This window comes from Hordeum vulgare, chromosome 6H (genome assembly GCF_904849725.1).
Source record: "Hordeum vulgare subsp. vulgare chromosome 6H, MorexV3_pseudomolecules_assembly, whole genome shotgun sequence".
In the NCBI taxonomy this organism is placed as follows: Eukaryota; Viridiplantae; Streptophyta; class Magnoliopsida; order Poales; family Poaceae; genus Hordeum; species Hordeum vulgare.
Window position 1 is genome coordinate 175174459 of NC_058523.1, and position 72089 is coordinate 175246547.

The window sequence follows — 72089 nt, forward strand, 5'->3', positions numbered from 1 at the left end:
CCTTACGAAGCAACGCATAAACTAGGGTTTAAGCTTCTGTCACTCTAGCAGCCCATCATCTACTTACTACTTCCCAATGCCTTCCTCTAGGCCCAAATAATGGTGAAGTGTTATGTAGTCGACGTTCACATAACACCACTAGAGGAAAAACAACATACAACATATCAAATTACCGAACGAATACCAAATTCAATGACTACTATTAGCATGACTTATCCCATGTCCTCAGGAACAAAAGTAACTACTCACAAAGCATAATCATATTCATGACCACAGAGGTAATGAGTAGCATCAAGGATATGAACATAAACTCTTCCACCAAGTAATCCAACTATCATCAACTACAAAGAGTAATTAACACTACTAGCAACCTTACAAGTACCAATCGGAGTCGCAAGATGGAGATTGGTTACACGTGATGAACTAGGGTTTGGAGATGAGATGGTGCTGATGAAGATGTTGATGGTGACGAGTCCCCTCCGATGAGAGGAGTGTTGGTGATGACAATGGCGACGATTTCCACCTCCGGGAGGGAAGTTTCCCCGGCAGGATCGTCCCGCCGGAGCTCTAGATTGGTTCTGCTCAAGTTCCGCCTCGTGGCGGCGGCGAATCCACGAAAAAGCTCCTCCTTGAATTTTTTTTCAAAACGAAACTCTTCATATAGCAGAAGAGGGGGCCAGTGGGCCAGCAGGCTGCCCACAAGCCCTCATGGCGCGGCCTGGGGGGTGGCCACCTGCTGGCGCCCCTCTAGCACTTCTTCGGCCTAGTATTTTTTATAAATCCGGAAAAAAATCCTCGTTGATTTGTACGGAGTTTGGAGTTGCGCGGAATAGGTATCTCAACTTTGCTCCACTTTCAGGCCAGAATTCCAATTGCCGGCATTCTCCCTCTTCATGTAAACCTTGCAAAATAAGAGAGAAAAGCCATAAGTATTGTACCGTGAAGTGAAATAACAGCCCAAGAAGCGATAAATATCAACATGAAAACATGATGCAAAATGGACGTATCAACTCCCCCAAGCTTAGACCTCGCTTGTCCTCAAACGAAAGCCTAGCTCACTAAATATGTCCACATGTTTAGGGAGAGAGGTGTCGACAAAACAAGATACGAACATGCATGCATCATGATCATGATCACAACAACAATACCAACATATAATCTCTCATGCTAAAGTGATAATTCCTTCACAAAGTAAAGCATGGATCAAGAACCTTACCGAGAAGTAACAACCGATAGCCTTTAGTCATTGAAGCAATTGCAATTTATCACAACATTAGAAAGAGTCAAATAAGAGTTTGTAAAGCAAGTCCACATACTCAATCATTCTTTCGTTCTCTACAATTGCTACAACTCACGTGGTACTCATGAGATCAAAGTTTCAGCTGGACACAGAGAAAGATAGGGGCTTACAGTTTTGCCTCCCAACTGCTTACCACAAGGGTAATGTCAACAATAATAATTCATGAATACTTACCTCCAAGTTGACATATGAATATAGATCTTTCCCAAGCATATGACGTTAGCCAAGATAAAGGCGAGATAGGGAATTGGTGAAGATCACCATGACTCTTTCAAGGGCAAAAAGTAAAGGTACAAGATAGGCCCTTCGCAGAGGGAAGCAGAGGTTGTCATGCGCTTTTGAGGTTTGGATGCGTGTCCTCTTAGTGTGGAGGAACGTCACTTTATATTGCCTCGTGTGATAAAGAACTTTATTATGCAGTCTATCGCTTTTATGTCTTTCTCATCACAGGTTCGTACAAAGCTTATTTTCCACACACTAATAGATCATACATATTAGAGAGAATTTTTTATTGCTTGCACCAATGACAACTTACTTGAGGGATCTTATTCAATCCATAGGTAGGTATGGTAGACTCACATGGCAAAACTAGGTTGATGGTTTATGGATGCACAAGTAGTATCTCTACTTAGTGTGGGAGGTTTGGCTAATGTGAGGTGGAAGAAATCGTCACATGCTAAGGGATCTCTAATCATATAACATTGTTTGGAGCTAAGCAAACACAATTCATTATGTTGTCTTCCTTGTCCGACATCTACTTCTAGGCATGCAATAGTTTAGTGTGTGTTCACAATCATAGATGGTGTCAGAGATGATATATTTATATGTGAACCTCTCCTTCTTTATCACTTCCTATTAATTGCAACCATGACCAAGGTCTACGTTTGCCTACCCTCAACAAGTTTCAATCCTCATTCTTTTTATATGTGAAGCCATCACTTCCCATAGGATCATTACATGATCTTTCATGCTTTTGTTCTATTCTCACTCTTTTGATCATGGCAAGAGGCAAAGCCCTTCAACTAAGACACTCTTTATTATATGGCTCACGAGCTCGAATACATCGGGGGTGACACAAAGCAAAACTCAAGACTAAAACACTAAGACATTTAATCTACTAGAGAACGAAAAAACTAAAAAGGAAAACTAAAACAAAGGTAAAGGCAAAAGATGTGATGGTGATACGATACCGGGGCAACTCCCCCAAGCTTGGTACAAGCCAAGGGGATTGCCCATAGCAATGCTCAGTTGTCTTCCTTTGGTGATGAAGGTGGAGGAGTTGTTGCAATCTTTGACTCCAAGAGGGCCATTAATCTTTGATTTATACCTTGGAGATCTGCGTTATGTTTTTCCAGCAAAACAACTTCACGAGTGAGACAAGTATTGCGAGCACGAGTTCTTTCACAAAACCTCAGAAGTTCAATCAAAGATGGAGATAGTAGGTGGAGGTAGGGTTGGAGGAAATCCACTTCTTCAACTTCTTCCTTGTTGAGCACAGATTGCATTTTGTCCCATGCCTGATCCTTCTCCTTAGCTTCGCCCTTGGTTTCTTTAGGTAGCCTTTCTTTAGCCTCCATGACCTCCATCCTTTTCAGATCAGCATGAACTTCTCCATAGATTTGATGGAGGTTTTTCTCCCCCACAGATTCCTGGGACGACATCTTGCTCTAAATTTGCGGCACAAAACAGGCTCGAACCAAAAAAAAACAAGAAATCTGCATGATGCAGGGGTCAGACCAAACAGGAGTATATATAATGATTTTTTTTCACACCAGAAGGAGTACCCCGCACGAAAACAGAGTCCGGGATGCGCACGAGGTGGCCACAAGCCCTCATGACGCGGCCAGAGGGTGGGCCCGCGCCGTGCAGGCTTGTCGCCTCCTCGCGCACTTCCCGGACTACTTCCAATTTTTGTATTTTTTTCAAATATTCCAAAACGGAGAAAATTTCCTACTCGAAAAGTTTTGGACTCTGTTTTCTTACCGAGTCACATACCTCTTCGTTTTCGGAGTCTGAAACAGGCTGATAAATATCCCTTAGGTATTCTTCCGGAGTTATGGTATTGATAATATTGCCTTCAACATTTATGGGAGTACCTGAGATATAATGCTTGATTATGTGCCCATTTACCACTCTCGAACAATTACCTTCCGTGTTGTTGATCTTGATAGCACCGGAACGATATACTTCCTCAACAACATAGGGACCTTCCCATTTAGAGAGAAGCTTGCCTGCAAAGAATCTTAAACGAGAGTTATATAGCAAGACATAATCACCTACATTGAACTCACACTTTTGTATCTTCTTATCATGCCACCTCTTAACCTTCTCTTTGAACAGCTTGGCATTCTCATATGCCTGAGTTCTCCACTCATCAGGCGAGCTAATATCAAATAACATCTTCTCACCGGCAAGTTTGAAATCAAAGTTGAGCTCTTTGATTGCCCAATAAGCTTTATGCTCTAGCTCAAGAGGTAAATGACATGCTTTACCATACACCATTTTGTACGGAGACATGCCCATCGGATTCTTATAGGCAGTTCTATAAGCCCACAGTGCATCATCGAGCTTCTTAGACAAATTCTTTCTAGACCTGTTGACAGTCTTTTGCAGAATCAGTTTAATCTCTCTATTACTTAGCTCCACTTGACCACTGGACTGAGGGTGATAGGGAGACGCAATTCTATGGTTGACATCGTACTTAGCAAGCGTTTTACGGAAAGCAACATGAATGAAGTGTGAACCACCGTCGGTCATTAGATATCTAGGGACTCCAAATCTAGGGAAGATAACTTCTTTAAGCATCCTGATAGAAGTGTTGTGATCAGCACTACTAGTGGGGATAGCTTCTACCCACTTAGTGACGTAATCAACAGCAACTAGGATATGAGTATACCCATTGGATTTTGGAAAAGGTCCCATATAATCAAAGCCACATACATCAAATGGTTCAATGACAAGTGAATAGTTCATAGGCATTTCCTGACATTTGCTAATATTACCTATTCTTTGACATTCGTCACAAGAAAAGATAAACTTACGGGCATCCTTAAAGAGAGTGGGCCAATAGAAAGTTGATTGCAATAACTTGTGTGCAGTTCTATCTCCCGCATGGTGTCCTCCGTAGGCCTCGGAGTGACACTTTTGTAGGATCTGTCCCTGTTCATGTTCAGGTACACAACGTCTAATAACACCATCTACTCCTTCCTTATAAAGGTGAGGATCATCCCAAAAGTAATGTCTCAAGTCAAAGAAGAATTTCTTCTTTTGCTGGTACGTGAAACTAGGTGGTATATATTTGGCAACGATATAGTTTGCATAATCAGCATACCACGGTGCACTACGTGAAGCATTAATGACATTCAGTTGCTCACCGGGAAAGCTATCATCAATAGGTTGTGGGTCATCAAGAACGTTCTCCAACCTAGACAAGTTATTTGCTACGGGGTTATCAGCACCCTTTCTGTCAACAACATGCAGATCAAATTCTTGCAACAAGAGAACCCATCTGATAAGTCTAGGTTTAGCGTCCTTCTTCTCCATGAGCTACTAAATAGCAGCATGATCAGTGTGAATAGTGACTTTGGAATCAACTATGTAAGACCTGAACTTTTCACATGCAAACACGACTGCTAAAAATTCCTTCTCCGTAGTAGCATAGTTTCTCTAGGCACTGTCTAGAGTTTTACTAGCGTAGTGAATAACATTCAACTTCTTATCGACTCTTTGCCCTAGAACGGCACCAACAGCATAATCACTAGCGTCACACATGATCTCAAAAGGTAAGTTCCAATAAGGTGGTTGAACAATAGGTGCAGTTATCAAAGCCCTCTTAAGTATTTCGAAAGCTTCCTCCCAATCATCGTCAAAAACAAAAGGAATATCCTTTTGTAAGAGATTGGTAAGAGGCCTAGAAATATTAGAGAAGTCTTTGATGAACCTTCTATAGAAACCAGCATGACCAAGGAAACTTCTTATACCTTTGATATCTGTGGGGTATGGCATTTTCTCGATTGCATCAACCTTAGCTTTATCAACTTCAATACCTCTTTCGGAAATTTTATGTCCTAAGACGATGCCTTCATTAACCATAAATTGGCACTTCTCCCAATTCAAGACAAGATTGGTGTCTTTACATCTCTGTAAGACTCGATCAAGGTTGCTGAGGCAATCATCAAAGGAAGACCCGTAAACGGAGAAGTCATCCATGAAAACCTCAACAATCTTTTCACAAAAGTCAGAGAATATAGCCATCATACATCTTTCAAAGGTGGCAGGTGCATTACATAAGCCAAAAGGCATACGTCTATAAGCAAAGGTACCAAAAGGACAGGTGAAAGTGGTTTTCTCCTGATCAGATTGTGCAACTGGTATTTGGGAGAAACCAGAATAACCGTCTAGAAAGCAGAAGTGTGTGTTTTTGGACAGCCTTTCTAGCATTTAGTCAATAAAAGGCAAAGGGTAATGATCTTTCCTAGTGGCTTTATTTAGTTTCCAAAAATCGATCACCATCCTATAGCCAGTAATAATCCTCTGTGGGATCAATTCATCCTTATCATTAGGGACAACGGTAATGCCTCCCTTCTTAGGGACGCAATGTACCGGACTCACCCAATCGCTGTGAGCAATATGATAGATAATACCCGCTTCCAGGAACTTTAGTATTTCTTTTCTTACTACCTCTTTCATATTAGGATTTAATCTCCTTTGATGATCAGCAACTGGTTTCAAATCAGGACCAGTTTTAATCTTGTGCTGGCATAGAGTAGGACTAATGCCCTTAAGATCATCAAGAGTATATCCAATAGCAGCACGGTGCTTTCTCAGAATTTTTAGTAACTTCTTTTCTTCATGCTCTGGGAGGCTAGCACTAATAATAACATGATATATCTCATTTTCATCAATATAGGCATACTTAAGAGTATTAGGCAACTGTTTAAGCTCGAACACAGGATCACCCTTTGGTGGGGGTGGATCCCGAAGCAGTTCAACAGGCAAATTATTCTTAAGGATAGGATATTGTTCTAAGACAACTCTATCTATCTCATCCCTTTCATCCATATGCATATCATTTTCATGCTCAAGCAAGTATTGCTCTAAGGGATCAGTAGGAGGCACGACAATAGAGGCTAAGGCAATAGTTTCATCCTTACTAGGCAACTCCTTTTCATGAGGTTGTCTACCAAACTTGGAGAAATTGAACTCATGTGACACACCTTCAAAGCCAACAGTGACAGTTTGCTTCTCACAATCAATATGAGCATTGACAGTATTGAGGAAGGGTCTGCCAAATATGATGGGACAAAAGCTATCTTGTGCGGTAGCAAGAAAGAGGAAATCAGCAGGATGCTTCGTTTTACCACACAAGACTTCAACATCCCTAACAATTCCCACGGGGCAGATAGTATCTCTATTGGCAAGCTGAATAGTGACATCAATAGGCTCTATCTCAATAGGTGCAATCTCATCTTTGATTTCATCATATAAGGATTGAGGTATTGCACTAACACTAGCAGCCACGTCACATAAACCATGATAATAATGATCTCCTATCTTAACAGAAACAACAGGATGCCAACAACTAGCCTATGTTTGTCTCTAGAATGAGGTTTAGCAATTCTAGCAGCATCTTCACAGAAGTGAATATTATGTCGCTCAACATTGTCGGACAGAAGATCTTTGATAATAGCAATGCTAGGTTCAACTCTAATTTTCTCAAGGGGTGTAGGTGTTCTAATATAGCCTCTATGTATCACAGTTGAAGCTTTAGAATGATCCTTTATCCTAACAGGGAAAGTTGGTTTCTCAATGTAAGCACTGGGAACAACATGATCATTATAGGCAATGACTTTCTCTTCAACTGGGTTGGGTTTAACTACATTGACTTCTAAAGGAGGATGATATTTAAACCACTTCTCTTTGGGGAGATCAATATGAGCAGCAAAGGATTCACACAATGAAGCTACTATCTCAGAGTCAAGTTCATACTTAACGCTAAAGTCACTAAAGGTATTTGTCTCAACAAAGTATTTAACGCAATCAAACGTGAAATTCATACCTGACTCCTTACCTTCTTCAAGCTCCCAATCTTTAGAGTTGCGTTTAATTCTCTCCAATAGATTCCATTTGAAGTCAATATCTCTCTTCATAAAAGAACCGGTACAAGAAGTGTCAAGCATGGTGCGATCATCATAAGAAAGCCGAGCATAGAAGTTCTGAATGATAATTTCCCTCGAGAGCTCATGATTGGGGCATGAATATAACATTGATTTAAGGCTCCCCCAAGCTTGAGCGATGCTTTATCTGTCACGAGGCCAAAAATTATAAATATAATTCCGATCACGATGTACTAAATGCATAGGATAAAACTTTTGATGAAATTCCAATTTAAACCGATTGTAGTCCCATGATCTAGTATCATCACATAGCCTATACCATGTCAACGCCTTATCCTTCAAAGATAAAGGAAAGACCTTATTCTTGACCTCATCCTCGTGTTGGAATTATGCCCTAGAGGCAATGATAAATATAGTTATTATTATAATTCCTGTATCAAGATAATCGTTTATTATCCATGCTATAATTGTATTGAATGAAGACTCATTTACATGTGTGGATACATAGATAAAACACTGTCCCTAGCAAGCCTCTAGTTGGCTAGCCAGTTGATCAAAGATAGTCAGTGTTTTATGATTATGAACAAGGTGTTGTTGCTTGATAACTGGATCACGTCATTAGGAGAATCACGTGATGGACTAGACCCAAACTAATAGACGTAGCATGTTGTGTCATTTTATTGCTACTGTTTTCTGCGTGTCAAGTATTTATTCCTATGACCATGAGATCATATAACTCACTGACACCGGAGGAATACTTTGTGTGTATCAAACGTCGCAACGTAACTGGGTGACTATAAATATGCTCTACAGGTGTCTCCGAAGGTGTTAGTTGAGTTAGTATGGATCAAGACTGGGATTTGTCACTCCGTGTGACGGAGAGGTATCTCGGGGCCCACTCGGTAATACAACATCACACACAAGCCTTGCAAGCAATGTGACTTAGTGTAAGTTGCGGGATCTTGTATTACGGAACGAGTAAAGAGACTTGCCGGTAAACGAGATTGAAATAGGTATACGGATACTGACGATCGAATCTCGGGCAAGTAACATACCGAAGGACAAAGGGAATGATATACGGGATTATATGAATCCTTGGCACTGAGGTTCAAACGATAAGATCTTCGTAGAATATGTAGGATCCAATATGAGCATCCAGGTCCCGCTATTGGATATTGACCGAGGAGTCTCTCGGGTCATGTCTACATGGTTCTCGAACCCGCAGGGTCTGCACACTTCAGGTTCGACGTTGTTTTATGCGTATTTGAGTTATATGGTTGGTTACCGAATGTTGTTCGGAGTCCCGGATGAGATCACGGACGTCGCGAGGGTTTCCGGAATGGTCCGGAAACGAAGATTGATATATAGGATGACCTCATTTGATTACCGGAAGGTTTTCGGAGTTACCGGGAATGTACCGGGAATGACGACTGGGTTCCGGGAGTTCACCGGGGGGGGCAACCCACCCCGGGGAATCCCATAGGACGTAAGGGTGGCGCACCAGCCCTTAGTGGGCTGGTCGGATAGCCCAAAAGGGCCCTATGCGCCATACAAAGGAAAACAAAGAGAAAGAAAAAAAAAGGGGGGGGAGCCTTCCCCCCTTGGACTCGGCCGACCCCCTTGGGGCTCCTTGAGCCCCAAGGCAAGGTCCCTTCACTCCCACCTATATATATACGGAGGTATTGGGGCTGATTTGAGACGACTTTTCCACGGCAGCCCGACCACATACCTCCACGGTTTTCCCTCTAGATCGCGTTTCTGCGGAGCTCGGGCGAAGCCCTGCTGAGACAAGGTCATCAACAACCTCCAGAGCGCCGTCACACTGCCGGAGAACTCTTCTACCTCTCCGTCTCTCTTGCTGGATCAAGAAGGCCGAGATCATCGTCGAGCTGTACGTGTGCTGAACGCAGAGGTGCCGTCCGTTCGGTACTAGATCGTGGGACTGATCGCGGGATTGTTCGCGGAGCTGATCGAGGGACGTGAGGACGTTCCACTACATCAACCGCGTTCACTAACGCTTCTGCTGTACGATCTACAAGGGTACGTAGATCACTCATCCCCTCTCGTAGATGGACATCACCATGATAGGTCTTCGTGCGCGTAGGAAATTTTTGTTTCCCATGCGACGTTCCCCGACAGTGGCATCATGAGCTAGGTTCATGCGTAGATGTCTTCTCGAGTAGAACACAAAAGTTTTTGTGGGCAGTGATGTGCGTTTTGCTGCCCTCCTTAGTCTTTTCTTGATTCCGCGGTATTGTTGGATTGAAGCGGCTTGGACCGACATTACTCGTACGCTTACGAGAGACTGGTTTCATCGCTACGAGTAACCCCGTTGCTCAAAGATGACTGGCAAGTGTCGGTTTTTCCAACTTTAGTTGAATCGGATTTGACCGAGGAGGTCCTTGGATGAGGTTAAATAGCAACTCATATATCTCCGTTGTGGTGTTTGCGTAAGTAAGATGCGAACCTACTAGATACCCTTGGTCACCACGTAAAACATGCAACAACAATATTAGAGGACATCTAACTTGTTTTTGCACGGTATGCTTGTGATGTGATATGGCCAATGATGTGATGTGATATATTGGATGTATGAGATGATCATGTTGTAATAGAAAATATCGACTTGCACGTCGATGGTACGGCAACCGGCAGGAGCCATAGGGTTGTCTTTATACTAAGTTTGTGCTTGCAGATGCGTTTACTATTTTGCTAGGATGTAGCTTTAGTAGTAATAGCATGAGTAGCACGACAACCCCGATGGCAACACGTTGATGGAGATCATGGTGTGGCGCCGGTGACAAGAAGATCGTGCCAGTGCTTTGGTGATGGAGATCAAGAAGCACGTGATGATGGCCATATCATGTCACTTATGAATTGCATGTGATGTTAATCCTTTTATGCACCTTATTTTGCTTAGAACGACGGTAGCATTATGAGGTGATCTCTCACTAAAATTTCAAGACGAAATTGTGTTCTCCCCGACTGTGCACCGTTGCTACAGTTCGTCGTTTCGAGACACCACGTGATGATCGGGTGTGATAGACTCAACGTTCACATACAACGGGTGCAAAACAGTTGCGCACGCGGAACACTCGGGTTAAGCTTGACGAGCCTAGCATGTGCAGACATGGCCTCGGAACACATGAGACCGAAAGGTCGATCATGAATCATATAGATGATATGATTAGCATAGGGATGCTTACCACTGAAACTAGACTCAACTCACGTGATGATCGGACTTGAGCTAGTGTAAGTGGATCATGAACCACTCAAATGACTAGAGAGATGTACTTTTTGAGTGGGAGTTTAGCAAATAATTTGATTAAGTTAAACTCTAATTATCTTGAACATAGTCTAAGTCCACTTTGAATATATTTGTGTTGTAGATCATGGCTCACGCGACAGTCATCCTGAATTTTAATACGTTCCTAGAGAAAGCTAAGTTGAAAGATGATGGAAGCAACTTTGTAGACTGGGCTCGTAATCTTAAGCTAATCTTACAAGTTGGCAAGAAGGATTATGTCCTTAATGCTGCGCTAGGAGATGAACCACCCGCTACGGCTGATCAGGATGTTAAGAACGCTTGGTTAGCACGTAAGGAGGACTACTCAATAGTTCAATGTGCAGTCTTGTATGGCTTGGAACCGGGACTTCAACGTCGCTTTGAGCATCATGGAGCATTTGAGATGTTCCAGGAGTTGAAGTTTATCTTTCAGAAGAACGCCCGGATCGAGAGGTATGAGACCTCCGATAAATTCTATGCTTGCAAGATGGAGGAAAACTCGTCTATCAGTGAACATGTGCTCAAAATGTCTGGGTACTCAAACCGTCTAGCTGAGCTGGGGATTGAACTCCCGCAAGAGGCTATCACTGACAGAATCCTTCAATCACTGCCGCCAAGCTATAAAAGCTTTGTGTTGAACTACAACATGCAAGGGATGAACAAGTCTCCCGACGAGTTGTTTGCGATGCTGAAAGTCGCAGAGTCGGAACTCCGTAAAGAGCATCAAGTGTTGATGGTAAATAAGACCACTAGTTTCAAGAGAAACGGCAAAGGCAAAAAGGGTACTTCGAATAAGAGCGGCAAGCCTGTTGCCAATCCGCCGAAGAAATCCAAAGCTGGACCTAAGCCTGAAACGGAGTGTTACTATTGCAAGGGTATGGGTCACTGGAAGCGCAATTGCCCCAAGTATCTGGCAGATAAGAAGGCAGCCAAAGAAAAATCAGGTATATTTGATATACATGTTATTTATGTGTACTTAACCAGCTCTCGTAGTAGTGCCTGGGTATTCGATACCGGTTCTGTTGCTCATATTTGCAACTCGAAACACGAACTACGGAATAGACGATGGCTGGCGAAAGATGAAGTGACGATGCGCGTAGGAAATGGTTCCAAGGTTGATGCAATTGTCGTCGGCATAGTTTCACTTCAGTTACCATCAGGATTAGTGATGAACTTAAATCATTGTTATTTAGTTCCTGCGTTGAGCATGAACATTATATCTGGATCTTGTTTATTGCGAGACGGTTACTCTTTTAAGTCAGAGAATAATGGTTGTTCTACTTCTATGAGTAACATCTTTTATGGTCATGCACCTAGTGTGAGAGGATTGTTCATATTGAATCTTGATAGCGATACGCATATACATAACATTGAGACCAAAAGAGTTAGAGTTAACAATGATAGCGCCATATTTTTGTGGCACCGCCGCTTAGGTCATATTGGTGTAAAGCGCATGAAGAAACTCCATGCTGATGGACTTTTGGAGTCACTTGACTTTGATTCACTTGACACGTGCGAACCATGCCTCATGGGCAAGATGACTAAGACTCCATTCTCCGGAACAATGGAGCATGCACGTGACTTGTTGGAAATCATACATACCGATGTGTGTGGTCCGATGAGCGTGGAGGCACGCGGCGGATATCGTTATTTTCTCACCTTCACTGACGATTTGAGTAGATATGGTTATGTCTATTTGATGAAGCACAAGTCTGAAACATTTGAAAAGTTCAAGCAATTTCAGAGTGAAGTGGAAAATCATCGTAACAAGAAGATCAAGTTCCTACGGTCTGATCGTGGGGGTGAATATCTGAGTTTCGAGTTTGGTACTCACTTAAGACAATGTGGAATTGTTTCACAGTTAACTCCGCCTGGAACACCACAGCGTAATGGTGTGTCCGAACGTCGTAATCGTACTCTACTAGAGATGGTGCGATCTATGATGTCTCTTACCGATTTGCCGTTATCGTTTTGGGGTTATGCATTAGAAACAACTGCATTCACTTTAAATAGGGCACCATCAAAATCCGTTGAGACGACACCATACGATCTGTGGTATGGCAAAAAGCCAAAGTTGTCGTTCCTTAAAGTTTGGGAATGTGATGCTTATGTCAAAAAGCTTCAGCCTGAAAAGCTGGAACCCAAAGAGGAAAGGTGCGTCTTCATAGGTTACCCAAAAGAGACAGTTGGGTACACCTTCTATCTCAAATCCGAGGGCAAAGTGTTTGTTGCTAAAAACGGAGCTTTTCTCGAGAAGGAGTTTCTCTCGAGAGAATTGAGTGGGAGGAAGATAGAACTTGACGAGGTTGTCGAACCTCTCATCCCTCTGGATGGTGGCGCAGGGCAAGGGGAAACCTCTGTTGTTGCGACGCCGGTTGAGGAGGAAGTTAATGATGATGATCATGAAACTCCGGTTCAACTTTCTGTCGAACCACGCAGGTCGACGAGACCACGTGCTGCTCCAGAGTGGTACGGTAATCCCGTCTTATCAATCATGTTGTTAGACAACAATGAACCTGCAAATTATGAAGAAGCAATGGTGGGCCCAGATTCCAACAAATGGCTAGAAGCCATGAAGTCCGAGATAGGATCCATGTATGAGAACAAAGTGTGGACTTTGGAGGTACTACCTGAGGGCCGCAAGGCTATTCAGAACAAATGGATCTTTAAGAGGAAGACGGACGCTGACGGCAATGTGACCGTTTATAAAGCTCGACTTGTGGCAAAGGGTTTTTCACAAGTTCAAGGAGTTGACTACGATGAGACATTCTCACCCGTAGCGATGCTTAAGTCCGTCAGAATCATGTTAGCAATAGCTGCATTTTTCGATTATGAAATCTGGCAGATGGATGTCAAAACGGCGTTCCTTAACGGTTTCCTTAAGGAAGAGTTGTATATGATGCAACCCGAAGGTTTTGTCGATCCTAAGAATGCTAACAAGGTGTGCAAGCTCCAGCGATCCATTTATGGACTGGTGCAAGCATCTCGGAGTTGGAACAAACGTTTTGATGAGGTGATCAAAGCATTTGGGTTTATACAAGTGGTTGGAGAATCTTGTATTTACAAGAAAGTGAGTGGGAGCTCTGTGGATTTTCTAATATTATATGTGGATGACATATTGCTGATTGGAAACAACGTGGAGTTATTGGAGAGCATAAAGGATTACTTGAATAAGAGTTTCTCTATGAAGGACCTAGGAGAAGCTGCTTACATTCTAGGCATTAAGATCTATAGGGATAGATCAAAACGCCTCATAGGACTTTCACAAAGCACATACCTTGATAAAGTTTTGAAGAGGTTCAAAATGGAACAGTCCAAGAAAGGGTTCTTGCCAGTTTTACAAGGTACGAGATTGAGTAAGACTCAGTGCCCAGCAACTGATGAAGATAGAGAGCATATGCGCTCCGTCCCCTATGCTTCAGCCATAGGTTCTATCATGTATGCAATGCTGTGCACTAGACCGGATGTTAGCCTGGCCATAAGTATGGCAGGTAGGTTCCGGAGTAATCCAGGAGTGGATCACTGGACAGCGGTCAAGAATATCCTGAGGTACCTGAAAAGGACTAAGGAGATGTTTCTCGTGTATGGAGGTGACGAAGAGCTCGCCGTAAAAGGTTACGTCGATGCAAGCTTTGACATAGATCCGGACGACTCTAAGTCGCAAACCGGATACGTATTTATTCTTAATGGGGGTGCGGTAAGCTGGTGCAGTTCCAAGCAAAGCGTCGTAGCAGATTCTACATGTGAAGCGGAGTACATGGCTGCCTCGGAGGCAGCTAAGGAGTGTGTCTGGATGAAGCAATTCATGACGGATCTTGGAGTGGTGCCAAGCGCACTGAATCCAATAACCTTGTTCTGTGACAACACGGGTGCCATTGCCTTAGCAAAGGAACCGCAGTTTCACAAGAAGACCAGACACATCAAACGACGCTTCAACCTCATCCGCGACTACGTCGAGGGAGAGGACGTAAATATATGCAAAGTGCACACAGATCTGAATGTAGCAGACCCGCTGACTAAACCTCTTCCACGGCCAAAACATGATCAACACCAGAACTGTATGGATGTTAGATTTATTACAATGTAATTCACATGATGATGTGAGGGCTGGATTATTGACTCTAGTGCAAGTGGGAGACTGTTGGAATTATGCCCTAGAGGCAATGATAAATATAGTTATTATTATAATTCCTGTATCAAGATAATCGTTTATTATCCATGCTATAATTGTATTGAATGAAGACTCATTTACATGTGTGGATACATAGACAAAACACTGTTCCTAGCAAGCCTCTAGTTGGCTAGCCAGTTGATCAAAGATAGTCAGTGTCTTATGATTATGAACAAGGTGTTGTTGCTTGATAACTGGATCACGTCATTAGGAGAATCACGTGATGGACTAGACCCAAACTAATAGACGTAGCATGTTGTGTCATTTTATTGCTACTGTTTTCTGCGTGTCAAGTATTTATTCCGATGACCATGAGATCATATAACTCACTGACACCGGAGGAATACTTTGTGTGTATCAAACGTCGCAACGTAACTGGGTGACTATAAATATGCTCTACAGGTGTCTCCGAAGGTGTTAGTTGAGTTAGTATGGATCAAGACTGGGATTTGTCACTCCGTGTGACGGAGAGGTATCTCGGGGCCCACTCGGTAATACAACATCACACACAAGCCTTGCAAGCAATGTGACTTAGTGTAAGTTGCGGGATCTTGTATTACGGAACGAGTAAAGAGACTTGCCGGTAAACGAGATTGAAATAGGTATACGGATACTGACGATCGAATCTCGGGCAAGTAACATACCGAAGGACAAAGGGAATGATATACTGGATTATATGAATCCTTGGCACTGAGGTTCAAACGATAAGATCTTCGTAGAATATGTAGGATCCAATATGGGCATCCAGGTCCCGCTATTGGATATTGACCGAGGAGTCTCTCGGGTCATGTCTACATGGTTCTCGAACCCGCAGGGTCTGCACACTTAAGGTTCGACGTTGTTTTATGCGTATTTGAGTTATATGGTTGGTTACCGAATGTTGTTCAGAGTCCCGAATGAGATCACGGACGTCACGAGGGTTTCCGGAATGGTCCGGAAATGAAGATTGATATATAGGATGACCTCATTTGATTACCGGAAGGTTTTCGGAGTTACCGGGAATGTACCAGGAATGACGAATGGGTTCCGGGAGTTCACCGGGGGGGCAACCCACCCCGGGGAAGCCCATAGGACATAAGGGTGGCGCACCAGCCCTTAGTGGGCTGGTGGGACAGCCCAAAAGGGCCCTATGCGCCATACAAAGGAAAATCAAAGAGAAAGAAAAAAAAAGGGGGGGAGCCTTCCCCCCTTGGACTCGGCCGACCCCCTTGGGGCTCCTTGAGCCCCAAGGCAAGGTCCCCTCCCTCCCACCTATATATATACGGAGGTATTGCGGCTGATTTGAGACGACTTTTCCACGGCAGCCCGACCACATACCTCCACGGTTTTTCCTCTAGATCGCGTTTCTGCAGAGCTCGGGCGGAGCCCTGCTGAGACAAGGTCATCACCAACCTCCGGAGCGCCGTCACGCTGCCGGAGAACTCTTCTACCTCTCCGTCTCTCTTGCTGGATCAAGAAGGCCGAGATCATCGTCGAGCTGTACGTGTGCTGAACGCGGAGGTGCCGTCCGTTCGGTACTAGATCGTGGGACTGATCGCGGGATTGTTCGCGGGGTGGATCGAGGGACGTGAGGACGTTCCACTACATCAACCGCGTTCACTAACGCTTCTGCTGTACGATCTACAAGGGTACGTAGATCACTCATCCCCTCTCATAGATGGACATAACCATGATAGGTCTTCATGCGCGTAGGAAATTTTTTGTTTCCCATGCGACGTTCTCCAACACCTCGGGCAAACCTGCAAGCTTAAATAAACCACAAACTTCATCTACATAGATTAGATGCAAGTCTGGATGTGATGTTCCATCTCCTGTAAAAGGATTAGCCAGCAGTTTCTCAAGCATACCCGAAGGAAATTCAAAGCAAATATTTTCAGTAGATGCAGCAGGTTGAGGAGCAACTTTTTGTGCTTTTGTTCGAGGTGAAGATACCCCGAACAACCCCCTCAAAGGATTAGTATCCATAGTGACAAGTGACAATAAATTTCAGCACACTGTATGAATGTTTCCTTACCAAGTTCCACTTACCAAAGGCGCTTCACTCCCTGGCAATGGCGCCAAAAAAGAGTCTTGATGACCCACAAGTATAGGGGATCAATCGTAGTCCTTTCGATAAGTAAGAGTGTCGAACCCAACAAGGAGCAGAAGGATCTCACAAGTGGTTTTCAGCAAGGTAAAATCTGCAGGCATTGAAATTGTCGGTAACAAGTGATTGTGTGGTGAGATGATTCGTAGCAGGCAACAAGTAACAAAAGTAGCAACGGTGCAGCAAAGTGGCCCAATCTCTTTTGTAGCAAGGGACAAGCGTGGACAAAGTCTTATAGGAGGAAAAACGCTCCCGAGGACACATGGGAATTTCTGTCATGCTAGTTTTCATCATGTTCATATGATTCGCGTTCGTTACTTTGATAGTTTGATATGTGGGTGGACCGGCGCTTGGGTACTGCCCTTACTTGGACAAGCATCCCACTTATGATTAACCCCTCTCGCAAGCATCCGCAACTACGAAAGAAGAATTAATACAAAGTCTAACCATAGCATTAAACTAGTGGATCCAAATCAGCCCCTTACGAAGCAACGCATAAACTAGGGTTTAAGCTTCTGTCACTCTAGCAACCCATCATCTACTTACTAATTCCCAATGCCTTCCTCTAGGCCCAAATAATGGTGAAGTGTTATGTAGTCGACGTTCACATAACACCACTAGAGGAAAAACAACATACAACATTTCAAATTACCGAACGAATACCAAATTCACATGACTACTATTAGCATGACTTATCCCATGTCCTCAGGAACAAAAGTAACTACTCACAAAGCATAATCATATTCATGACCAGAGAGGTAATGAGTAGCATCAAGGATCTGAACATAAACTCTTCCACCAAGTAATCCAACTAGCATCAACTACAAAGAGTAATTAACACTACTAGCAACCTTACAAGTACCAATCGGAGTCGCGAGATGGAGATTGGTTACAAGTGATGAACTAGGGTTTGGAGATGAGATGGTCCTGATGAAGATGTTGATGGTGACAAGTCTCCTACGATGAGAGGAGTGTTGGTGATGACGATGGCGACGATTTCCCCCTCCAGGAGGGAAGTTTCCCCGGCAGGATCGTCTTGTCGGAGCTCTAGATTGGTTCTGCTCAAGTTCCGCCTCGTGGCGGCGGCGAATCCATGAAAAAGCTCATCCTTAATTTTTTTCCAGACGAAACCTTTCATATAGCAGAAGAGGGGGCCAGTGGGCCAGCAGGCTGCCCACAAGCCCTCATGGTGCGGCCTGGGGGGTGGCTGTGCCGTGCAGGCTTGTGGCCACCTGCTGGCGCCCCTCTGGCTCTTCTTCGGCCCAGTATTTTTTTATAAATCCGGAAAAAAATCCTCGTTGATTTTTACGGTGTTTGGAGTTGCGCAGAAAAGGTATCTCAACTTTGCTCCACTTTCAGGCCAGAATTCCAGTTGCCGGCATTCTCCCTCTTCATGTAAACCTTGCAAAATAAGAGAGAAATGGCATAAGTATTGTACCGTGAAGTGAAATAACAGCCCAAGAAGCGATAAATATCAACATGAAAACATGATGCAAAATGGACGTATCACTGCCACAAATTGCTAGTGAATATCTTGTCCCTATCAGTAACAATAACCACTAGCATGCCATGTAGTTTGAACACTGTTTTAGAAAAGGCTCTTGCCACAGATTCTACAGAAATAGGATGCTTCATTGCGATGAAATGAGCATACTTTGTAAACCTGTCGACCACCACAAAAATGAGATCCTTGTTTTCAGACAGGGGTAGTCCCTCCACAAAATTCATGCTCACATGTGCCGAGGAAAAATCAGGTACAGGTAGGAGCTCTAACAAGCCTGGATAAGGGCGATGTTCTGCTTTATTCATCTGGCAAACAGGGCATGCTTTCACAAACGCAGTAACATCCTGCTTTAATCTTGGCCAGTGGAACACTAGCTTCACTCTCCGATAAGTAGCTTTTTCCCCAGAGTGACCCCCTAATTCTGAGCCGTGGAATGTTTTCAAGAGTTCGTGTCTCAAAGCAATTGTACTCCCCACTATTACTCTATTTTGAATCTGAGGATACCATTCTTATAGGAGTATGCATTAGTAGGGCTCTTATCCACGGAGCTCTGAGTAATCCACTCTTTCACCCTCTCATCTTGACTGTAACTCTCAACCACTTCTAGTACCCAAGTAAGAGTAGTACTACTAGCAACCAACATGGAAGCTAGGTGTTTAACTCTGGATAAAGCATCAGCTGCCTTGTTCTCTTTGCCCTTCTTATACTCAATGGTAAAGTTGTATCCCGGTAACTTGAGCAACAACTTATGTTGAATCCCTTCAGTCAGTTTCTGTTCCTGAATATATTTTAGGCTCTCCTGATCTGTTCTGATCACCAGGGCAGTAGCGAGGAAATAGTGCTTCCACTTCTTGACAGCCTCAATGATAACCATAGCTTCCTTATCATAGGTGGACATAGCAGCAGCTCTAGGTCCTATAGTCTTGCTTAGGTAAGAAATGGGCCTGCCCTCCTACATTAGAACAACTCCTAGACCATATCCACAAGCATCTGCTTCTAGGACAAATGGCTTTGAAAAATCAGGTAGTATTAATACTAGAGAATGAGTCAACTTCTCTTTAATCTCAACAAATGTCGTGTCTTGATCAGCACCCCATTGGAAGGCATCTTTCTTCAGGCAATCAAACAGTGGTCTGCATATTATTCCATAACCCTGAATGAACCTTCTGTAGTAACCACTTAGAGCCAGAAAACTCCTTAACTTAGTAATGTTGGTAGGAGCAGGTCGTTCTTGGATTGCTTTAATCTTGGAAGGATCAGTAGCAACTCCCTCCTGATTAATTATGTGGCCCAAATACTCCACCTCAGTCTGACCAAAGGAGCACTTTTCCAATCTTGCATATAATTTATTCTTTTGCAAGATATCAAACACCCGAGTAAGATGACTCTTCTGCTCAACCAAAGAAGTGTTGAAAACCAGTATGTCATCAAAGAAGGTTACCACAAACTTCAGCATTCCAAATAGGAAGTTCATTAGAGCTTGGAAGCTTGGAGGGCCATTAGTCAGTCCAAAATACATAACTAAGTATTCAAACAAACCCATATGAGTCACAAAAGTTGTTTTATGTATGTCTTCTTCTGCCATTCTGATCTGGTGATATCCATTCCTGAGATCAATTTTGGAAAAATATTTAGCCCCCTTCAATTGGTCCAACAAATCCTCAATGATTGGAATTGGGTATTTATTTTTGATTGTTATGTCATTCAATTTCCTGTAGTCAGTGCACAACCTCCAGGACCCATCCTTCTTTTTCACCAAAAGCACAGGAGAAGAAAATGGACTTGTGCTAGGCCTGATCACCCCGGACTTCAATAGCTCTTTGATTATCTTCTCCAGTATCTACTTCTGATGATGTGGCATTCTGTAAGGCCTTTGGTTCACCACTTTGGCCCCTTCCACCAAAGGAATTATGTGGTCACAAGGCCTACTTGGAGGCAACTCAGTAGGTTCCTGGAACAACTGTTCATAATCTGGCAACAGGGTCTGCAATTCATCAGGCAATTCTTTAGTTGTGCTCACTACTTCCACAACACATGCAGTAAACATCACAAACCCACATACTGCCTGCTCCATCAACTTATCAATGCAGTCTTTAGCTTCATCAGGCTGTATCTTGGGCACTGTCTCATCAGCAAAAGTAATTATCTGACCATCTACAACAGACACCTTCATTTCCATTTTGATGAAATCCAGGTGCACTGGACTATATTTTTTCAACCAATCCACTCCAAGTATCATATCATAACCCTTCAACTTGAGAACTCTGAAACAGTCAGTAAACTATTTACCCTGAATCTCAGACCTACAGTCCCGCACCATGAACTCACTCCACAATACTTCATCACTAGCAACAACCACTTTCACTATTGGGGTAGGCTTGGCTTTCACCTGCAACTTAGGTGCCATTTCTGGAGATACAAATGTAGATGTGCTGCCACTGTCTACCAAAGCTATAGAAGAAGTATCTCCCACCTTGATTGTTAGGACAAATGCATTCTTGATAGCTCCAATTCCCATAACTGCATGCATCGATAATTGCAAAATTGTCTCAACTTGGCACTGGTCCATGTTATCAAGCTCTGGATCAGCAAAATCAGTGACATAGATGGTTTCATGCAGTTCCTCCTCCTGTACCTGCAGAGCTTGAATCTGTGCTTTCTGACTCATTTTGCACACCTCCCTGTGCCCTGGAACCCAAGGCTCCCTACACTTGTAGCAAACTTGATTCTTCTTGGCAAGTTGAATCACTGCATTCCTGTTCTGCACTGCAGCATTGCCTTCAATCTTTGGTTGCTCAAAGGTGACGTGTCTCCTAGGCTGTGGCACATAATTCTTAATTTGTATCACTTGCACTAGTGGCTGAGTCTTTTTCATTCTTCTAGCATACCACATAGCAGTCTACATATCCTTAGGTTTAAAGCACTCCACATGGCTCTTGATATAAATGTTCACGCCAGCCACAAAACTAGTTACATAGTAACTATCTGGTATCCCAGGGTTCTCTCTTCTCATCACATTCATCAGATGCTCAAACTTTTCAATGTAAGCTGACAAGGTGGAAGTTTGATGCACTGCATGAAATGAACTTACAATATCACAAGCAGAGTCCACAGCAAATCTGTCAGGGTAAGAGCAAAACTTGTGCCAGGGTACATTGATAGGAGCATACCCTGTTCCTCTCCACCACTTCACAGTTGGTCCTTTTAAGTAAGACACTACCAACTCTGTCCTATGCTCAATTGGAGTCCTAGCAGCAGCAAAGTATTGGTCCAAATTCTGAATCCAAGCTTCAGGGTCCACTCCTTCAAATTCAGAAATATTTAGCTTTGCAGGCTTCACCGTGAGAACAGGTCTTCTATTGTCAGATGGTGAATATTGCATGTGTCTCTGCCCATCAGGCCATTCCTCCATAACTCATGTATCCACTGGTTGCAACTGCAAGTGTTGCTGATGCACACCTACTTCTGTCCTTCATTTTTGTTGCTCGTAAAATTAGGATGCCTATATGGGCCTTTGGTTGTACCATCCAAATTAAGCTCTTTTCGAGTGTGATCCCTCAACATAGATGCGCCAACTACTACCACTGGTGCCTCTTTCTCTTGGCCATGAACTGAAGGTGGTGTGAAGTGAACCAATTGTTTCGGTCTGCCTGCAGGAACTACAGGTGCATGTACTGTCGGGGAACGTCGCATGGGAAACAAAAAATTTCCTACGCGCACGAAGACCTATCATGGTGATGTCCATCTACGAGAGGGGATGAGTGATCTACGTACCCTTCTAGATCGTACAGCAGAAGCGTTAGTGAACGCGGTTAATGTAGCGGAACGTCCTCACGTCCCTCGATCCGCCCCGCGAACAATCCCGCGATCAGTCCCACGATCTAGTACCGAACGGACGGCACCTCCGCGTTCAACACACGTACAGCTCGACGATGATCTCGGCCTTCTTGATCCAGCAAGAGAGACGGAGAGGTAGAAGAGTTCTCCGGCAGCATGACGGCGCTCCGGAGGTTGGTGATGACCTTGTCTCAGCAGGGCTCCGCCCGAGCTCCGCAGAAACGCGATCTAGAGGAAAAACCGTGGAGGTATGTGGTTGGGCTGCCGTGGAAAAGTCATCTCAAGTCAGCCCTAAAACCTCCGTATATATAGGTGGGAGGGAGGGGACCTTGCCTTGGGGCTCAAGGAGCCCCAAGGGGGTCGGCCGAGTCCAAGGCGGAAGGCTCCCCCCCCCCCAAACCGAGTTGGACTTGGTTTGGTGGGTGGGAGTCCTTCCTTCCCTTCCCACCTCCCCTTTTTTTCTTTTCTCTTTGATTTTCTTTCCTAGGAGCATAGGGCCCTTTTGGGCTGTCCCACCATCCCACTAAGGGCTGGTGTGCCACCCTCAAGGCCTATGGGCTTCCCCAGGGTGGGTTGCCCCCCCCCCCGGTGAACTCCCGGAACCCATTCGTCATTCCCGGTACATTCCCGGTAACTCCGAAAACCTTCCGGTAATCAAATGAGGTCATCCTATATATCAATCTTCGTTTCCGGACCATTCCGGAAACCCTCGTGACGTCGTGATCTCATCCGGGACTCCGAACAACATTCGGTAACCAACCATATAACTCAAATACGCATAAAACAACGTCGAACCTTAAGTGTGCAGACCCTGCGGGTTCGAGAACTATGTAGACATGACACGAGAGACTCCTTGGTCAATATCCAATAGCGGGACCTGGATGCCCATATTGGATCCTACATATTCTACGAAGATCTTATCGTTTGAACCTCAGTGCCAAGGATTCATATAATCCCGTATGTCATTCCCTTTGTCCTTCGGTATGTTACTTGCCCGAGATTCGATCGTCGGTATCCGCATACCTATTTCAATCTCGTTTACCGGCAAGTCTCTTTACTCGTTCCGTAATACAAGATCCCGCAACTTACACTAAGTCACATTGCTTGCAAGGCTTGTGTGTGATGTTGTATTACCGAGTGGGCCCCGAGATACCTCTCCATCACATGGAGTGACAAATCCCAGTCTTGATCCATACTAACTCAACTAACACCTTCGGAGATACCTGTAGAGCATCTTTATAGTCACCCAGTTACGTTGCGACGTTTGATACACACAAAGCATTCCTTCGGTGTCAGTGAGTTATATGATCTCATGGTCATAGGAATAAATACTTGACACGCAGAAAACAGTAGCAACAAAATGACACGATCAACATGCTACGTCTATTAGTTTGGGTCTAGTCCATCACGTGATTCTCCTAATGACGTGATCCAGTTATCAAGCAACAACACCTTGTTCATAATCAGAAGACACTGACTATCTTTGATCAACTGGCTAGCCAACTAGAGGCTTGCTAGGGACGGTGTTTTGTCTATGTATCCACACATGTAAATGAGTCTTCATTCAATACAATTATAGCATGGATAATAAATGATTATCTTGATACAGGAATTATAATAATAACTATATTTATTATTGCCTCTAGGGCATAATTCCAACAGTCTCCCACTTGCACTAGAGTCAATAATCTAGCCCTCACATCATCATGCGAATTACATTGTAATAAATCTAACACCCATACAGTTCTGGTGTTGATCATGCTTTGGCCGTGGAAGAGGTTTAGTCAGCGGGTCTGCTACATTCAGATCCGTGTGCACTTTGCATATATTTACGTCTTCTCCCTCGACATAGTCGCGGATGAGGTTGAAGCGTCGTTTGATGTGTCTGGTCTTCTTGTGAAACCGTGGTTCCTTTGCTAAGGCAATGGCACCCGTGTTGTCACAGAACAAGGTTATTGGATTCAGTGCGCTTGGCACCACTCCAAGATCCGTCATGAACTGCTTCATCCAGACACCCTCCTTAGCCGTCTCCGAGGCAGCCATGTACTCCGCTTCACATGTAGAATCTGCTACGACGCTTTGCTTGGAACTGCACCAGCTTACCGCACCCCCATTAAGAATAAATACGTATCCGGTTTGCGACTTAGAGTCGTCCGGATCTGTGTCAAAGCTTGCATCGACGTAACCTTTTACGACGAGCTCTTCGTCACCTCCATACACGAGAAACATCTCCTTAGTCCTTTTCAGGTACTTCAGGATATTCTTGACCGCTGTCCAGTGATCCACTCTTGGATTACTCTGGAACCTACCTGCCATACTTATGGCCAGGCTAACATCCGGTCTAGTGCACAGCATTGCATACATGATAGAACTTATGGCTGAAGCATAGGGGACGGAGCGCATATGCTCTCTATCTTCATCAGTTGCTGGGCACTGAGTCTTACTCAATCTCATACCTTGTAAAACTGGCAAGAACCCTTTCTTGGACTGTTCCATTTTGAACCTCTTCAAAACTTTATCAAGGTATGTGCTTTGTGAAAGTCCTATCAGGCGTCTTGATCTATCCCTATAGATCTTAATGCCTAGAATGTAAGCAGCTTCTCCTAGGTCCTTCATAGAGAAACTCTTATTCAAGTAATCCTTTATGCTCTCTAAAAACTCCACGTTGTTTCCAATCAGCAATATGTCATCCACATATAATATTAGAAACGCCACAGAGCTCCCACTCACTTTCTTGTAAATACAAGATTCTCCAACCACTTGTATAAACCCAAATGCTTTGATCACCTCATCAAAGCGTTTGTTCCAACTCCGAGATGCTTGCACCAGTCCATAAATGGATCGCTGGAGCTTGAACACCTTGTTAGCATTCTTAGGATCGACAAAACCTTCGGGTTGCATCATATACAATTCTTCCTTAAGGAAACCGTTAAGGAACGCCGTTTTGACATCCATCTGCCAGATTTCATAATCGAAAAATGCAGCCATTGCTAACATGATTCTGACGGACTTAAGCATCGCTACGGGTGAGAATGTCTCATCGTAGTCAACTCCTTGAACTTGCGAAAAACCCTTTGCCACAAGTCGAGCTTTATAAACGGTCACATTGCCGTCAGCGTCCGTCTTCCTCTTAAAGATCCATTTGTTCTGAATAGCCTTGCGGCCCTCAGGCAGTACCTCCAAAGTCCACACTTTGTTCTCATACATGGATCCTATCTCGGACTTCATGGCTTCTAGCCATTTGTTGGAATCCGGGCCCACCATTTTTTCTTCATAATTTGCAGGTTCATTGTTGTCCAACAACATGATCGACAAGACGGGATTACCGTACCACTCTGGAGTAGCACGTGGTCTCGTCGACCTGCGTGGTTCGACAGAAACTTGAACCGGAGTTTCATGATCATCATCATTAACTTCCTCCTCAACCGGCGTCGCAACGACAGAGGTTTCCCCTTGTCCTGCGCCACCATCCAGAGGGATGAGAGGTTCGACAACCTCGTCAAGTTCTATCTTCCTCCCACTCAATTCTCTCGAGAGAAACTCCTTCTCGAGAAAAGCTCCGTTTTTAGCAACAAACACTTTGCCCTCGGATTTGAGATAGAAGGTGTACCCAACTGTCTCTTTTGGGTAACCTATGAAGACGCACTTTTCCGCTTTGGGTTCCAGCTTTTCAGGCTGAAGCTTTTTGACATAAGCGTCACATCCCCAAACTTTAAGAAACGACAACTTTGGCCTTTTGCCATACCACAGTTCGTATGCTGCCGTCTCAATGGATTTTGATGGTGCCCTATTTAAAGTGAATGCAGTTGTTTCTAATGCATAACCCCAAAACGATAACGGCAAATCGGTAAGAGACATCATAGATCGCACCATCTCTAATAAAGTACGATTACGACGTTCGGACACACCATTACGCCGTGGTGTTCCAGGCGGTGTCAACTGTGAAACAATTCCACATTGTCTTAAGTGAGCACCAAACTCGAAACTCAGATATTCACCCCCACGATCAGACCGTAGGAACTTGATCTTCTTGTTACGATGATTTTCCACTTCACTCTGAAATTGCTTGAACTTTTCAAATGTTTCAGACTTGTGCTTCATCAAGTAGACATAACCATATCTACTCAAATCCTCAGTGAAGGTGAGAAAATAACGATATCCGCCGCGCGCCTCTACGCTCATCGGACCACACACATCGGTATGTATGATTTCCAACAAGTCACTTGCACGCTCCATAGTTCCGGAGAATGGAGTCTTAGTCATCTTGCCCATGAGGCATGGTTCGCACGTGTCAAGTGAATCAAAGTCAAGTGACTCCAAAAGTCCATCAGCATGGAGTTTCTTCATGCGCTTTACACCAATATGACCTAAGCGGCAGTGCCACAAAAATATGGCGCTATCATTGTTAACTCTAACTCTTTTGGTCTCAATGTTATGTATATGTGTATCGCTATCAAGATTCAATATGAACAATCCTCTCACATTAGGTGCATGACCATAAAAGATGTTACTCATAGAAATAGAACAACCATTATTCTCTGACTTAAAAGAGTAACCGTCTCGCAATAAACAAGATCCAGATATAATGTTCATGCTCAACACAGGCACTAAATAACAATGATTTAAGTTCATCACTAATTCTGATGGTAACTGAAGTGAAACTGTGCCGACGGCGATTGCATCAACCTTGGAACCATTTCCTACGCGCATTGTCACTTCATCTTTCGCCAGCCTTTGTCTATTCCGCAGTTCCTGTTTCGAGTTGCAAATATGAGCAACAGAACCGGTATCGAATACCCAGGCACTACTACGAGAGCCGGTTAAGTACACATCAATAACATGTATATCAAATATACCTGATTTTTCTTTGGCCGCCTTCTTATCAGCCAGATACTTGGGGCAGTTGCACTTCCAGTGACCCATACCCTTGCAATAGTAGCACTCTGTTTCAGGCTTAGGTCCAGCTTTGGGTTTCTTCGTCGGATAGGCAACAGGCTTGCCGCTCTTCTTTGAATTACCCTTCTTGCCTTTGCCGTTTCTCTTGAAACTAGTGGTCTTATTCACCATCAACACTTGATGTTCTTTACGGAGTTCAGACTCTGCGACTTTCAGCATCGCAAACAACTCGCCGGGTGACTTGTTCATCCCTTGCATGTTGTAGTTCAACACAAAGCCTTTATAGCTTGGCGGCAGTGATTGAAGGATTCTGTCAGTGATAGCCTCTTGCGGGAGTTCAATCCCCAGCTCAGCTAGACGGTTTGAGTACCCAGACATTTTGAGCACATGTTCACTGACAGACGAGTTCTCCTCCATCTTGCAAGCATAGAATTTATCGGAGGTCTCATACCTCTCGATCCGGGCGTTCTTCTGAAAGATAAACTTCAACTCCTCGAACATCTAAAATGCTCCATGACGCTCAAAGCGACGTTGAAGTCCCGGTTCTAAGCCATACAAAACTGCACATTGAACTACTGAGTAGTCCTCCTTACGTGCTAACCAAGCGTTCTTAACATCCTGATCAGCCGTAGCGGGTGGTTCATCTCCTAGCGCAGCATTAAGGACATAATCCTTCTTCCCAGCTTGTAATATTAGCTTAAGATTACGAGCCCAGTCTACAAAGTTGCTTCCATCATCTTTCAACTTAGCTTTCTCTAGGAACGTATTAAAATTCAGGGTGACTATCGCGTGAGCCATGATCTACAACACAAATATATTCAAAGTGGACTTAGACTATGATCAAGATAATTAGATTTTAACTTAATCAAATTATTTGCTAAACTCCCACTCAAAAAGTACATCTCTCTAGTCATTTGAGTGGTTCATGATCCACTTACACTAGCTCAAGTCCGATCATCACGTGAGTTGAGTATAGTTTCAGTGGTAAGCATCCCTATGCTAATCATATCATCTATATGATTCATGATCGACCTTTCGGTCTCATGTGTTCCGAGGCCATGTCTGCACATGCTAGGCTCGTCAAGCTTAACCCGAGTGTTCTGCGTGCGCAACTGTTTTCCACCCGTTGTATGTGAACGTTGAGTCTATCACACCCGATCATCACGTGGTGTCTCGAAACGACGAACTGTAGCAACGGTGCACAGTCGGGGAGAACACAATTTCGTCTTGAAATTTTAGTGAGAGATCACCTCATAATGCTACCGTCGTTCTAAGCAAAATAAGGTGCATAAAAGGATTAACATCACATGCAATTCATAAGTGACATGATATGGCCATCATCACGTGCTTCTTGGTCTCCATCACCAAAGCACCGGCACGATCTTCTTGTCACCGGCGCCACACCATGATCTCCATCTACGTGTTGCCATCGGGGTTGTCGTGCTACTCATGCTATTACTACTAAAGCTACATCCTAGCAAAATAGTAAACGCATCTGCAAGCACAAACGTTAGTATAAAGACAACCCTATGGCTCCTGCCGGTTGCCGTACCATCGACGTGCAAGTCGATATTTTCTATTACAACATGATCATCTCATACATCCAATATATCATATCACATCGTTGTCCATATCACATCACAAGCATACCCTGCAAAAACAAGTTAGACGTCCTCTAATTTTGTTGTTGCATGTTTTACGTGGTGACCATGGGTATCTAGTAGGATCGCATCTTACTTACGCAAACACCACAACGGAGATATATGAGTTGCTATTTAACCTCATCCAAGGACCTCCTCGGTCAAATCCGATTCAACTAAAGTTGGAGAAACCGACACTTGCCAGTCATCTTTGAGCAACGGGGTTACTCGTAGCGATGAAACCAGTCTCTCGTAAGCGTACGAGTAATGTCGGTCCAAGCCGCTTCAATCCAACAATATCGCGGAATCAAGAAAAGACTAAGGAGGGCAGCAAAACGCACATCACCACCCACAAAAACTTTTGTGTTCTACTCGAGAAGACATCTACGCATGAACCTAGCTCATGATGCCACTGTCGGGGAACGTCGCATGGGAAACAAAAAATTTCCTACGCGCACGAAGAGCTATCATGGTGATGTCCATCTACGAGAGGGGATGAGTGATCTACGTACCCTTGTAGATCGTACAGCAGAAGCGTTAGTGAACGCGGTTGATGTAGTGGAATGTCCTCACGTCCCTCGATCCGCCCCGCGAACAATCCCGCGATGAGTCCCACGATCTAGTACCGAACGGATGGCACCTCCGCGTTCAACACACATACAGCTCGACGATGATCTCGGCCTTCTTGATCCAACAAGAGAGACGGAGAGGTAGAAGAGTTCTCCGGCAGCGTGACGGCGCTCCGGAGGTTGGTGATGACCTTGTCTCAGCAGGGCTCCGCCCGAGCTCCGCAGAAACGCGATCTAGAGGAAAACCCGTGGAGGTATGTGGTCGGGCTGCCGTGGAAAAGTCGTCTCAAATCAGCCCTAAAACCTCCGTATATATAGGTGGGAGGGAGGGGACCTTGCCTTGGGGCTCAAGGGGGTCGGCCGAGTCCAAGGGGGAAGGCTCCCCCCCCCCAAACCGAGTTGGACTTGGTTTGGTGGGTGGGAGTCCTTCCTTCCCTTCCCACCTCCCCTTTTTTTCTCTTTGATTTTCTTTCCTAGGCGCATAGGGCCCTTTTGGGCTGTCCCACCAGCCCACTAAGGGCTGGTGTGCCACCCTCAAGGCCTATGGGCTTCCCCAGGGTGGGTTGCCCCCCCGGTGAAATCCCGGAACCCATTCGTCATTCCCGGTACATTCCCGGTAACTCTGAAAACCTTCCGGTAATCAAATGAGGTCATCCTATATATCAATCTTCATTTCCGGACCATTCCGGAAACCCTCGTGACATCCCTGATCTCATCCGGGACTCCGAACAACATTCGGTAACCAACCATATAACTCAAATACGCATAAAACAACGTCGAACCTTAAGTGTGCAGACCCTGCGGGTTCGAGAACTATGTAGACATGACACGAGAGACTCCTCGGTCAATATCCAATAGCGGGACCTGGATGCCCATATTGGATCCTACATATTCTACAAAGATCTTATCGTTTGAACCTCAGTGCCAAGGACTCATATAATCCCGTATGTCATTCCCTTTGTCCTTCGGTATGTTACTTGCCCGAGATTCGATCGTCAGTATCCGCATACCTATTTCAATCTCGTTTACCGACAAGTCTCTTTACTCGTTCCGTAATACAAGATCCTGCAACTTACACTAAGTCACATTGCTTGCAAGGCTTGTGTGTGATGTTGTATTACCGAGTGGGCCCCGAGATACCTCTCCGTCACATGGAGTGACAAATCCCAGTCTTGATCCATACTAACTCAACTAACACCTTCGGAGATACCTGTAGAGCATCTTTATAGTCACCCAGTTACGTTGCGACGTTTGATACACACAAAGCATTCCTCCGGTGTCAGTGAGTTATATGATCTCATGGTCATAGGAATAAATACTTGACACGCAGAAAACAGTAGCAACAAAATGACACGATCAACATGCTACGTCTATTAGTTTGGGTCTAGTCCATCACGTGATTCTCCTAATGACATGATCCAGTTATCAAGCAACAACACCTTGTTCATAATCAGAAGATACTGACTATCTTTGATCAACTGGCTAGCCAACTAGAGGCTTGCTAGGGACGGTGTTTTGTCTATGTATCCACACATGTAAATGAGTCTTCATTCAATACAATTATAGCATGGATAATAAACGATTATCTTGATACAGGAATTATAATTATAACTATATTTATTATTGCCTCTAGGGCATAATTCCAACATGTACCTCCTCAACCTTCTTTTGTGCACTACCCTGCTCAGAACGCTCAAGCTGTTCTTCCTCAGCACCATGATCCATCAACAACTTTCTGAAATTCTCCTGGATCTTGTCAAAATTGCCTTGCATGGTGACAAAATTCTTGTTTACCATCGTTCTAAACTCATGAAACTCCTTTCTATCATCTTCCCTACTATTCTGCAGGGTCTTTATGTCCAACTCTAACGATGCTAACTGCAAATCTGCCATAACCATCGAGTCTCCTTGGGCAGTCATGACGCTGCTCCAAAAATAGGGTGGGTGGTGGGAATTGAGATGCTTACCTTCTGCTGGATCTGGATCTGAATCCTGTGAGAAGCTTGCCTCCTTTCTTCCCCGCTGCCCCTCCGTCCGAAAAATCGAGTGGCTCTAGATATCAATTGTCAGAATCAAGCTACTCACTTAAGCTAAAAACACACCGGCAACCAATTTCAGAGGCTGAGATTAGGTCAATTAGTGTTTCTATTGCTTGGATCTTGGGGGAAATGGATAAAGCACGCCACAAGCGGCTAGATTTTGTACCCAAACAATTCTTACATGCCTCTACGGGCTGGTGTGAGGGGCATTTATAAGCCAACTCACAAAAAGCAGCAAAAGGAAAGGAAAGGAGATAGTGCGGTTGTCTGAAAGTGAACATCGATGCGGGAGTAGCGCAGAGCCGTCGGATGCACGATCAGCGGTGTAGCTTGTTCACTTATCGAACCGGTATCTTCTCCTCCTAGCCGTTGGATGGTAGATCAACCTCCCCTGATACAACCGGCACGTAGGAATAGGGGATGGATCCTGACAAGGAGCACCAGGTTGAGCACACCCACATCGAGGCCAAGGAGGGACAACAGTGCCCGACTGGAGATTGATGGGACATGGAGCAGGGAAACATCCTCCTCGTTTTCCATCATGCCACCTCACACACACGCCCACTATCAGCTCGCCTTCGCTAGCTAAGGTCATGGCCACCATTGCCCGCAACAGCTTAGACGAGGAAGGCACATCATGGAAGTCAATCAATTCTTCGCCCTTCGACCCAGAGAGGCAGCAGGCTCCCGAGTTCCTTGCCCTTCCAGGTACAAATTGCTCTGCTTCACTGATTTTGGTTGCTGCATGCATGCTAGATACTCGAAACAAATGTTAGGATATGTATACTCTCATATATCTAGCAGCCATTTAGTTCGTAGATGCATTTTTATGTGATTTTGTTATAAAATTACCACATAAGATTATGGATTAGTAACTAATTTCAAAGATGTAAACATGGGAGAATGTCACAACTGACAAGTACTATTTCTCTTATTCTATGTTCTGCAAGAGACATGTCATGGTTTATTTTGTACATATTCCTGCCTTTGTTTCCAAACCTTGCCTCGGATCACCATTCCAAGGCATATGTGCGCTACATTTGAGAAACTGCGTCAACCTTTTATAGCTAATATCAAAAGAAGGATATTAACTCTGGAAAGTACTGGGCAATTACAGTATTGAGGTTTGCAATAGTATGTTCAGAACTGATTATTGGGTGTTTGAACTTTGAAGTTTGCATGTCCAGTTGATGAGGCACCTATTTTCAGTACAAATAAATCTTTTGGTGTGTCCCTTTTCATTGAATTATACCTGCTTGTACACACTATTTTCTTTGCTTGTATTGTGTAAACTAAAGTGTGTGTCGTTATTCTAGCTGCCAGTAATTTGCAGTTGGACTTGTGCCTTTCCTGGTGGTGGAGGCAAGGCAAAATGATGTGATGAGGATGTTGATGTACCGGCGCCGACGAGGCACAAAGGACAAACAATGGTGGGATTCACATGTCGGATGTCTGATTGCCGTCTCTCCAAATGTGGTGCCAAGGATGAGGGGTAAAGGTGCTAGACTGCTGGCAAGGGAAGGAGTATGATTCTATCAGGTAACAACATTGCCATTGATAGAATTAGTGAACCAATTCCATTACTTAAAGCTCCAGTTTGTAGCTATTTGATTCGTCCATTGATTTATTATCTTAATATCTTCACTATGGGAAGGCATCTATCACTGTCTATGAGTTGAGATCTTGAGATATCAAGAGTTAGCAATGATAAGAGTCTCATGTTGAATGGGTCTTTTATGCAGTACAGTTGTAAGATCTGTAGTTTTAGCCTTGACCTTTTACTGGAATAACTAATATAATCGGACATATAATTGTTGCATTATGCACGAACAAGATCTTATGTTGACTTCGGTGCTTCGATCTGGTTCATGTAGCCCTTTGTTCTTTATATGAAAATACTTTGTAATTGTTCCAACCATCACCTCTGAAACTCAGAAATCCGAAAAAGGTCGTTCGCATATCCCTGGCATCGACGATTCAGAGCTCCTGAAGGAAGCACAACACAAGGTGGCATCTTCTAAAGCTAAATGTTGATCATTCTTCTCTGAAGTGTGAGGTGAGTATCCCATTTGCCTTATATTCATCTGTTGCCTTTGCATGGAACTTTGCTACAACTTTTTATCCTAAGCTCCTAAATTTCCAAGGACTGACCATATTATGTTTTGAGATAACAGTTCAGCCATGATTATTTTGTTCTGTTGCAACATCTCCCATCTTTTGTGTTGTTATCTGAAAAAGGGTGATCCTGTGGCCTTCAACAAAGCAATAAGTAGAAGACCTTCCATATGGCGACGACTGCCAAGTCTATTTTTGGTTATTATCGATTGTGTGCTGAAATGTCCAAACCCTATGACTCTTTTCTATTTTTTTACTACACCAGATCTGGATATGTTCCCATCTTTTCTTTTCCTTGTATAAATGAAATTGCGTTCATGTTTATTTTTCCTTTCTTCATGGCAAATATCCAAAATTGCTGGATTCTTCTTTATGTTCATATATATAATGTCAAGAATTGGTGTTCAACATATACTTTTTTTTCTTTTCTCGGTAGCAACATACAGGCATATAACTAGTGGCTCCAATACTTGGTTTGCTTTGATTATTTGTGCCAAAGGTGCAACGAGTTTCTCTTACTTCAGAGATTTATTGTCTGTATTTAGATCACTACTTGCATGGTTTCGGTACTTGGTTTTCTCTCGCTTTTTACACGAGGGGCGCAACTTGGTTTTCTCTCATATAACAGGAAAAAGCTCTCTTGTTGAAGATAAAATTATTTGCAATCAAGTCTGATATGCATACTAATGAATGCCAATATTTATGCTAGATCTTTGAATAGTTAAATGTCCACTATATAAAGCGGTGAAGTGAGAGCGTGTAGTAAAGGTAGGGTAGGTATAATTTTAACTCAAGTTGTGTGTGAAACATCCTAGCAATTACTCATTTGGTTAGATAATGATATATTTAGGATGGGCATTTAGCTGCTGGGACCTGAATATTAGAAAGCTGACAGTTTATTTTTATTAATTGCTCTATTACCATTTCATGGTATTTCTTATGCCTTTTAAATAGATGGTATGCTTTACAGACCCATGGTACTTGTGATGTTAGCCCCTTCTGATTTACCGGCCTTGCGGTTGTCGTTCCCATGGTTGTGTCATTCGTGTTTATGCAGGGTGAGCTTTCTTCTATTGTCTATTCACTCGGTCGTTCCTCTAGAATATTTTCCTATGAATTTTCTATGCTATATAAGAAAGTTGGCCTAAAATATTTGAGGTCATATTCTATTTTACAGGTTACTCGTATACTTGCATAGCTGATGCAGTTGCATTAGTTTAGAACAAGTGTTTGTATCTACAACAAAGATAGCATATTCACCTATATTCAAATAACTATAAATAAGTGTCATTAAAGATTATAAGCAAGATAGGTGCGTACCAGACCGCCTAAGATACGCGTCAAGGGAGTGTCCCTACCATTAGTCGGCTACAAAACCCCAATATTGAGATCCTCTCCGTGCTCCGTTCTTCGCCTCGAGTTGCTCCGAGTCGTGGTTGTCTACCTAGTCAAGGTTATGTCATGCTAGGGTTGTTCACTTCCTATGGCCAAGAATTGTTGTTGTCCCGTGGTTTAATTCCTTGCTGGACATGTAGTTACGGTTTATTATGTGGTACTTGCTTGTAGAGTAAATGATCTGGAGGTAGCTATATATAGACATGTTTGTTGATGTTAGACGATCTCGTGGTTAATTAGAATTCTACTCCTCAATTAATGATATGTTATTGATATGATTCCTACTTGAGTTAGTGCTTTAAGTGGTTAACTGAACTTCTTAGTTTCAGCTACTAAAATCATGTTGAACTGAATAATCTTGCTGCATTACTTGCCGCAACACTTCTGTTTATTTTTGATATTAAGACATTATTGGTTGGTCTATTTGATAATATTTCTGGGCCAAAAAAACAGCTCAAACGTACTTGAAGCTACACTTCTGTTTATAATATCCTGGTACCATGTTTTGTTTCCTTTGTGGACATGGTATGGTCTAAGCGATGCTTGTATGGTAAATGGTGTGGTTCCTATAGACCTGCTGCTCTTTGATGCTCTTGTAGTTAGGATTCCACTCCTCGAAGTGATGCTCTTGTATTAGTCCCTAATTTAGTTAGTGGTTTAAGTGGTTAACATAACTGCTAACCTTCAGCTACTAAAATCCACTCCCAAATTAAATTTATTCTCCTGGTTAGTGCTCCCATTCTTGGTAGACTAAACTGGATGCAGAAAATATCTTAGCTTTATATGACGAAAGGTTGTGCATTAATCATTTCGTGCACATGAAAGATTTTGTAGTATCGATTGTTAAATGTGCTTCATAAAAAATCAGAATGCGAATGTTAGTATTTTTTTACTAAAAGTTCTAAATCGAATAGTGATAATAATTAGTCTTTTTTTTTCTTCTCCTTCTAACTTTCTTAATTACTCCTATTTTTGCAGATTTGATTCATTTCATGGAAGCTGGCATTGATGGACTGCTAGTGTTTAGTTTTTTTCATTTATATTGATGAATAATGTAAAACTTATGTATGTATATATAGATGAACTATGTGAAAATATGTATTGTGCTGGCCTATGTATTCTCTAGCTTGTTAAATATTTTATGATGATGTAGGGTGAGTCTATTCTACAGAGATCCCCTAAGAGTCTTATTCTACACACAAACCGTTTATTCTGCTAACACCTCCGACCGAACCATAGCTACAAACTAGATCGGACCGATCTGCATGAAATAAAAAAACACCCACCTTATCCTATTGTGGAACACAACCTTCACATCTCACCCCGTGCCGCTCCATCCCCTCCCACGACTTCCAACTCCACCCCCGCCGGCGTCGTGCAACCTCCATCCCCTACATCATCGGACCCTCTCCCTCCCCCATGCCACTGGAGTCCATCCCTTCCACGCTACTGCATCACCTTCCTCTCGCACCATCGCAGCGTCAGACTCCCCTCTCGCTGCGGCCTCCCCTCCACCTCTGATCGTCCACGGCGCTGCCCCGCCCAGGCACCACCCATCACCGCAGACGGTCACCTCGGCCCACCACCATGCAGCGCGCCGGTAGCCGATCTGCCAGGGTCGCCACCCCTCCCTGGGTCACGTCTGTGCCCCTGCCCGCGAGCACCTTGGGCGTCAACCACTGCTACCCCCGCCGCCCTAGTGACCCTCTATTGTGCGCGGTGGCGAGCCACAGCCCCCCGCCCCCGCGACCTCATGCTAGGCTGCCGCAGACGGATCCACACGACACCCTGCAACCATGGTCGTGCTGGCTACCCCCGGCGCCTCCTCCACCGCCACGACCTCTCCCAGCGCCACTAGATCGTGGCCATGCCACCGCTCTCCGGCGCGTGACTTCCGGGCGGACAGAGCGTCCAGTACCCAACCGGCCAACCCCATCACGCCGTTGTGCACATTCCCCAGTGGTGCCACAGGGGCCTAATGGCGGTGCTAGCTCCCTCCTGACACGGCCATCACCCGCACCTCTCATGGATTCGCTGGATCCAGACCCCCTTGCTCCCCCTTCCGACGAGTCCATGCCGACAAGCTCCATACCCCGTCCCCTGATCCAGGTTAGTAGCAAAAAGGGCATCACTCTAATCCCATAGAGCTTCTCATGACTGATTCATTTGCTATATTTTCAGTTCAGATGGGGTAGTAGGTGCACCACCGGTCTTCCGCCGGCGAGATCCCTCTAGTGAGCCGCCCAGAGTTAGTGGGGTTGCAGCTCGCTTTGCAGGGGCACCCCATTTGTCGCCGACGTGCAGTTCGGCTCACGGACCCATGTAGTCGACTTGGAGGGTGAGCTGTTGTTGCAACGACGACGAGAAAAATAGAAGTATTATAGTTCATTAGAATTGGGAGTGAAAATTAGAGGATGTTATTTCTAGTTCACTCATATTTCTCTTTGTTTTTGTTTCCTGTGCAGAGCGGTTCATTGTCCCTGTTCTTGTGGTTCACCATCCGTGTCTCTTTGTTTTTGTTTCAGTGGATTGCACAGGTGTTTCCACCAAATCTGCACCAGAACACTGCCAGAAATTGAGGAGAACAACTCATGACAGGGTGCAGTTTGCCTAAGTCCCTCGATGTGGTGCGGTGCCTCGCCGGAGTTCTATTGCCGTTCCGGGCTTTTTTTTTCCTCCGGATTTTTGGTGTGCACAACGCTGCAGTACACCCAAGTCCTCGGTGGGGTGGGCGATGTGCATATTTGTGGATCAATTAGATTTACAATGCAGTGCACTGTGTTGTTTGCGGGGACAAAAGAATTGGTTGCATATTCTGGTGCTTTTTTTCCTTTCAAAAACTTAAAAGAAATCATGCAGCTCTTTTAGCCGTTTCTTGCAGTGCGATTTTTTATCTGAAGCAGTGCGTTTGAGTTTGACCGTTTAATGTTGTTCATCTCGCACAATAAATTATTATAGAAAGGACAAAAAAATTGCAGCTCATTTCCTTGCTAGTGTTGAGGTTCACTTACGCCCGAACGTGAAGTGCGTACCACTCCCTCGTATGAAAAATTCATGTCCAACAAAATAAAAAACATGCAGTGCACTTGCTTGTCACATAGTGCGGTTTTCCGTCAAAAAGGAGTACACTCTTCTATTCGATGTGGTTCACGCGTTGATTTGGGTGTCGCGAAAAAATACAATGTCCGTATTTTGCTAAAATCAATACTGCTCTTAAACCGTAAGGAACTAGAGCGAGTGTTCTATATGGAAAAGTTGTGCATCATCATTATATTTCCGACGCTATATCATTTGCATCGTTCCGACAAACGGTTTGAAAAAATTCATGAAAATACGCTTGCTACAACTCGTAGGCAGCGACACCGTTTTTAAAATTCGTTTAAAACCACAAGGAATCTCAACAAATGGCCAACATATGAAAGTTGCGTATATTCTACAGCTTTTCAACACCATATCATACGCCTTGTTCCGAGGAACGGTTTAAAAACTACAGTGAAGACAATACCAAAAAATAAAAAATTCATAAAACATAATTCCGTTTTATAGTAAATTTGAAATTACTTTCAAACCGTAAGGAATTAAAGAGATAAGTTTACATGAAAAACATGCGGCTCGATGATATCTTCCCAACGCCATATCTTTTGTTTCATTCCGACGAGCGGTTTAGAAAACATCGCGAAAATACGCTCGCTGCAGCCCGTCACGCGCCCATCATTTTCGAAACTGCTTTTAAACCGCGAGGAATCGTGAAAAATGTTCAACTTGACGGAGTTGGGAATTTCCGTAGAAATCCATTGGAATGTTATATGCCTCATTCCGAAAAACGGTTTCAAAAGTGGAGCCAAAACGGTGTCGAAAAGCGCGTGTAGTTTTTTCTCGTGACATTGGAGTGTTTCGTTTGAAAGGGATGCACTGTACTAATGTTGAGCGTACAGTTGGGAAGTGTGTTGGGAAGTGTGTGCAGAATAACTATTCTGCTAATATTAGTAAAATATATGGTATATATATGTGTGTGTATATATGTATGTACTACGAAAATGCAGGGAAATAAAATAAAACAAACAAAAAAGGAGCAATACAGGCTCTTTGCCATCTGCCAGCTGATGGCAAAGCCCATTGCCATGAGCCAGTAGACGGCAAAGGGCCGCCCCCGGCAGATGGCAAAGGGACCCCCCCCCCCCTCCGCAGATGGCAAAGAGCCACCACCCGGCAGACGGCAAAGGGACGCCCCCCGACAGACGGCAAAGACCCCCCCCCCCCCCGGGCGGCAGATGACAAAGGTTCGTTAGCTATCTAAGAAAGTAGCCCTATCCACTGCTGTCTAGCTTCCTTTGCCGTCTACTTGCTAAGGCAGACAAATGGCAAAGATCTTTGACGTCCGCTGTCACGCGGCAAATGGCAAAGGACATCTTTACCGACCCTAGCTACCATGGATATTTTGCCGTCCGCCGGGTCTTTGTCGTCCATGGAACGGCCCTTTGCCGTCCGCCATGGCAGATGACAAAGAAGTTGATTTCTGTAGTGCTCCTCCGCCCACTGGATCCCTGCATGAACACCCCGGCTGGATTTCGCAGCGGCCTCCCACCTGTCAGCGACGTGGGGATGTGTCATGTGGCTCGGGGATCCCTGGGACCACGAGGATCCGAGTGGTGGTTCGGGGAGCCCTTGCGGGGTGTGGATTCGCTAGCCCCACTTGCCGACGGTTAAAGGAAGTGGGAGGAGGCAGCGTTGGGTGCCTCTCGATGGGGAAGAAGGTGGATTGGGTCGGGGGTGATAGTTGACCGGTGACGGAAGGAAGTGGGAGGAGACAGCGTTGGGCGCCTCTCGATGGGGAAGAAGGTGGATTGGGTCGGAAGTGACAGTTGACTGGAGGGAGAAGGTGTATGTTGTTTGGGTATATATGTATGGTAAAATGTTTGGGGCACCTAGGTGCCCGGACACCTTGATTGTTTTAAGTATGTATCGGTGCACAATGAATGTTTGATTTGTTTCCTAACCATTCTTCATGCAAGACTTTTCATGCTTATATTTTATTTCTGTTTTTAACGGTTAGGCATGCAAGACTTGCCATACAATTAATTGTATTATTGTTTGATTTTTTTCTGAATTGTTGCGGGTATCTAATACGTGTGTTTTTGTTTCCTAACTATATAATACATGTATCTAATACTTACTAATGAAATTACGTATATACGCATGATTTTTCCTACATATATATGCCCATACATGATTATTTTTGTATGTACATATACCCACTCATGATTTTTTTTAGATTTGTTAGGAATGTAAATTGCATACCAATACCCACACACGTTTCTTTTCGTACATACAAGGACCTAAGATAGCACGTCCGCATACAACTTTTTAATGCATGCATGCTTTGGAAATCTATACAAAACTAATATACTTTGGATGGTTCATACCCAAAAAGTGTTACACTCTTTTTAATACACGTATATTCTTTCAAGACATACCCACAAATGATATTGAAGATATACCTAGAAATACATGTATACACACGATATTATGTATTTATTGTCTTGGGTTATATACTCATAAGTTTTATGCTGAGGTATGTAAATACGATTAGTATGCACATACAAAAATAATATGTGTACTCTAGATATATATAGACACAAAAACAAGAATCTATACGTACTAAATAAGTGAATCCATACATATTTAATCTAATAGGCATGTACTAAATATTCTGGGTATATAGATAAACAAAAATGTAATGCATACTGAAGAAACATTTTAGGTATATACGTAGTCAAAAATGTAAAATGACTGTGTATTAAATAAATGAATCTGCACATATGTAATCTAATCTATCGGTACGTTCTAAATATTTTGGGTATATACGTAGACAAAAATATACTGTGTACATAGTCAATATTCTAGGTATATACATATAAAAATCTAACGTGTACATACTAAAAATAATAATTCCTACATACCTAATTCATACATGCATGAAATAAATGTTCATATACATAATCTGTAGTATTTTTTCCTTTTAAAATATGTTTCCATGCATGACGTGCTAGACCATGCTTAATAACATCCGTTTATGATATGTCTCATAATTATTTCAGAGTTGGGAATTAGTAATGGATTGATTCATTACCTTTTATACCTATCACAACAACACATCTAATTGCAATCGAATAGTAAAAAGGCAAGGAGCCTGGGCACTTAGGGTCGCGCTATTCGTCACCCTCGGTAAGGAATAATTATTATTCACCCACTCATATTTTAATATTAATGTACCGTATTTTTACGTCCCATAAATTTTATCTTACTTCACAGAAAAAAGGAAACGTAAGAAAACACATAATCACTGTAAAATTATTTTATGTTACGTATATTTATCAACATAAAATTATACTGTAAAATGTACATAAAAACAAATTTTCAGATCTTGTGACCCATAATTTTGTTTTTATGTCAAATTTTACGTTGTGAATCAATATAAATGTTACTATTTGTATATAATATATAATTTATGTATTAAACAATCATAAAATTACCTCGGGTGAAGAATAACTTATTCTACACCTTGGATGATGATAGTGTTAAAAATAGCGATTAGGCATGCAAGACTTGCCATGCAATTAATTAAATGGATGATGAATAGGGGCCAATATAACCCAAATAAATGGTCAAAATTAACCAATTTTTTTCACGTACGTTAGTACGATGTACATATACTTCCGGGAACCACTAGGGATCAGACTACTGATCCCTAGCGTTTCATCAGACTAGTCTGTGGCTGTTGAATTAGTAGCACACGAGTCGTTAGATCCTGTGTAGAAAGGTACATTAGGTAGTTTACTAGATTTGGTAACTCCTTCTCTAAATACGATGATTCCTCTAACTGTTCCGTTGTCCTAGCGAGTTAATTCGTACCAGCCTTGCTTCTTAGAACCAAGCTGCATCTGCATCTCCTTCCATCGTTCAATCAAGCGAGGATGTGATAGTAATATTTCATACTTTCTTATTTAATTTCATTTTTTATACTAATAATTTTTAAATTACTCTGATGAAAACACAAAAACTTGTATCGAGTGTGCCTTTATTTTGTTCCCAACACACCAAAATTTGCTTCCACTAACGTCCCATTTTGTTTCTACTGCAATCTTACAAAAAAATGTCCAAGAACCTTGCTTCCACATATAATTTTTTTGCTTCTCAGACTTTTTTTTCACATGGAATGAAATTGACTCCCATAAATTTTTATTATGTTTCCAACACGAGAAAACTTTGCTTACATCCATTACAAAAGTCTTTCCATCACAAAAGTGATTTGCTTATAACCAAACATAAGTTAGTTTTTGCCGTTTATACAATATGTTTGAGACGCGCCACACCTTCTTATTTATTTTAAGTGGCCAATAATACAATGCTTCCTAAGTTCATATCGTATATTTCCACTTCCCCTCATATAACAAACGGTCGACTTCATTGTGATGTAGATCCAATTGTTGCCATGATCCTTAGTGCATAGACGAGGCGACCTCCATATAGACTTGTATTGTCGGTGCATCTTGGCTCTGAAGGAGTAGCACACAATAGATTGAAGCATGCATTTATTAAACATGATGCATACATATCAAAGGTAGGACCCAACAATTGGTATTACATGTGCATTACAATACTCATGAAGCATAGAATGTTTACAATACATTGGTGAACAAATAAGAAAAATAAATCCAAAAAAATTGGATGCTAGAACTATGGTAGAAAAAAAAACTAAATGGAAATATATTTAGTATATTATATAAGTATGGCATGACAAGGAAAAAAATGCTAAGTAAGCATGGAAGCAGTCCACATAAACGAAGGAAGCATGAGTGTGACTGTGTGCAGCTAAACATCTTAATAGAAAAAGCACAAGTGGCAAACAAACAAAGAATTATTATCATTATGTGAAACAAAATGTATATAAAATGGAAGCATGTATGATAAATAAAGGGAGCATAACTAGATAGGAAGCCTGGTTATCACAATGGATGTTGGACAGAATTGATACATACACTGGTAAATGGTAATACAGAAATTTGTATATGCAGAATTACTAGCTTGTCGTCAAGAAATAATTTTTTTCTGGTAACAACTATTTTGATAATAAGAGCAAAACATAGAAAAACATCATTTTGAGTCCCGCATGACAGCATCACATCATGCACTTAATGGACTAATAATGGAAGAGTTCCACATGCACCGCAAGCTCGTCACCGACAAGGAATCTACCCAATGAAGAGCATCGCCTCATCCCAGTCGTAGTGCTCTAGACATCATACAAACAATTTTGAATGTGTCAAAACGAAGATCAATGGTTAAAAACTTTCTGCAGCAATATATATATATATATATATATATATATATATATATATATATATATATATATATATATATATATATATATATATATATATATTCAATGGAAAGGTCGATGAGAAATAGCGAAGCATAGTCCGAAATCGATTAAACGCAATAATTCACTAAAAAGAAGCAACACTTATGGTTATAGAAGCACCCACTAGTTGTACACATTTTGAATGTGTTAAAACCAAAATGTTGTACAATAAAAGAAGCATACATTTGTAGTGATCGAAGCAAAATTTCACTACTATGTAAGCGTATCTGAGAAACAAAAGTGCAGCAGTTAAGCAAATTTTCACAAGATGAAAGCAAACTATGTTGACAAAAGTAGCATGTGTGGTACTACTGTTATGGAAGATATATCGGTGGGAAGCAAGAAAACAATACTCCACCGATGGGAAACATGAATACAATGGTATCTCAAAACACATCATCATAAATGCAAGATTAATACTACAATCTGGAGGCTCCATCGGTGAGAAGCATGAGTACCATACTAACTAAACACAACTCATATCTGAAAACGAAAATAATGTGATACTGTTGCTTATGCTGCCTGGGGGTATCCTTGGACAACCGAGACGCCGCTGTAGTTCAATAGAGCAGAGGCATCGGTGCCAGGAACTGGTGGAGTGGACCAGCACGAGTAGGAAGGGCGTGAGCAATCTGTTGCGCCTTCGTGGACTGTGGTGGCGCAGCCGTTAAATCGGACGGGGCAACCGCGAATTGAATATCACAGCTGTAGTGGGGATAACTGGTTCCTGCGGATAGAGCCGGGACGGCGAGGGACATGGCAATCTCGGTGCAGAGAGTTGCGTCGGGGGCAGGCGAGATGGGGGCGAGGGGTCGGGTGGGTGGAGGAAGGTGAGATAATGAGATTAGTGCGGGATTGGTCAACGACCAAGGGGTTAATGGCGAGAAAATCGGGCTTGATTGTAAACGACATGATGGCTTTTTCTCATCCGTGAGATTGAAAACGTATCAACGTGTGCCGACTGGTTTGATGAATTCCTAGCATCAGACGTATGATGCAAAGTATTTCCCTATACTTCTTCTGCCCGAATTACTTCTCACAGATAGAAACAAATATAACTAAATATACGTCTAGTTACATTTATTTTCATGACAAGTAATTCCGGACTGAGAAAGTATGCCTTAATGAATTTCTTTGCATTTTTTTGAAAATGTGAAACTTTGAATAATTTTATTGAATGGACCAATTGATCTGCCAATTCCTTCCAAACATATGATCTATTTAAGCTAAAAATATATATTAGATGGATACATATATGATTTACTGGAGTTTATTTTTTGGTTTTTATAAAACATTGAATTTTGAAACAAAAAATGGAAAATTGGCCAGGTGATGTTGCCGCTTTATTTGTCATATGTGCACTTACAAGCGGGATTCACCCATCAAGGATCATGTCAATGGAGTGCAACAAAAGATTACGCCAATAGATGGTGTTTTGTGCAACTAGTCCGAAAAGTAAGTGTTCTTTGCAAAATTCACCTCAGTGGTTGGTGGCTTGTGTAATTTCCTCCCAGCTAGCTTCATATTTTATTAGCAAATCCTTCTTTAGCCCTGTTTGTTCGATTTATGAATTTTACTCAGAACCAAAGTTTTTTCTTTTTTCTTTTTTTCATGAATATGCAACGACTTGCGATATCATACATTGAAAGATGGAAGATTGTTATATAAGAGTACAAGAGATAACTGAAAGATAGAATATTGTTGTATAAAAACATCTTCAGCCGGACCCCTCAAACACTTCTCAAATGTTCGGGCAGGCCACCCGGTCACTGTTCAGTCAATTTTTTTAATCCAGACGGACCCTCAAACCGGTCTTAAACACCCGGGCTGATCGGCACCCTTCATTTTTAGCTTAAATATGAGGTGGATATGGGGAAGCACGGGCACGCCCGTCTGGCCCACGTCTACCATCATATATTCGTCCCCATCTGCTCGTAGACCAAACCCTAACCACTTCACTACACTCTCCTCCACTTCCATCCGCCAGCCAAGCTCACCTTCGGCATGTCGGGCAGCAGATCTGAGTCCTTCACCTACAGATCTGTCGACCACGAGCTCGTCCCACGCGGCCCCAAGAAGAAGATGTTCGTCTGGCTTGCGTTGCGCCGCTCCCGGGAGGCGGCTGCACAACGACAACGCTCGGACTCACAACACCGGGAATCCATTGCGTCCGCACAACTGGTGGTTGGGTCCAACGTTGCTGCCTCACAGGAGGTGGTGCGGTCCATCTAGCGTTCGAACGTTGTGACAGAAGCGCAACCCCTCCGTTAACGCGCCGATCACGAAGCATGGCCGACCTCGGACGATGTCATGGCGCGGCGTGCCCGTCGGGCGAGGCAGTGGGCACGGGATGTGGCGGAGGCCCTCACAGCGGCGGATGTTGAAAAGGCGGAGTCACACTCTTCGACGCCCCGTAGGGTGCACTAGTGCGGTCGACGCAACAACGTCGTGGTGAACGTTGGTTCCTCCTAGGAAAGATCCATCATCGACCTCACGTCGACTGGCACCGTCTGAATTACGGGCTCCGACGAGGAAGACTAGGGCCTGGGAGACGACGGGAGCTCGACTCCTGTGAGCCGACTAGTGTCCCATGTCTTACTCTACCTCGTCGACGACCGGATCGACACTATGAGGGCGCAATCAACCGCCAGACATGGACATGCGGAGCCCGATGAGCTCCTTTTAATATTAGGTTTATGTTTCATGTAATAATATAGATTGGATGTTTCTAATTTGTGGTATCCGGATGCAGAATGCATTATTTAAGACGTGATTGGTCAGTGTCCGCAAACACGTCCGCGGATGTATGAATGATCGGATTTGAACGGTCCGACTGTAGATGGCTATGGCACTAAATCTGGTTGAAAACTCAAACGAATGTCTCGGCTATTTCTCATCGAATAAGTTTCCTCTGACTTGATCAACTTATGGCTATCAACTGCACGGCCTGGTTCTCATCGCGGCAACATGGAAATCGAAAATGAATGGTGATATATTGCCACCTGCCAGCGTGAAGACCCGGCGAAGCTGGGTTTCTCTGTTGAGTAAATAGGCAATTTTCCGAGCATATTAATCCACGAGATAATGACTAGCATGGCATTGACTAGACTAATGGTATACTGATCATGAACTAACCTAGCACATACTACCCATATAGTCGATACATCTATGCATGCAAGTAATACTGCTAGGATAAATACGAACATGAGGATAAACGAGTCATACCCTCCAATGGGCCAGTTGGCCGTAGCGCCAGCAGCATCCTCTGCCCTCTTCTTCTCAGCTTGAAGGGCGAGACGATCGGCCTTGGATGTATACGAAGCAGACGGACGAAGGCGAGCAGTCGCGTGATCACTCTCCAAAAACCTAATCGCCCCTCCCCCGTACAGGAACCGGAGTGGCGGGGTTTCGGAGGCCTGCTCAGGCAGATGTGATCTGATTCTCGTGATGCTTATAAAGGCCGTTGAGCGGAGAGACGTGGGCCGAACCCACGTCCGAGTCAGCCCACGATCCGACGTCGTGACGAGGCGGGCGGCGGAGGAGGAGTGCGTGAGGGCACCTTCTCTTCTTATTCTCTAACTAGCAAAAAAGCCCGTGCGTTGCAACGGAAGAGAAAATAACACACGCTTTGAACGCAATATATTTTCACATGGCATCATATTTGTGTTGTCGACGATGGCCTCAGTGCTCACACAACGAAAACGCGTTTGAATGTACAATCAGTCGAAATAAGATGAGAAATATGTTGTTTCTCTCCACGAGATTTTCCAAAGGTGTGCATGTGTGGTTAACGATGTTTTCTTTTCTCTTAATTTGGTTTTAATTTAATGGATATTTATTGCGATTCGTATGGTCGTCGGAAAGAGAGAAAAAAAAGACCGTGCACTACAGATTAAGTTTGCACCAAAAATAATATTTAAGAAGTATTCAATAGCTAAAAATAACATCCTATTTAGATTCTACACATTTTTTCAATCAAATTTCATATATAACATGTTAAAATCGGAGTTACGGTTTAAAAGATATGGATAATTTTGTTTTAGATAAAATATGGATTGATTAACTGAAAAGTGAGGGTTTTTTTTGTTAAAATAAAAAAACGTTTCGGCTGACTTAAATAGGGACGGCGGGTTGATTACCCGAAACATCAGAGAGTTTTCTGTAAAATGCAAAAAAACAGTTCGGCTCTGACTAAAAGATGGACCGCGGGTTGATTATCTAAAACTGTGAGGACTTTCTTGTAAAACGACAGAAAACGGTTCGTTCTGACTTAAAGTTGGACTGCGGGTTAATTAATTAAAACTGCGAGGGCTTTTCTGCAAAATGACCCAACGGACGACAGAAACGCTGCGCGCTTTATTATTAGGAGAGATAGCATGGGGAAAAGAGACCCTTATAAAGGGTCCAACTTCTCCTCCACTAACGGAGTGGGACAAAACCTCCCACCACCTTGTCATGCCACCACCTACATGGGTCCTTGGAAATTCTCTAATGGACCTAAAGGCTACTACTAATTTCAACATTCTCTTCGATAAAAACCAAGTTTGACCCATGATTGACAAAACATAGCTTGCTTTTCCTGCGGACAAAACCTGCTACGCCAGCCATATATATTCCGGATGCTTGACCAGGTCAGGTTGTAGCTCCGCTCAAACAAATAGAAATGGGTAGGTTATTCCCTGCGTCTGGGTCCAGCGAACGGCTGCCGTCCCAGCCGGCCAGATCAAGAGCCGGCACCGCCGAAGCGACAGGCAAAGAGGCGTCCCCCGATCAAACGTGGCGGCTGCCGTCTGAAGTCTACCTGGCGTCGCCACGCGCTCCCAGCTCTCGCGACGTTTCCTAGCTAGCAGCTCCCTCCGCGCGTATATATTTCTGCGCGCGCGCGCATGCCATGGCATCAGACCCTCCCTAGCTGGCGAACTCGTCACCTACGTAGTAGAATACAGTCGCTGGTGTAAGCTCTCTCCCAAGCTAGCTCTAGGATCGGGTTTCTGTCGTCCTGCTCGGTGCATCGATTTATCGGGATGGCGGGGGGCTCGGCGGCGGCAGGCGCGGACGAGACGGCTCCGGCGCAGGGGAGGCGGAGGTTCGTTGACCGGGAGGCCGTGGACCGGGGTGTCGCCTACGCGCTCATGGTCGTCGCTCTCGTCGCCACGTATGCGCTTCATTAGCCTACTACATCGCCATTACCAGCGGCCGAAAGGAAGGATTTTGCTCCGGTCGAGTTTGGTCGCTTTCCACGGCGCGAGTTTCTGCGTTCCACGTGGCCAGACTTCTATGTGTGATGATTTTTTAATTAAACTTTGACGTCTTGTGTGTGTGGTGTAATTATGAGAGCTTTTCTTTGGGAAAATAATTATGATAGCTGAGAGAGAGAGGAACAAAATGATAGATGGACATGTGTACCTTTTTGGCAATAAAAACCCTCACCTAATAGGGGAAATGCTACATCCATGTAAAAAGTTACATATTTTTACGGGCTAGTCTCGTTTGGTAACATTTGATTGGATTAAGGGAAGGTTGAAGCCCACTCCCTGAAAATCAAGGAGAGATTAGTAGTAGATAAAGGGAATCACGTAAGATTTTGTATACTACCTTATTCGTAAGTCTAGTATTATTGACCTAATAGTGCGAGATGGGACAAGAAGCCACCTTAATTTATACGTTGTGAATTACATCAGGGGCCTTCAAAAGAAGAGAAAAATTACAACCACATCTTTAAGGAAAACACAAGAAATGACCTTGACATGTGTATGAAGGTATTGCTCGAGCTGCCACGATATGCCAACGGTATACCACCCACCCACCGGGGCATCTCGCCACCTGCGAAGACCGAGACCAGCCATGGTTGCCCCTGTCCCCCGACAAGGCGAGTGCCGCAACACAATCTGCCGCCATGATTGGAGGAATAACAAACCACCGGGAATCAATGTTGAAGAAAATCATCATGCTTGAGAGTCACAAATCTCTTCAAATTTATGAAGTTAACCGTAATTTAGCGCCTTCGTGGCTCCTCGTGGTCGCAACGTTTCTCTGAACAAGTGGATGTACCATGGGTGGACCATCCATATATCTCACTTGCATATCACTTCTAGGATGACATGTTTTATCCACTCCGAGTTGCGGGTGCATGTTTACTCACGCACACGCTTTTGTCTTCTATCATCATCTCATTCCATCTCATATTCCCCACACTACCATCTCACACAAACGGTGGGTGAAGCGCGGGAAGTGGCTCAACTCCCTCGTTTCTCTCCTCATAACGACATTGTCACCTCATGGTTGACGGTATCATGTGAGACATGATTTTGTAGGTTTAAACACTAGCAGGTTTATATATGAGTGCAACCGTGACCCCTACGTTGTTCCTAAATTGTGCAGTTAAATGCATGTGATTGATGGGAATGAAGAGATAGGAAAAATAAAGAATAAAGAAGGAGAAAATGCGTTCCGGGGTGGGCTAAATATTACTTGAAGGAATGCCCGCACACGACCGAACATCCTTATATCCTCCTCACATATGCCTTGGATGAGATTTGCGAACATCCCAAGCATATGGGTACAAAGTTGGGGAGGGGGATCCGGTTGGGTGGCCTTTTTTCTACTCTCCTATCGAGAGAGTGACCAGGTTGTTCGACTGGACGTTTGAAGGATCCGGTTGTAGATGCTCTAACCATCAAGTGTGAGATCGAGGCAAAGTCCATTACCTTCTTGGTGCACGCGTTGTGAAGAGTGAAGACGAGGTGGGGTAGTGGCAACAACAGGGTCCAAGAGCCTTGCTGGCATGACCCTGACGGCAACCACAGATGGAGATGCAACACATGCAATATATGAGTGGTACCGGTCCATTCCAATCCACGTTTTTGCGAAGGCTAAAATAGTGTGTGTTTGCCACTGCCTCTTGCCCACTACATTTTGCAACCTAAACACATGTTTAGGGTGCAGACCGACATATGTGGCAAAATAATAGACCTACATGTGCTTACTACTTCAAAAATATCGCTAGGTAATAGTTGTTGGGCCACCTGGTACAAAGATTTGCAACAAGTGATAACTTTCCCCTCTATTTTAGAAACCAAGGTATCAACACGTAACGACAACACCCATAGTCTTAGTCAAAAAATAGTATAAATTAGATTAAGAATTTACTTGTACCCCTAATGGTTCTATGATTGCTAGCTGCAAGGCATTGTGAACAACTAATGTGTCTAGAAGTGTGTGTTTTGTATTTTCAGTAAAATAAAAGTGCATAGAAAATTGTTGTATATGGTTTTTCATGTAGGGAAATTGGATCAATCTTCATAGATCACTAGTATCATAAGAGTGAGTGTAAGTGCATCTACTGTCCCTTAGTGATTTTGGTGTATTGAAGACGTATAGGTTAAGGGGCTAATATGTTTGTGAGTGTACACATGCTCTATAAGTCGTTAGAAGTTTGATATATTCAAAGAATGTCGACCCCTATAAATGAATGTCTTCAACTAAAGACCTTGATAATTTTCTGAAGATTTTGAAAGTGAGGAAATTGGTGTGTCCTTGAAGATATTGATGCAAGGACTATGAAGCATGAAAACTTATGTTTTCGTAGTTTCATTTCCTTTATTTTGAGTCATAGGAACACTATACTATTAAAGGGGCTCGAGGTAATACTAAGGAAATTTTTTCCATGTGATGCTCATCTCAAATCCGACACATAACCAATCCTTTGAGTGAAGCCTTTGGAGATCTCTTCCAGTTCAGTCAATTTCTTCTATAACAGGGACGAATTTCTTCTCGTCTGTGAGGAAATTTTTCTCGCCGAGGAGTTAGGATTTTGCTAGTGCAATTTTCCTACAAGCGAGGAACATGATAGATCTCAGGATTTTCATAGTTCAAAAATTCCGACCGTTGTTGTGCTTTGCGCTAGCTGTCTCCAAAACCTTGTCCACATAACGGTCATATCATTAGGGGACATTTATGTCATATCATGTCGGGATTGCTCCCTAGCTATAAATAGCCGCCCCTACAACCACTAATTGGTTGGCTGCTCCGAGAGAGAACTTGGCACTTATCATTTGAGAGCATCCCATCCTGTGAGGAATTTGCGAGAAAATCATTAGCGAGGAAAAACCCAAAACCCAAAACCAAACCAAAAACCCCAAAGTAATTGAGCATCACTTAATGAGATTGTTCATGTGTGGAACCGACACTTGTTACCTTAGAAGACTATGTATCTTCCAAACGGTTTGGCGTCAATGGTCTAGAGCATCTAGCAGTAAATTGTGGATCGTCGGGTGACCGAGTTTGTGAGGGTTTGGAAGTATGCCCCGAAGACTTAGCACGAGTGTTGGGCGAGGTCTGTGTGACCTTAGCTCAAGGAGAATATGGTAAGGACTGTGTGTCGTGCGACTGTGTGTCCTTTGGTTTGAATACCAAGCCGCTCCAAACGAGACGTATTACTGAAAGTGCGTTATATCGACTAGAGGGGGGTGAATAGGAGATTTTTAGAATTTCATCACTGAGGAAATTCCTTTTGAGGAAATTCCTCACTGATGACTAACTTGCAGCGGAAACATCAAAGGATCAGGAGTGCAAAGTATCACTATAGCAGTTTTTCAGGGTGAAGAATATGAAAAACAGTTTGCATAGTATGTCGGCACGGAGAAAACAGATGAGGATTAACTCGTGTGAAGAATTTCGGGTTGAGGAATTTCAGAGAAAGTCTTTAGCAAATTCTTCAAACAGTGACAGTGAAAATCATCAACATACAATCTAAGGAATGTAAAGAGTTGAAGAAATAGAACCCGTTTCACAGTGAAGACACTGGTTGAAGACCTAGTTCCAACTGCTGTGACAGTTGTACATATGGTTTGGAGCGGCTTTGTATTGAAACCAAAAGACACACAGTCCCAGGACACACAGTCCCTATCGTATTCTCCTTGGGCTAAGAACACACAGTCCTCGCCCAACACTCGTGGTAAGTCTTCAGGGCAGACTTCCAAACCCTCACAAACTTGGTCACCTGACGATCCACAATTTGCTTCTGGATTGCTCTAGACCATGACGCCTAACCGTCTGGAGGATGCACAGTCCTCAAAGGTAAAAGGCTTCAGTCCCACACAGGAACAACTTCTTCAGTGATGCTCAATCACTTGGTTTTTGGTTTGTGGTTTGTTGTTTGGGTTATTTCCTCACTGATGAATTACTCTCGAAGACTCTGGGGAATTTGGGTTGCTCTTATGACAAGTGTCAGTTTCTAACGGAGCAGCCAACCAACTAATGGTTGTGGGGGGTGGCTATTTATAGCCTGGGAGCATCCCGACATTATTTGACATTAATGCCCTTAAATAATATGACCGTTGGTGTGGATAAGACCAATGCTGTGGCGCGACTTGCGGTAACGGTCGGGACCCTCAACTGTAAGAGTCCTCGTGTCTCTCATATTCCTCACTTGAGGCTTTTGGTAGGATTAGGCTTGGGTTGAGCATCATGAGGAAATTCATTCCGACGTGTTACTTTGACTCCCTTTAATAGTATGGTGTTCCTATGACTCAAAAGTGAAGAAAATAAAACATACATAATAAACCTTCATGCTTCAAAATCTTCATCTTGTTTTTCTTCAGGACACACCGAATTCCTCATCTTCAATTTCTTCATGAGGAATATCAATTTCATCGCAATTTCTTTGCGATTCAATTCTTCAGCTTCAGACCAATTTCTTCAGACGAAGATATACATTTTTAGGGGTCGATGTTAATCGAATATTTCAAACTCCTCAGCGACTTATAGATCCTGTAATTAGGTTAAGTCTTCAACGGGGATAACAATATGAAGTGTAAATACTCATTTGAGGAATTTGAAATCAAGATTCAGAGAGACTCCCCCTGAAGATGTGCATATCTTGAGGATTTTGCTTTTCACAGCATATGCACATTGATGATTTATATCATGGAGATCTCCCCCGAGTCTTGTAAATCATGCATACATATGCCATATAGTATGAAGAAATTTGAGGATGCATGATGACAAATGGTATCTGACAAATTCCAACATGCGTGCATTAATATTTTGAGGAATAAGCATGCGAAGAAAAATGTTCAAAAGCGTCAGAGTACCATCGGGCTTAAGTTACAACTCATTACATAAAATACTTCAGAAGAGCCAAGAGTTTGTAACTTAAATAAAGTTTATAAGCACCAAAATTTATCCCGTGTGAAGACTAACTCTCATATTTCTCCCCCTTTGTCATCAAGTGACAAAAAGGGACAAAATGAGGACTAACGCCCCGTGAAGACTTTCACTTCTTGGCAGTTGAGGAAGACGCGTGAGGATTCTTGGGAGCAGACTTCCTCCTTGGACCAGTGGGAGTATCTTGTTGGTCTTCATATGATTCAGCAGTGCGGAATGAAGAAAACGAACCGTCCTCAAGGTCTGGAACTGGAATTGGCCTGAATTTCTTCTTTCGTGGCCACAACCAGTCGAAGTCCTGTGCAAACTCCAATTCTTCAAGTTCTGCCAAAGTCTTCAAATGAGCTAGTGTGGCCCTGGTGCGATCAAAAACCTCATGAAGATAATGATGATTAAGCATCACGACATCCTGAGTTTCATTGAGGGTTTTCACAATGGCGCCGAACTGGCATTTGACCCACTTGTGATTTCGATCAACCTTTTGGTGAAGACTGAGAAGAGGCTCTGTGGTATTCATCACCCTTGGAGCAACCGGACTTGGTGGATGGGTTTTAGTGTCATCCCATGAGTAATATGCATCTGGCTCTCGGAATTGGCCATCAAGGGGCCGACTGCCTTCATCAATAACAAACTTGCCTTTTCCTTCAACAGGCTCGAAAGTCTTCTTGTTGACCCGTAGGAGAGGCATATATCCTTGATGAATATTGAAATCAGCGTGATAGTAGATGGCTGACCTTCGTCTGATGAATCTCATGATCCATGGAGCGTAAATCTTCAGGTCAAAAGGGGACATAGCATTTTCCGCTAGAGTCCTCAAGAAGAAATCATGAATGTTGATGGGAATGCCATGGATGATGTTGAAGAGGATATTCTTCATGATGCCTACGACGTATTCTTCATCATCATGACCCTTGATAGGCGCAAGTACACTGTAGAGGATTCTGTAAACAGTCTTAGGTTCATACTTCAGCTCATGGACCAGGAAGGTTGTTCTTGGTGGTGGCCCCTTGGCCAAAGGCTTCATGAGAACTTCCATCAACTTATTTGGCAGCTCCCGTTCATCATATAACTTCACTGCCTGCTCTGAGGGAATTGACACAGGAAGTTCTCGCAGCAGCTCATTGGCAGGAGCCTTGAAGTGTGTGTGATGCGTCATCCAATCCAGCATCCAAGTGTTGATATCTGTTGGATATCTAGATATGTGCAGAGTTGCATAGAATTGAAGAACAATGTCGTTGTTCCAATCGCAGGTATCAGAGCACATGGGGAGCAGTCCTGCTTCATGAAGAACGTTGAGGACTGGAGCAAACCACGGAATTTCTTCAAGCTCAACATGAGGAATATGCCTGTGCTGGAAAATCTTGTTTCTTCCACACAGCACAGATGCATAGTAGTTGAGCTGAGTCCTGGTCCAAAACTTCAGGTGCCTGATGCGAGGCTTGTCATAGGGATTTTCTCCGATGAAGTACATGCGTTTTTCAAAGAAGGATTCCTTTTGAAATTTTGGCCGTTTGGAGAACGGCTGACGCTGCATCGGCTGAAGGTTTTTCTTCTTCCCTTGAGGGGAGACAATCGTCGCAGTTTCTGGATTGATGATGACTAGAGCATTCTCTGGATTTGGTCCATGGGCATTTTCCTCAGCATGTTCCTCAGGATGAGGAATTTCATCTGCTTGTGCTTCAGGCTGAGGAGCTTGCTCTGGTTGAGGAATGTCATCAACTGGAGCCTCTGGTTTAGGATTTTGCTCAGGAGGAGGAATTTCTTCATCCTGAGCCTTAGGTTGAGGATTTTTCTCAGGATTTGGATTTTCTTTAGGCTGATTTTCTCCTTGATTTTCTTCAGCTTGAGGGGTTTGCTTGGTGGAGGAGCCAAATTCATCAGCTGGTACAGCTGATCCTTGAGCAGGTTCTTCAGGAGGAATGAAGGTCTGAGGACTGTCATCAATCCGAATTTCCTCATCAGTGTGTTCCTCAGACCCCAGCATTCTTCATTTCCTCATTAGTCAAGTGCTCCTTGTCTTCGCTTTCGAAGGGAGTCATCTCATAAGATGGAGCAATGTTGAGAGGCACAGGATCGAGAGGTGCATTTTCATCAAGAGATTTGAGGCGCTTGGCCTCAGTTGATTCTTCTGTTGAGGAAGCTTTTCTCTTCTTGGCTTCCTTTTCAGCAGCTCTGGTCTTCTTCACGTCTGATGTAGACGGAGTCATTTGCTTCACCTTTGAAGATTTTGGTGAAGACGTTTTCTCTTCAGGAGGCAGAGACACATGCGTCCTGGCAGTTTCCTCAGCTGAAGCAGTTTCTTTAGCTGGAACAGAGTCATCAGCTGGCTTAGATGCATCAGCTAGAGCAGTTACATCAGCTGGAGCAGAGTCATCAGTTGGAGTTTCCTTGGTTATTTCCTTAATACCCGGTTCATCAGCACGACTTTCTTGAGGGATTTCCTTAGCAGGAGCAGTTTCCTCAGCTGGTTCCTCAATCTTAGGCTGCGGTGTTGTTGCTGGAGGGGCAGCCTTCTTGTTGTAATCATCAACTGCATCAATAGCAAATTTGATGAAATTGTTCTTGAGACTTTGACGATCAGAGAGCTTAGTGTACTTGCCAGTCAAACTCTTCAATTCTGCCTGAGTGGACACAAGTGCATCAGGCGTCGGGTTGAGGAGATTATGTCTGAGGACTTTCTCCTTTTTGAGCTTAGCAACCTTAGCTTGTTTGGCTTGCGTCTCCTTCCACTTGGCCTCGTTGATGAAAGTGGCCACTATGTGGCTGATGCCTGGGGGAAGTTTCAAATCATCAATGGAGTGTTAGGGTCCTCATACCATATGTTGATGTAATCCAAGAGGACTTTTGGGTCCATGGACAGAGGAATGGCACTGCCTAAAGCTTGTGCTACCCTCTCATGCTTGTTTCTAATGATGGCTTGCAGAGTCTCATCATCATATTCATCACTGCCTTCTGATGCAGAAGGGACTTTGGTGATTTTGCCAGGGTTGGTCTGGTTCCTCTCCCAACAGTCACCTTAGTCATCATTGGAGTTGGTGAAGACTTTGTCTCGGAGCTTGTTGCAGAAGGAACAGAGGAGTTGGAGACAGTGGGCAGTTGCTTCACAATCTGCTTGTGTTCAGGCTTTGAAGCCTTTGGTGGTGCTGAGGGTTTTGGTGTGGATGCTGGTGCAGCTTTCTGAGGCATTTTCTCCTGAGGCTTTGAAGCCTTTGGTTTCGGTGGCACAGTCTTCATTTGAGGAATGGCCGTGCCAGAAGTTTCAGCTGCAGAGGAGGTGGCGGCAGTCGCAGCAACATGAGATTCTTCATTGAATTTCCCCATGGTGGCTTCTGCTTGCTTCTGAAGCTTTGACAAATGTTTTGACTTTTCTTCAGGAAAGTCATCAATTGTCTTGAGGCGGTGTGCATCCTGTTAATCCTCAAGAGGAGGCCGTTTTCCAGGAGGCTTAAGAGCAAATTTCTTCGCGTACTTGGGAGTGACGAATCTGTATTCTTTCCACTCCTTGGCCCATCGGTGTTCTATTTTCTGAAGCCTTATCTTCCTCTTGGGCATTGTCTCTTGCTCATCAGGCGTGCAATATTCCAATTATATATCCTCAGGGATATCAATGGCAGTGTCCTGCTTGAGCTTCTTGCCACCCTTTTGCTTCCTTTCATCTTCCATTTTCTTCAGCTGAGGCTTTTGCTAAGGAAATTGAACTCTTGAGGATTCTAATGAAACTTGCAGATTTTCATCAAGAAACGCTGCAAATGAGTTAAGTTGATGAGAAACTAGAGATTCATCAGTTGAAATTTTTGTACGTGTGAACAGAGTATAGTTGCGAGGAATTTGGAGAGGTCATATGCGTTCTCAGATTTGATGAAATGAAAAAAAATTAAATTTGAGGAATTTGACCAGTGGGTTGAGGAATTTGTCTAAGCACTTTGTTCTTGGGTTCCAGAGTTGTACAGATTCGAAAATTTGCACAATTAAGGAATCTCGTGAAGACTTTTAGATGCTTAGTGAAATTCATCAATAGTTTGAGGAATACACAGTGTTTGAGGAATAGAGACTCATAGACACTTGAGGAAAAACAGATTTCACACATCTACGCTAAAATAGTAGATCGAAAGAGCTGTAAAAATAGGGTTTTTATTTACCCAATAAAGCGCGCACGAAGAATAGAGAAGGAAGTAGCAGTAGATGCTCTTCAATGCGAGTCCATTGCGCCCTAACTCGGCAACAAAGGACAGCTACGACAGCGGCGGACGGAGATTATCCGGTTCGGGTGTGATTTCAGCGACAGAGAGGTCGAGGCAGTCAAGCTTTTCCTCGCCGACGACGAGACTTCTAGCGGTGGCGCTAGGGCTTTGAGCTTTGCTGTAGCAGGAGGGCGATGGCACAAAGAAGATTTTACCGAAGGGGGATGGGGACATATTTATAGCCACGTGGTAACTGTTGGCGCGAAAGTATCGGACCAAATAGCCCGTGTCTCTACGTCTCCGCAAGACACGTGTAGCCCACGACCTAAGCGTTGGAGATCGTGGAGATCATGGTTATCTAAACGTGGGAAGTGGGGTTCGGTTACTGTGTAACAATATAAAAATCATTTTTGAAGATTTGAGGATTTTGTTTTAAAATCATCAGCTGACAAGGACGCAGTGAAGATTTTGAACAAAGTTTCAAGTAGAACGCACATGAAGAATTGAATAGACTAGGTGAGAGTAGCATAGAGGGAAAGTAGGGTCCGATCACATTCACTTAAACGAAATATCAAATTGAAGAAATAGCTATAAGTGAATGTTGTTGAGGACTTTGAAATCACAGTCTATCTAGGCAAACGAAAATCATCAAGTGTTTTTGAATATTTTTTACTAACATGAGGATTTTGTGAAAAAAGCGACATGATGATGAATTTCAGTTTTGAAGAAAGACAAGTTTGAAGAACAACTGTTTTGAAGAAAATCAACTTTTGAAGAAATTCAGCTTTGAAAAAATTCAGCTTTGAAAAAATTCAACTTGAGGAATTTCAAGTTGGGTGGTGGCTTGACCCACCATGTAAGAATGTTGATTTCAGACGCCGCGTACAATTGTCGTAGGGCCGTGAGAATCAATTTCTTCGTTGATATCCGCACACTAAGAGTTATATTGTTTATTGGTTGAAGAAAATCGATTCTTCGTGTGTTTCACATCTAAGTCATCAATTTTGCATAAGTGTTAGGACGTGTGCATGTTTTTACAAAACATTTGAAGATTCTAAGATATTTAGCTCACACCACAACTTGCAAAACCTTTTCTCATCCAAGGGCTTAGTGAAGATATATGCCAGTTGATCGTCGGTCTTCACATGGTCGATGAGGATATTGCCCTTGAGGACATGGTCCCGAAGAAAATGATGACGAATCTGGATGTGCTTGGTCTTCGAGTGCTGTACTGGGTTGTATGCAATCTTGATCGCACTCTCATTGTCGCAGTAGAGAGGCACACTCTTCATGTTTATGCCGTAGTCCTTGAGGGTTTGCTTCATCCATAGCAATTGAGCATAGCATGAACCACCAGCAATGTACTCAGCTTCGGCAGTGGAGAGTGAAACGTAGTTCTGCTTCTTTGAGGACCAGCAGACTAGTGATCTTCCGATGAAATGACATGTGCCACAGGTTGACTTGCGATCCACACGGTCACCAGCATAGTCAGAATCAAAATATCCCACAAGATGAAGATTTGATCCCTTGGGGTACCATAATCCTAGTGTTGCTGTGTGAGCTAAGTATCGAAGAATATACTTCACAGCCTTATGGTGTGATTCCTTCGGTTTTGCTTGAAAACGTGCACACATAAAAACACTAAGCATTACATCTGGCCTAGATGCACACAAATACAGTAAAGAGCCAATCATGGAGCGATATACCTGCTGATCGAATTCTTTACCATTTTCGTTAGTGCACAGGTGGCCGTTGGTAGGCATTGGAGTGTTGGCACCTTTGCATTCATGCATGTCGAATTTCCTCAGAACACCCTTAAGCTATTTCTCCTGTGATATGAAGATTCCATTGTTTTGTTGACGAATTTGAAGACCTAAGAAGAATTTCAGCTCCCCCATCATGGACATCTAATATTCTTCACTCGTCATGTAAGCAAATTCATCACTGTAACGTTTGTCAGTACAACCAAATATGATATCATCTACATATATCTGGCACACAAATAGTTCATTATCATAGGATTTAGTGAAAATAGTTGGATCAAGTGAACCAGGTTTGAAGCCTTTCTTCATGAGGAATTCCTTCAATGTATCATACCACGCCCGGGGGGCTTGCTTGAGACCATAGAGCGCCTTTTTGAGTCTGAAGACTTTGTCCGGATTCTTTGGATCCTCAAAACCTGGGGGCTGAGCGACATATACTTCTTCCTCAAGCTTACCATTGAGGAAGGCACTTTTAACATCCATTTGATATAAGATAATGTTATGATGATTTGCATAAGCAAGTAGTATTCGAATAGCCTCAAGTCTAGCAACAGGTGCAAAAGTTTCATCGAAATCTATTCCTTCAACCTATGTGTAGCCTTAGGCTACAAGTCGTGCCTTATTCCTCACCACTTGACCATCCTCATCTTGCTTGTTTCGGAAAATCCACATGGTGCCAATGATATTGTGCTTGCGAGGATCTGGTCGTCTGACGAGCTCCCATACGTCATTCAGCTTGAATTGAAGAAGTTCTTCTTGCATGGCTTGGATCCGCTCCGGTTCCATGAAAGCCTCACCAACTTTTGAAGGTTCTGTGATAGACACAAAGGAGAAATGCCCACAAAAGTTAACTAAGTGTGAAGCTTTTGAGCGAGTGAGAGGACCTGGCGTGTTGATGTCATTGAGGATTTTGTCAAGTTCCACTTCATTAGCAATCCTCGGATGAGCTGGTTGAGGATTTCGTCTGGGCTGAGGAATTAGTTCTCGAGCAATTTCTCAGGAGCATCTTCTTGATTTTCATTAGTGCTGCTAATGATTTCTTCATCAATTTCCTCAATGGGAACACTGTCTTTAGTAGCTTTGAGCTTTATTGCTTCCGCAGGAGAGAGCTTATTTGGATCAGGAGGCAATTGGTCTCTTTTCGAGCCATTAGTTTCATCGAACCGCACATCTACAGTCTCAACAACCTTGTTGTGATAGTTGTTGAAGATTTTGTAGGTGTGCAAGTCCTTTCCATAACCGAGCATAAAACCCTCATGTCCCTTAGTGTAAGTGCATCTAGTGCCCCTTAGTGATTTTGGTGGTTTGAAGACTTATAGGTTAAGTATCTAATGTGTTTATAAGTGTACACAGGATCTATAAGTCATTGAGGAGTTTGAGATATTTGAAGAATGTCGACCCCTAAAAATATATGTCTTCAGTTGAAGAAATTGGTCTGAAGCTGAAGAAATGAATCACGAGGAATCTGCGATGAAATTGATATTCCTCATGAAGATATTGATATTGAGAAGATCGGTGGTTCCTGAAGAAAATCATTTTGAAGAAATTGAAGCGTGAAGATTTACGTTTTCTGTTTTACTTTCTTCGCATTTGATGAATAGGAACACCGTACTGTTAAAGGGGGTCAAAGTAACGCTATGGAATGAATTTCCTCATGATGCTCAACCCAAGCCAAATTCTACCAAAAGCCTCAAGTGAGGAATATGAGTGACATGAGGACTCTCACAGTTGAGGGTCCCGACCGTTTCGATAGCCACGCCAAGTCACTGGTCTTATCCACCGCAACAGTCATATTATTTAAGGGTATTAATGTCAAATCATGTCAGGATGCTCCCAGGCTATAAATAGCCGCCCCCCACAACCACTAGCTGGTTGGCTGCTCCGTTAGAAACTAACACTTGTCATAAGAGCAACCCAAATTCCTCAGAGCTTTCTAGAGTAAATCATCAGTGAGGAAATACACCACCCACCGAAACCACAAACCAAACCTAGTGATTGAGCATCACTGAAGAAGTTGTTCCTGTGTGGGACTGAAGCCTTTCACCTTTGAGGACTGTGCATCCTCCAGACGGTTAGGCGTCATGGTCTAGAGCAATCCAGCAGTCAATTGTGGATCGTCGGGTGGCCGAGTTTGTGAGGGTTTGTAAGTCTGCCCTGAAGACTTACCACGAGTGTTGGGCGAGGACTGTGTGTCCTTAGCTCAAGGAGAATACGCTAGGGACTGTGTGTCCCGGGACTGGGTGTCCTTTGGTTTCAATACCAAGGCGCTCCAAACCAGATGTACAACTGTCACATCAGTTGGAACTGGGTCATCAACAACAGTCTTCACCAAGAATCGGGTTCTAATTCCTCAACTCTTTACTTTCTCTGTATTATGTGTTGATGACTTTCACTGTGACTGTTTGAAGAATTTGCTGAAGACTTTCTCCGAATTTCCTCAACCCCAAATTCTTCACAATAGTTAATCATCATCTGTATTCTGCGTGTCTGCTTACCGTGCAATCTGTTTTCATAATCTTCACTCTGTAATACTGCTGCTGTGAACGTTTGCACGACTGATCCTTATCTGTTTCCACTGTAAGTTAGTCATCAGTGAGGAATTTCCTCAAAAGGAATTTCCTCAGTGATGAAATTCTAAAAATCTCCTATTCACCCCCCTCTAGTCGATATAACGCACTTTCACTTAGGTGCAAACTTTGAGCTATGGTGAGGATCTCTAATCCAACATTTTGCATCGAAGACTTTGAAATAACTTACATTGGGTTTCTTGTGTGTGAGGAGTTCATATGAGGTTTTCTTGAGGAACTTGTGAAGATATACCCTGTTGATGATATGGCATGCAGTGTTAATTGCTTCAGGCCAAAAGCTACGAGGAGTCTAATATTCTTCAAGCATGGTTCTTGCCATCTCAACCAGAGTCCTTTTCTTCCTTTTGACGACACCATTCTGTAGAGGAGTATAAGGAGCAGACAGTTTGTGAGTAATACCAAGTTCATCAAGATAATTATCAAGACCAGTGTTTTGAACTCTGTTCCATTATCACTCCTGATGTGTTTGATCTTGACGCCGAAGTTCGTCGAGGCCCTTGAAGAAAATCGTTTGAAGACTTCTTGCACTTCAGTTTTAGATAAATGATATGCACCCATGTGCATCTAGAATAATCATCAACTATGACAAAGCCATATAAAGATGCTGCATTTTTTAGTGTGGCATAATGAGTAGGTCCAAATAGATCCATGTAAAGCAATTCAAATGGACGAGTAGTGGTCATGATGGTCTTCGAGGGGTGCTTGGATCTGGTCATTTTCCCAGACTCACATGCACCGCAGAGGTGGTCCTTGAGGAATTTGACTGATTCGATGCCGATGACATGCCTCTTCTTCACGAGCGTGTGAAAATTCCTCATGCCTGCATGACCAAGTCTTCGATGCCACAGCCACCCTCTTGAGGTTTTTGCTAGTAAGCAAGGGGCTGGTTGAGGACCTGTAGAGAAATCAACAATGTACAAATCCCCTTTTCTAACACCTTCGAAGACTTTGGATCTGTCAGATTCCATTATGAAAACACATTTATATCTTCCAAAGATAACAATCATATCAAGATCACAAAGCATTGAGACTGACATGAGGTTAAATCCAAGGGATTCAACAAGCATCACTTTGTGCATGTGCCTGTCCTTGGAAATAACCACTTTGCAAAGTCCCGATACCTTGCTTTTACTTTTGCCAGCATATGTGATTTGCTTCACGGGTGATGGAGTTAGTGGCATATTCATCAGCAAGCTTTTGTCACCAGTCATGTGGTGTGTGCAGCCACTATCAAGAACCCACTCAGTACTCTTGGGTTTGTCATCCTGTAGATGAATTAGTACAACTTACCATCTCATATGCTTCTGACTTGAAGAATATGATATCAATTTCATCAGATAGGAATTTCATCATAAACAGAATTATAAGGACGAGTGAAATATTTCTATTTCGTCAATGTTGGCTTGCATCCCATCATGCGTTTTCCTTAGGTCTCGAGCAAATTCTTCGGATGATGATTTTCATCTGGAGACCTGACCTGCAGAAGTGATTAGTTCAATTTCTTCACCACCCACATTTGAAGGGGTGGTAAAGCATTCATCATCCTGCGAGCACCATATGAGAAAGGGGGCATTGAAGCTAATGCACTTCTCTTAACAGTAGGGGGTTAAAGTACTCAAATGAATATGCAGAGAACTTATTTGAGGATTTATGAACATAATGATTTGAAGAATAACGCTCATATTCATATTCCTTGTAATTTCCCTGCATGTTAGAAGCATTAGCACGGGTACGAGCATAGTTTTGACGAGTTGAGGATTTTGATCCTCTTGAAGAATTTGGTCCTCCTGAGGAATTTGATCTGGGGTTCAAATTCTTCATAGGTGGTGTCATGAGGACATTCACCTGAAGATTTTCAAGGCAACTTTTGGGAACCAAGATCTTCCTCAGGGGAGGTCCATTCTTGTAGTTAGTTCCAACATATCGAGAAAATACTTCACTAGATTGATTCTTGAACAGTTTGTAATTGGAGTCAAATGACTCATCTGAGGAATAGGATATTTCACATGAAAAGCCTGTTAGATTGGATGGATCAAAAGGAGGCCCAGTAGCAGCAACCCATGAGGTTTTGGGTACTGCTCAGGTTTCCAATATGATCCGTGAGCATTCAATTTCCTCTCAAAGGCAATCCCTTCTTTCATCGGGTTCCTGTTCAAGATCTGATTTTTGAACACATCACAAAGGGTTTGGTGTCCTTTGAGAGTTTTGTATATGCCTGTCACATACAATTCCTTCAGCCCTACATTTTCACCAGTGGCATTTGTGGTTTCCTCAAGTGAGGAATTTGACACTACAGGAGCAGTTGAAGAATTTGTAGCAATAGAAGCATTTGATGATTCTGGTGAAGAATTAGCAGTTTCACGTTCGATGCGTTTAAGACATGGAGGAATCAATTCAGCTTGAGCAGCACTGATCTGTTGAGCTAGTAATGAATCATTTTCCATACGAAGATCGTCATGAGAAATCCTCAGCTTACCAAGATCAAGCTTCCTTTGAAGAAATTCATAGGAAAGTTTCTCATGATCAGCGAGGAGTGTAACATGACGATCTTGAAGATTATCAAATCTGGACTGAAGACTTTTCATATCTTCAGTGAGGATTTGGGTAAGATTCATTTCATCATTCATCAGATCATCACTTCTGTCTAGCAGTTTCTGAAGCTTTTCCAGGGCAGTTTGTTGTTTAGTGGCAATGATAGCAAGTTTACTATAACTGGATTTTTTATAATCACCATGTTCACAGTCACTTGAATCAGAGGAGGAAGCATCATTCGGTACCTTTGAACCTTTTGCCATGAAGCAATAGGTTGGTGCGAAGTCATCAGCAAAGTCATCAGTGTGGATGGTGTTATCATTTTCTTCAAGGTTGAAGATTGACTTGCTGACGAATGTGGTTGCAAGTGCAAGGCTAGCCTGTCCAGATTCTGAGTCTTCTTCAGAACCCTCCTCTTCATTACATTCCTCGAATTCTACCTCGGAATCCATTTCCTTGCCAATAAGTGCCCGAGCCTTTCTGAAACTAGTCTTCTTGTGCGATGAGGACTTTGAAGATGAGGATTTTGAAGATTTCTTCTTTTTCTTTGAATCATCAGAACTTTCATCCTTGTATTTCTTCTTCTTTGATTCCTTCCCCAACAAGGACAATCAACAATGTAGTGACCTGATTTCTTGCATTTGTGGCAGTTCTTTTCTTGTAGTCCTCAGACGAAGATTCTGATTTCCTCATATCTCTTCTTGAAGATTTACCAAACTGGCCACGTCGTGTAAACTTCTGGAATTTCCTCACGAGCATTGCAAGCTCCTGTCCAAATTCTTCAGGATCACCAATGCTACCATCCGAGTCTTATTCTTCAGATGAGGAAATTGCTTTGGCCTTCAGTGCACGTGGTCTAGAATAGCTTGGTCCATATAGATCTCTCTTTTCTCCTTGTTGGAATTCATGAGTATTAAGTCTTTCGAGTATATCAGTTGGATCAAGCATCTTGTAGTCTGGTCTTTCTTGAATCATCAGAACTAAAGTATCAAATGAAGAATCCAAAGATCTTAGCAGTTTCTTCACAACTTCGCGATCAGTAATGTCTCGAGCTCCCAGTGCTTGCAGTTCATTTAATATGTCAGTGAGGTGATCAAAGGTATCTTGGCAGCTTTCATTGTCAAGCCTCTTGAAGCGATTGAAGAGATTGCGAAGAACATCAACACGAGAATCACGTTGGGTTGATACTCCTTCATTAACTTGGCATAGCCTTTCCCAGATAAGTTTTGCTCAGCCCAAAGCACTCACTCTGCCATACTGGCCATTGCTCAGATGGCCAGAGATGATATTCTACGCTTGAGAATCAAGTTGCTTGAATTTCTTCACATCAGCGGCAAAGACAGTAGCAGTGACCATAGGGACGCCATGTTCCACAATATACCAGAGATCGTTATCAATAGCTTGTAGATGCATCTGCATCTTGGTCTTCCAGAAGGGAAAGTCCTTTCCTTCGAAAGTAGGACATCCTGCAGTAACCTTGATCATGCTTGCAGTCGACATAACTAAAACTCCAGGTGGTTAAACCAAAATCACACAGAACAAGGGAGTACCTTGCTCTGATACCAATTGAAAGTGCGTTATATCGACTAGAGGGGGGTGAATAGGAGATTTTTAGAATTTCACCACTCAGGAAATTCCTTTTGAGGAAATTTCTCACTAATGACTATCTTGCAGCGGAAACAACAAAGGATCAGGAATGCAAAGTATCACTACAACAGTTTTTCAGGGTAAAGAATATGAAAAACAATTTGCATAGTATGCAGGCACGGAGAAAACAGATGGGGATTAACTCGCGTGAAGAATTTGGGGTTGAGGAATTTTAGAGAAAGTCTTCAGCAAATTCTTCAAACAGTGACAGTGAAAATCATCAACATACAATCTGAGGAATCTAAAGAGTTGAAGAAATAGAACCCGTTTCACAGTGAAGACAGTGGTTGATGACCCAGTTCCAACTGCTGTGACAGTTGTACATCTGGTTTGGAGCGGCTTGGTATTGAAACCAAAAGACACACAGTCTCGGGACACACAGTCCCTACCGTATTCTCCTTGGTCTAAGAACACACAGTCCTCGCCCAACCCTCGTGGTAAGTCTTCAGGGCAGACTTCCAAACCCTCACAAACTTGGTCCCGTGACGATCCATAATTTACTGCTGTATTGCTCTAGACCATGACGCCTAACCGTCTAGAGGATGCACAGTCCTCAAAGGTAAAAGGCTTCAGTCCCATACAGGAACAACTTCTTCAGTGATGCTCAATCACTTGGTTTTCGGTTTGTGGTTTGGTGTTTGGGTTATTTCCTCACTGATGAATTACTCTCGAAGACACTGAGGAATTTGGGTTGCTCTTATGACAAGTGTCAATTTCTAACGGAGCAGCCAACCAACTAATGGTTGTGGGGCGGCTATTTATAGCCTGGGAGCATCCCGACATGATTTGACATTAATGCCCTTAAATAATATGACCGTTGGTGTGGATAAGACCAATGATGTGGCGCGACTTGAGGTAACGGTCGGGACCCTCAACTGTGAGAGTCCTCATGTCTCTCATATTCGTCACTTGAGGCTTTTGGTAGGATTAGGCTTGGGTTGAGAATCATGAGAAAATTCAGTCCGACATGTTACTTTGACCCCCTTTAACAGTACGGTGTTCCTATGACTCAAAAGTGAAGAAAATAAAACAGACAGAATAAATCTTCATGCTTCAAAATCTTGAGCTTGTTTTTCTCCAGGACACACCGAATTCCTCATCTTCAATTTCTTCATGAGGAATATCAATTTCATCGGAATTTCTTCGCGATTCAATTCTTCAGCTTCACACCAATTTCTTCAGCTGAAGATATACATTTTTAGGGGTCGATATTAATCGAATATTTCAAACTCCTCAGCGACTTATAGATCCTGTGTACACTCATGAACACATGAGATACTTAACCTATAAGTCTTCAAACCACCAAAATCACTGAGGGGCACTAGATGCACTTACAATTACTATCACAATAGCTGGAACTTGGTCATCAAATTAGTGTCTTCATGGAGCTCATGGTTTTATTTACTCAACTCATTTAATCCCTCAAGTACTTGTCGATGAATTTGATCGTTACTGTTTGAAGACTTTGATTGAAGACTTTCTCAATTTCATCATCTCAAATTCTTTAGTCACCTTGTTCTTCACCTGCTTATCCTCTTTACATGCTACGTGTGCTCTCTGTATGATCCATTTCGTCACAATGAATATGCTACTACTATGTTTTGCATGCACGTGGGCATTTATTCCGCTGCTAGTATTTCGTTGCTTAGCAATTTCCTCAACAAGTAATTCCTCAATGACAAATTTGTAAAAATCGCCTATTCACCCCCTCTAGTCGATATAACGCACTTTCAGTTGGTATCAGAGCAAGGTACTCCTTTGTTCTTCGTGATTTTGGTTTAATCACCTCAAGTTTTAGTTATGTCGACAACAGATATGATCAAGGTACCTACAGGTTGTCCTATCTTTGAAGGGCGGACTACCCCTACTGGAAGAACAACATGCGCATGCATCTTGAAGCAACTGAGAACGATCTCTCGTATGTTATGGAAAATGGTGTTCCCTCCATCACCCCAACCATCAACGTTGCTGATGTGAAGAGATTCAAGCAACTCGTCTCTCAAGCAAAGTATATCATATGTGGCCATCTGAGCAAAGGTCAGTATGGCAGAGTGAGTGCTTTGGGATCTTGAAAGTGCGTTATATCGACTAGAGGGGGGCTGAATAGGAGATTTTTAGAATTTCATCACTGAGGAAATTCCTTTCGAGGAAATTCCTCACTGATGACTAACTTACAGCAGAAACAGTAAAGGATCAGACGTGCAAAAATTCACAACCGCAGTATTTCAGAGTGAAGAAATGTGAAAACAGATTGCACAGTGAGCAGGCACGCAGAATACAGATGAGGATTAACTAATATGAAGAATTTGAGGTTGATGAAATTCAGAGAAGATCTTCAGCAAATTCTTCAAACAGTCATAGTGAAAGTCATCAACACATAATACAGGGAAAGTAAAGAGTTTAGGAATTAGAACCCGTTTCTTAGTGAAGACAGTCATTGATGACCCAGTTCCAACTGCTGTGATAGTCGTACATCTGGTTCGGAGTGGCTTGGTATTGAAACCAAAGGACACCCAGTCCCGGGACACACAGTCCCTACCGTATTCTCCTTGAGCTAAGGACACACAGTCCTCGCCCAACACTTGTGGTAAGTCTTCAGGGCAGACTTCCAAACCCTCACAAACTTGGTCACCCGGCGATCCACAATTGACTGCTGGAACGCTCTAGACCATGACGCCTAACCGTGTGGAGGATGCACAATCCTCAAAGGTAAAAGGCTTCAGTCCCACACAGGAACAACTTCTTCAGGGATGCTCAATCACTAGGTTTGGTTTGTGGTTTCGGTGGATGGTGTATTTCCTCACTGATGAATTATTCTCGAAGATTCTGAGGAATTTGGGTTGCTCTTATGACAAGTGTCAGTTTCTAACGGAGCAGCCAACCAGCTAGTGGTTGTGGGGCGTGGCTATTTATAGCCTGGGAGCATCCCGACATGATTTGACACTAATGCCCTTAAATAATATGACCGTTCGAGTGGATAAGACCAGTGACTTGGCGTGGTTATCGAAACGGTCGGAACCCTCAAATGTGAGAGTCCTCATGTCACTCATATTCCTCACTTGAGGCTTTTGGTAGGATTAGGCTTGGGTTGAGAATCATGAGGAAATTCATTCCATAGTGTTACTTCGACCCCCTTTAACAGTACGGTGTTCCTATTACTCAAATGCGAAGAAAGTAAAACAGAAAGTGTAAATCTTCATGCTTCAAATTCTTCAGAATGATTTTCTTCAGGAACCACCGGACTTCTCAATATCAGTATCTTCATAGTAATATCAATTTCATCGCAGATTCCTCGCGATTCATTTCTTCAGCTTCAGACCAATTTCTTCAACTGAAGGCATATATTTTTAGGGGTCGATATTCTTTAAACATCTCAAACTCCTCAATGACTTATAGATCCGGTGTACACTCACGAACACATTAGATACTTAACCTATAAGTCTTCAAACCACCAAAATCACTAAGGGGCACTAGATGCACTTACAATCTCCCCCTTTTGGTGGTTGATGACAATTAGGTTAAGTCTTCAACAGGGATTAAAAATATGAAGTGTAAATACTCATTTGAGGAATTTGAAAACAAGATTCAGAGAGACTCCCCCTGAAGATGTGCATATCTTGAGGATTTTGCTTTTCACAGCAAATGCTCATTGATGATTTATATCATGGAGATCTCCCCCTGAGTCTTGTAAATCATGCATACATGTAACATATCATGTGAAGAAAATGAAGATGCATGATGACAAATGGTATCTGACGAATTCCACCATGCGTGCATTAAAACTTGAGGAATAAGCATGCGAAGAAAAATGTTCAAAAGCGTCAGAGTACCATCGGGCTTAAGTTACAACTCATTACATAAAAACTGCAGAAGAGCCAAGAGTTTGTAACTTAGATATAGTTTATAAGCCCCAAAAATATCCCGCTTGAAGACTAACTCTCAAATTTCTCCCCCTTTGTCATCAAGTGACAAAAAGGGACAAACTGAGGACTAACGCCCGTGAAGACTTCATTTCTTGGCGGTTGAGGAAGAGTCGTGATGCTTCTTGGGAGGAGTCTTCTTCCTTGGGCCGGTAGCAGTGTCAAGCTTTTCTTCATCAGATTCAACAGTGCGGAATGAAGAAAATGAGCTGTCTTCAAGGTCTGGCACTGGAATAGGCCTGAACTTCTTCTTGGGCGGCCACGACCATTCAAAGTCTCGCTCAAAGTCCATTTCTTCAAGCTCAGTCTGAGTCTTCAGATGTGCAAGTGTAGCCCAGGTGCGATCGAAAACCTCATGCAGATAGTGATGGTTGAGCTTCACAGAGTTCTGTGTTTCAGTGAGGGTTTTCACAATGGCACCAAACTGGCGTTTGACCCATTTGTGGTTGCGATCCACCTTCTGGTGAAGACTGAGGAGGAGCTCTCTGCTATTCAGCATGCGAGGAGGAACGGGGCTTGCTGGACGAGTCTCAGTATCATCCCATGAAGAATAAGCTTCTGGCTCTCTGAACTGGCCATCAAGGGGCCTGCTGCCTTCTTCAATCACAAATTTTCCTTTTCCTTCAATGGGCTCGAAAGTGTTCTTGTTGACCCAGATAGGAGGCATATAACCCATGTGGTTTTGGAAATCAGCGTGGAAGTTGATGCCTGTCCTTGTCCTGCTGAATCTCATGATCCATGGGGCATATATCTTGTGATCAAAAGGACACATAGCATTGTCGGCCAAAGTCCTCAAGAAGAAATCATGGATTTTTAATAGGATATTCTTCATGAGGCCTACAACATCTTCTTCATCATCATGGCCTTTGATCGGCGCGAGCACATTGCAGAGGATTCTGTAGACAGACCTGGGTGTGTACTTGAGCTCGTGGACGAGGAAGGTTGTTCTCGGAGATTTTCCTTCAGCCAAAGGCTTCATGAGGACTTCCATCATTCCATTTGGCAGCTCACGCTCACCATAAAGCTTCACAGCCCCATCTGAGGGAATTGGTACGGGCAGTTCTCTGAGGAGTTCAGAAGCAGGAGCCTTGTAGTGAGTGTTTTGTGACATCCAGTCAAACACCCAAGTGTTGATGTCTTCAGGGTTGCCAGATATGTGAAGAGTGGCATAGAACTGAAGAATTAGTTCGCTGTTCCAGTCAGATATGTCGGAGCACATTGGGAGCAAACCTGCATCATGGAGTACACTGAGGACTGGCTTCAGGCAAGGTATTGCTTCAAGCTCAACATGAGGAATATGCCTGTGCTGGAATATCTTGTTTCGTCGACAGAGCACAGAGGCATAGTAGTTCATCTGAGTCCTTGTCCAAAACTTCAGATGCCTCATTTGAGGCTTGTCATAAGGGTTCTCTCCGATGAATTACTTGCGTTCTTCATAGAAATTTTCTTTCTGAAACTTTGGACGCTTGGAGAATGGCTGACGTTGAACTGGCTGAATATTTTGCTGAGGAATAGGGGGGGGGAGACAACAGTGGCAGTCTCTGGGTTGAGCACAATGAATGCATTGTCTTGGGTGGGTGCATTTTCTTCAGCATTTTCCTCAGGGTGAGGAATTTCAGCAGCTGGTACTTCAGGCTGAGGAGATGGTGCTTGCTGTGGCTGAGCTTCAGGCTGAGGAATTTCTGCTTCTTTCTGAGTTGAAGGAGTTGGATCAGCCTGTTCCTCATCTTGAGGAGTCTGCTCAGAGTGTTGAATTTCGTCAGCTTGACGATTTTCAGCTTGTTTTTCCTCAGCTGGCTTTGTGGCAGAGGCAGTTTCATCAGCTGGTGCAACTGATGCTTGAACATTTTCTCTCTAAGGAATGAGAGGTTGAGGACTGTCGTCTATCTGAATTTCCTCGTCAGTGTGTTCCTCA

At 43.2% G+C, this 72089-nt stretch overlaps 1 protein-coding gene across 3 annotated transcripts; it reads left to right on the forward strand.

Moving 5' to 3' along the window:
- Positions 1–36238: 36238 nt before the first annotated feature.
- On the forward strand, positions 36239–37827 carry LOC123404099 (proline-rich receptor-like protein kinase PERK9). 3 transcript variants are annotated; one of them, XM_045098026.1, is made up of 3 exons: positions 36239–37063; positions 37136–37329; positions 37420–37827. In XM_045098026.1, exons 1-2 carry the CDS (start codon positions 36542–36544, stop codon positions 37187–37189), a joined length of 576 nt encoding a protein of 191 aa, XP_044953961.1. In that variant the 5' UTR covers positions 36239–36541; the 3' UTR covers positions 37190–37329; positions 37420–37827. The 3 variants fall into 3 exon arrangements, with proteins under 3 accessions (XP_044953961.1, XP_044953959.1, XP_044953960.1); XM_045098024.1 differs by having other exon boundaries at positions 37136–37292; XM_045098025.1 differs by having other exon boundaries at positions 37136–37292; positions 37480–37827.
- Positions 37828–72089: the final 34262 nt, after the last annotated feature.

What these genes read in the sequence shown, in the direction of transcription:
- LOC123404099 (XM_045098026.1), top strand. Translation starts at nt 36,542, where the DNA reads ATGCAGCGCGCCGGTAGCCGATCTGCCAGGGTCGCCACCCCTCCCTGG. An exon ending in TACCCCGTCCCCTGATCCAG is followed by an intron (nt 37,064 to 37,135) that starts GTTAGTAGCAAA and finishes CTATATTTTCAG; the next exon opens with TTCAGATGGGGTAGTAGGTG.